The 72,089-nt window shown below is 42.4% G+C and overlaps 1 long non-coding RNA gene across 1 annotated transcript; it reads right to left on the minus strand.

Moving 5' to 3' along the window:
• Positions 1-21,660: 21,660 nt before the first annotated feature.
• On the minus strand, positions 21,661-30,178 carry LOC146195390 (uncharacterized). Its single transcript, XR_014705560.1, has 3 exons — positions 30,075-30,178; positions 26,246-26,368; positions 21,661-22,014 (listed from the first exon to the last, which is right to left on the minus strand). It is a non-coding gene; the product is annotated as an uncharacterized LOC146195390 (long non-coding RNA).
• Positions 30,179-72,089: the final 41,911 nt, after the last annotated feature.

Consider the following 72,089-nt stretch of genomic DNA (forward strand, 5'->3'; position numbering starts at 1 on the left):
TTCTGAGCCGTGTGCGTCTGTCCTTCATACGAAGTTCACCTGTAATAAAAACCATTTCATCTGTTACATTTGGTGGAGGTGCTGGGAAAAATGTTCCGGATCCACCAGTACCTCGTCGCAGCCGTCGTGTAGCAGGATTGCCACCTTTATATCTCAACAGTACCTTTCAATGGCTACCACCCGCATGACGCAGACTCATGAACAGCAACCTAACGAGACGACGGCCTTTCCCCACCAGCGAGAACAACGTACGTTCCATGGTGAGTCCGAAGATGACGTTGAGGAATGCCTCCGAAATTACGAAAGATGCAGCAAGTACAACCGATGGAACTCAATCGCACGTCTGCGCAATGTTGTTTTCTTCCTCGCTGGCACGGCTCTGACTTGGTTTGATAACCGCGAAGAAATCCTAACAACCTGGGACCGATTTGTTGAAGAAATTACGAAGTCCTTTGGGGATACCCTTGCGAAGAAGGAACGCGCTGAGCATCAGCTTTTCCAGAGAGTCCAGCTTCCCGGTGAGACATGCACACGTTATATCGAAGAAATATTGAAACTTTGTCGCATTTTAAACCGGCAGATGTCAGAGGAAGACAAGGTAGGGCACCTACTCAAGGGGATTACTGAGGATATGTACAACTTTGTTATTTCGCGGGACACCCTTGCCACAGTTGCAGATGTCATCAAGCAGTGCCGGGCATTTCAGGCGTTAAAGGCATTTCGGATAGCGCCCAAATTTGGCCGTCTTTCAAATGTGACAACTGTTGCCGGTATCGACATTCCGGAGGCAGAAGACATCGCATCTATGGACAGGAGGATTATACGCGAGGAGCTGGATATTCAGCGGCAACGTACAAATTTCGATGTACCCTACTACCCGACATCGAGGCCCCTGTCATCATGGGAAAAACGCACGCCATGGGCTGCACAAAATAATGGCGAACCGTCTTACAACGGCGTGGAGCGGACCCTGCAACCAACATCGCACCCATATTTCCAGCAGCGTCCAGCCCATCTTCATGTCGTGCCTCGTGGTGCTTCTCGTCGCGTTTCAGTCGCCCCATCTCGGCCTCCAACGGATCCTGAAGTGAACTACCAGAGCCACCGGCCGCCTGTATGTTACGGCTGTGGGGGCAGCGGACATATCTTCCGCTTTTGCTCCCGTCGTCAAATTTTCCGACCCCTTGTCCAACGAGCACCGCGCTTCACGAATGGTGCCCAGTGGGAGCAGCAGCCACCTGCTACCTTCTATCGGCCCTCTTCCCCTCAGCGCCACGCACGGAATGACTACCCCGTGTCCGATCGCAGCATCACTCCCCCACCGCAGCGACAACCCCGTTCGCAGTCCCCACGTCACCGCTTTGTTTCTCCACCGCTGGAAATCTAGGTGGTGCGACCGATGGAGGTAAGGTCGCCGGACGGTCAATTTCACGCATGCCTCTGCCTATAGTCATGCTAAAGAATAAAGTGTCAGTGTGTGTAGACAACGTTAAAACGGATGCTTTGGTTGACACTGGTGCCGCCGCCTTCGACAGAAAGGTATGTTTGTGTGGGACAAAAATACTACGTTTCGTGGAGTTGGGGGTGAAACTTTAGTTCGGTTGGCCTGTGCTCAGTTTCAGTTGTAATTGGTGACGAGTCCTATAGGACAGAGTTCATTCTATTGAGACGTGCCACGCATGACGTTATCTTGGGTGGTGACTTTTTGCGCGAGTGTGGTGCGACTTTAGAGTTTAGTGCCGGTGAAATTTGTTTGCAGCCGAACATTATTTCCGCATTAGTAGATAGCATGTCTCAGTCATCAAGGGGTTCTCGCCTTGAAGGAAGATGTGCTGCTGCCTGCGATGACGGCGACGTTTCTCCCCGTGAAGTCATCTGAATCCTTCATGGGTAAACATTCAATAGCCGTCGAGCCAGATGTCTCAAATGGAGCGAAAAAAAAAATATGTTGGTGCCACGCTCTGTCGTGGAGGCGGAGGATGGTCGCGCATACCTCTGGGCTGTGAACATGTCAGAAGAGCCTGTTCGTCTTTCTTCTGGTTTGACAGGCGCGAGATTTGAGAATTATGTGACTCATACCATTAGAATTATTTCCGATTGCAGAGGAGCCGCGAAAGACAAGTCTGAATATTGCGCTGAGTTTGAGGGCATGGTCAACAAATCGCACCCATCTAGTAAACGTCGTATTCTGCAAGAAATTTTGACAACTCATGTCCAAGTGTTCGACTTTGCCTCAAATGGATCGGGTAGCCATTTCCCAGCTTCTCGGCTACAGCACAAAATTAACAGAGGAAGCGCACCCCCTAGTCGCCAAAAACCTTACAGAGTCTCCCCGGCAGAGCGCAAGTAAATTCAAGAACAGGTGGACGAAATGCTGCACAAGGGAATCAACCGAGAATCTTCCAGACCGTGGGCCGCACCTGTGATCCTGGTGCGAAAAAAGACAGTTCTTGGCGATTTTCTGTAGACTACCGTCGTTTGAATGCGGTAACAAAGAATGACGTATACCCGTTACCTCGGATTGATGAGGCTGTCGACTGTCTACATTCGGCGTCATATTCCTCCTATGTTGATTTGCGATCTGGCTTTTGGCAAATTCCTCTACATCCATCTGACCATGAGAACACTGTTTTTGTAACACCAGATGGTTTATACGAATTTAATGTAATGCCCTTTGGATTATGCAACGCTCCCGCAACGTTCGAGCGATTTATGGACAATATCCTTCGTGGCCTCAAATGGGAAATATGCATGTGTTACCTTGATGATGTTATCATTTTCGGAAAGACCTTCCAAGAGCACAATGAGAGGCTCCATAAAGTTCTTGAATGCATTGGCAAAGCGGGCCTCATTTTGAATTCGAGAAGTGCCATTTGGAGAGCGACAAACTTTAGTTCTTGGGTTCCACGTCAACGAGGATGGTATCAAGCCGGTTCCGTAGAAGATTGCTGCAGTATACGACTTCGAAACTCCACGCACCCTGAAAAGTCTTCGGAGCTTTCTTAGCCTCTCGCCTTATTTTCGTCGCTTCATTGTTGGTTTTGCGCAACTTGCCCACCCCCTTCGTCTCTACTGCACAAAGATTCGCAATTTGTGTGGACCCCAGAGTGCGAATCCTCTGTCAATATTCTCAAGTCTTCTCTAACTGCAGCACCACTGCTGCGCCACTTCGACCCTTATGCTGTGACGGAGGTCCGCACTGACGCCAGCGGCGTCGGTATTGGGGCGGTGCTTGTGCAGCTGCATAGTGGGGCTGAACACGTTGTTGCATATGCCAGCCGTACGTTGCCAAATGTGAACGGAACTACACAGTTACTGAATTGGAGTGCCTCGCCGTTGTGTTCGCTGTGCACAAGTTCCGACCATACCTACATGGACGCTACTTCACCATAGTTACTGACCACCATTCGCTATGCTGGCTCACCGGACTTCGCGATCCATCTGGTCTCTGGCGCTCTGGGCATTACGCCTACAAGAATGCAACTTTGGTGTCGCGTGCAAGAGTGGACGACATCACAGTGATGCAGATTGCTTGTCACGGCACCCATTGCCGACTTCCGTTAACGATGAAGACGGCTTCGACGTGTGCTTAGCCTCGATCGCGTCAACGTTTCCTAGTATGACGACCTTTAGGCGAAAACAACGCAACGACCGGTCACTACTGCCTCTTATACAACAGGCAGAAGGAAGAGCAGTGTCAACGCAGTTTACTATGGAAGACGGTATTTTGTTCAAGAATTACTCAGTTGATGGTGCTTTTGGTCGTCCCAAAAAGTGTCCGCGCACACGTTTTGCATGCCATGCGCGATGATATTACCCCTGAACATCTAGGATTCTGCCGTACCCTGCCAAAAATTCGCCAGCGTTTTTATTGTCCACAAATGTATAAGACCACCAAGCAATACGTTGCGACATGTGAAAAATGCCAACGACTTAAGGCACGCACCACCACGCTGGCTGGACTTTTCCAACCTGTCAATCCAGCTACTTCACCTTTTGAAAAGATTGGAATTGACCAGCTCGGTCCTTTTCCAAAGACTGTGGATGGCTGCCGCTGGGTTATCGTCAGCTTTGACTATCTTACTAGATACACGGAGACCGTTGCTCTCACTACCGCAAAGGCTGCTGATGTTTCGTCGTTTCTTTTGAATTCCGTTATTCTTCGCCATGGCGCACCCCGTGTTATTATAAGTGATCGTGGTCGGCAATTCACTGCTGATGACGTGGAAGAAATGCTCCGACTTTGTGGTTCACATTACCGACACTCGACACCGTATCATCCGCAGACCAACGGTCTCACCGAGCGCACCAACCGCACCTTGACAACCATGCTGTCCATGTGCGTCTCGTCTGACCAGCGCAGCTGGGATTCAGTGCTACCGTATGTGACGTACGCTTACAAGACTGCAAATCATGAAGTTACCGGCTTTTCTCCTTTCTATTTACTCTATTCAAGAATTCCCCACGTTTTCTTAGACCCCATCTTCCCATTTTCCCCCAACGACGATGCGTTTTTCCCAGATACTATGCCATGCCGAAGAGGCCCGCTTACGCACACTGGCTTCTCAAAGTCGCTTCAAAGAACACTACGATCAGCATCACCGTGCGGTTGCTTACTGCCCTGGAGACTACGTCTGGCTTTGGACGCCTATTCGCAAGCGAGGATTTTATGAGAAGTTTCTCTGCAAGTACGATGGACCCTTCGTCGTGTTGGACCAACTGAATGACGTGAATTACGTTATCGCCAAAGTCACGACAGATAACCGCCAATCCCGCAAGATATAAATTGTTCACGTGGCTCGCATGAAGCGCAGCCATCTTTGATCTAGCTAATTTTTCGAGGACGAGAATCGTTTGCCCGGGGGGAATTGGTACGCCGCGCAGCGCCGCACTGAGCAGCTGCAGAAGCAGCAGGAGAAGAAGCAGAGGAAGCGAGGCGCGTGCAGACTGATCCGGGTTTTTCTGAGCCGTGTGCGTCCATTCTTCATAAGATGTTCACCTGTATTAAAAACCATTTCATCTGTTACAATATGATGGTCTTCCGCTGTTCCGCGTTCTGAATCCTTTGATGTGAACTCACCAAGACATACTGGTCCGAAAAATGTCAATAAATACAGTTCACACTAAATAGTTGGCAAGGCAGTCAATATTGCAAGAAATTTCAATAATGTAGAATCACTGTTGCACGTGCCTTATTTTGAAGAACGTAACTTTCATTGCATACCTAGGCATTTTTTATTGCTACTTTTCTTAGATTTCGTTCTCTTTTCTTGATGGTGCCCCCCTAAGGAATGCTGGGACCATAAGGATTACTCATATATTACCCTTACCCCGCCGGGGTGGCGCAGTGGTTACGGCGCTCGACTACTGTTCCCAAGGACGCGGGATCGAATCCCGGCCTCGGCGGCAGCTTTTCGATGGAGGCGAAAAGCAAGGCGCCCGTGTGCTGTGCGATGTCAGTGCACGTTAAAGAACCCCAGGTGGTCGAAATTTCCGGAGTCCTCCACTACGGCGTCTCTCATAGCCTGAGTCGCTTTGGGACGTTAAACCCCACAAACCAAACCAAACCATATATTACCCTTCTTTTTACGAGTCATTACATCAAGATTTCAAAAGTCCCGTTATTAGCTGTGTTTTGAGTGGAATAAAACTAAGTTTTGGGAAATGTTCGTGTGCAGTCTCTTCATTCGGCGCCTTGATGTTAGCTTTTGGGGCCGTTACCAGACCTGAGTTTGGCTTAAGTTCCCACTTCATTTCACTGCGCAAATAACCGCTTATTCTACACTCATCTGAACACAAGATAGCTCAACTTTACCCTACATACGAACAGTCAGTGATATTTCCTTGCCTTAAATTTTAACCCCCCCCCCCTGCCATCCCGAGTACACCTGGTCATTTAATTTTCGCAAACATTGATTTCAGTTTTCTTGGTGCAAGAAACGTCAGTTGAACTACGTGAATTTACGTTCATGAAAGGCTGCAAAAGGTGCCTTTTGGCGTCACGAACGGAACATATTTTGTATATTGTGTCATGCATGTGGCAGGTAAGATACCTCTATCCCGGATGAGTTAGGGTGAACCTTACAAAACCCAAGCGAGCACAACACCCACAATGCTTTGATAAATGGACTTTCATTTCACATCATTTCATTTCATTACCCTAAAGATCCCTCGCGGGGTATTACTAAGGGGTGGGATGAGCAGCAAAGGTACAAGACAATGCAATATATGTGATCATATACAAAAAACGTTGTTTAGATTGATTCCGTTCTTGTGATGCATTTTGTCTTATGCAAAAAAAATCCGAAGTCAAATTTATTAGGCTGCCGTTAGTCAGGAAGCAGTGGGAAGCTGGATGCATTGCAGAAAACAAATGGCCTAGAATACGTGATAAGTTATTGATGGAGAACGAGACAAAAAGAATTCTGATTAAGTAGTAAAAAAGTATCATATTTTACGGTACGAAGAGACTAAGTTTTTTTTAACCTTGGTTCTCATTATAAATGCTTGTAATGATACTAATAATAATAAAAATAATAATATACTTTATTCTTGTAACATTTACAAATTGGCACGAGCACACCAAAGCTACAGATGGGCTGTATGGTCTCGCCCGGCAGCAGCGACAATCGATGTGCACAGAAGGTTTGTAACCAAAACGAGAAAACAAAAGACAGAAGAATTAAAAATGCCTATGCACAGGTGCACGAATTATTGTACCCTAAAGTATGTAACGCGTAAACAATAATATGACTGTTAAAATACAATGAAGGACGACAACAAGGGAAAAGGGGAAAAAGTATATTAGAATGTACTTTGGAATAGCCTTTTGGTTGAAATTTTGAGTAGTACTACTCTCTACTTGTCGTAGTCGAAACTCTTCAAAAGCGAAAAATTACAAGTTTGTCACATCTTACACAATATTATTAATTTTTTATATCTTTTCCAGAACCCACACTGCTTAAGGTCCGCTTTTTGTTCACATAGTTTACAAATCACGGATCACAATTGCAGCCCAAATTCCAATGAAATATACCTGGTAACTGTGCTACCATAGACAAGCGTGAAAGTTGTGACTGTGTTTTTATCCAAGAGAATATTTAAACATTGTGCACAAGTTCGCGTACTGTGAGCACGTTGCCAGTTTACTTCTTTTTCTTACTATTGTTCTCAGCGCGCTGCGCGCGATATGTCCTAGGTATCTCGCTATTCCCATAAGCATATTATTATTATTTTTATCTGTTGTCAGCGCTGAAGTTATGCACTTAAGTATAATGTGTTATTGAGCTTTGCAAAATATATGTTTTTGACGGTTAGGCGCGGGTAATTTGCAAAATTAAATTATATTACGGAGAAAGGCGTGTGCTCACGGCAAACTGGCGTACACATTCTCAATAAAAAGTATGGTCGTTGCCACTATATCTTAACCAAATCTATCACAAGCCATATTATTTTATTAGCATTTGTATGTGAAATTAAAAATACCTAAAGCAGTTTCCATCATAAGGAAGATCAAGACACATGAGTAGCGCATTGCTTTTGGAAATCCTCCTCTTGCCGCTCACAGTGGGGTCTGAAACCATGATGCGCGAAGCATGCAATGCATTAGGACGGTACAACCAAATTTCTCTGCAGTGTACTTTAGGTGATATATATATATATATATATATATATATCTATATATATATATATATATATATATATATATATATATATATATATATATATATATATATATATATATATATATATATATATATATCTATATATATATATCTATATATATATATATATATATATATATATATATATATCAGGCGCGTAGCCAGGGGGGGGGGGGTGGGGACTTATGGGGCTTCAGTCCCCCCTGAAATGGTTTCGTGCTGTCATGCACCGCCGACCAAAACAACCACCGGCGCTCGAAAGCATTCTGGGTTTTGTCTACGGTATCTTTTTCCGGTTCGTTCTAAAATACATTTCGGCACGAACATTACGAACTTGGGGGCTACATTTCGTAGCAACGCCCATGCAGACGGAGTCACGTAAAGCCAGGAACCATTTCCGAGCACTAAGTTTCAAGGGCGTTTAGATAGCGAGCGGGCTCGTCGCGTCAACTGGCGCCGGCCGCGGAGGTGGGTGTGGACGACGAAACAAGACAGGTTTCCATTCCCGCTCAGTGTTTCAAAGGCGGTATTTCCCTCGCCTTAGCCTCCCCGCTTCCTCAAAATCCCTGTGTCTTTCTTTTGGGGCTTTCTTTTTCTCGTGCCTTCTGCGAATCCTCACCGCGCTGTAGCAACTCTTAGTGGTACTCCCTCGCCCTTCTCCCCGTACACTATGCTCTCTCCGTGGTTGCGCTTTTTGTTTGTGGTTGTTTTTTTTTTTTATCGTTTTCACGCTTCTTCCTACGCGCCGAAGAGAAGGAGCTGAACACTGTCCCAGGAGCGTTTTGGTTTTTTTTACTGCACCTCGTTTGTTTTCCGAGCGTCATCGGGTGACGCTCGGTTCTCAGACTTCCAGTCGTCGCGCCTGTTTTCCCCCGAGCGTCGCCCATGCATTCACGGTCTGCCTTTCCCGTCCCGTCTGCGTTTGCATAGCTTTCAACCTTGTCTGCTGTCTTCCTCGGCCGCCAGTGTCTTCACTTTCTTGACCTCTCGGAATTGTGTGCGACCGCAGCCCGAACGACTCGGGTCGTTCGCGAGCGCATACCTGCAGGTGGGAGTCGACATATACTGGCGGCCGCCGCGGAGGGAGCACTTTCCTTCATATCCCTGTCCCATTCAGCGCAAATGAGCATGCACTCCTGCCGAGCCCGGCTTTCTACAAGACCGCTTTCTTCTCTCACGCTGCGTGGGTCAGTCTCTTTGGTACCGTCTTCAGCGGTTTGACCAACGGCGGCCGGTGACCCCTCGCAGAGTTGACGCGATAGCATCGACTCTACATGGATGGCAGACGATCGAGCGTGCGAGTTGCCCGCGTGCAAACATATGTCGTCGTCGCTTTTAGACCGGAGCTGCTTTCATTATGGTCGGCGAGAGGCATTTCTTGTCCATAACGAATGGAATGTATACGCGTACGTATCACTGACGAGAGCACGGACTAATGATCGCTACAGAGTTTGGATATCGGATGACAGGTGAGCACGATTTATTCGTCCGCGAATCCTAAAATTGAGATTAACAAAGAGGATAGTGTAGTGTTTTTTTTTTTTTTGACGTCCTTTCGCACATCGTTTAGGAAGTGCCAATGCGCAACGCGCACGCGTGTTTATCTCATGTGCACGCATCGTCCGAGCCAGAATAGACGGCGCAAAACATCAGCAAAGCAGCTCGGCACATTCAGTTCGGCAGCGCAGGTTGTCACTGATTTTCGCACCGACACGCAAGAATCCCGCACCGACACGCGGAGTGCCGTCGGTCGCAGCGCCCGCAGACGGCATCTCTGCGGTAACCTGGCGACATCCGGTGCTGCACATAAGCGGTGCGAATTTGTGTACTTTCGCGATGAAGCTGAGGACAGACCTCTTTTGACGCACGTTTCATTTACACGAAGGTTGACGCTGCCTTTTTAATCGGTACGGTGTTGAATCGGACCTGCGTGCTCTTTTCGCACTGCTGCACAGACGCGCACTTTCAGTCGGACGCACATAGTTTAGGAAGTGCCAATGCGTAACGTGCACGCGTGTTTTATCTCATGTGTACGCATCGGCCGATCCAGAAACAACGGCACAAAACATGAGCAAAGCATGCTCGCCACATGCAGTTCGGCAGCGCAGGTTGTCACTGTTTTCCGAAGCTACACGCAAGAATCGTGCACAGGAGCACGCGAGCAACTACACTAGAGACGCAGCGAAGCGGACGATTCTAAAATGCCGTCCGCCGTGGCTGCAATGCAAAAGAAACAAGGCCTAGCGACGAGCAGGGAGCAGCGCACGACCGGAGTGCCGTCGGCTGCAGCGCTCGCGCCTGGCGGCATCGGGTGCTGCACTTAAGCGGTGCGAATTTGTGGACTTTCGCGATGGAGCTGAGGGCACACCTTTTTTTGACGCACGTTTCATTTATTTATTAACACGCCGCACAAATGGTCGATGCGGCAAAGACGAGACGGGACTACAGTACGCTGCTGCGCCGTCGGTCGGTACATAAAGTTTGATACTGCCTATTTAATCGGTACGGTGTTAAATCGGACCAGCTAGTGCTCTTTTCGCACTCCTGCACCGACGCGCACTTTCAGTCGGACTCCACCACCTTTTCGGTTAACATCGCGAACCGAAGCGCCAAGCTCGGGTTCACGCATGCATTGCAGCACTCGAGCAGACGACTTTCGCAGCTACCGGAAGTCTGTCAGTGACGTAGAGGGCGTCGCGGCTGCAGCCAATGGCAGTCTGTCGTGGCCTGTCACCCTGTGACTGGTGAAGTAGGTAATCACGGCAGAATAGTCCCAAATCTCGCCGCCACGCGGAAATGGCGCAGCCCGCCAATTTCAAAAAACGCTGTTTTTAAAAATTAATAATAAATCGCTGGATTTTTTCCGATGAGTTTTACTTTGAGCGAATGCTCGGAAGCATTTGTTCTACACATTGAAAACGTTTGTCAGTGACCTTTCTAGCCGTTTCATGCCCCCTTTAAACATGGTATGGAACGCTTCTCCTCGTGGGTTGGCGGTCTGCATACGCTGGTGACAGCATATTCGATATCCGGCGGAAGTGCCACACCACTACAATCAGCATTCAATGCGGCCCCTCTCAGCTCCTGTGGAATTCAAGAAGCGTAAGGAATTTTTTCAGAAAATAATTGTTAATATCAAGCAGAAAGAAAAATTTTGTGGTCTATATAAAATATTTCCTTTTTGTTCAATTTTTTTTACTTTTATTTTCAAATAATGTACTAAATATGCACACTACCACCAACAATCATAACTCTTATTTACCTCGCTACAAGAAATGTTCCTTTCGCAATTATTGTATGAAGGTGGAATTCTATATGGAGGAGGAGGACGCGCTGCAATGTGAGCCCCCCCCCCCCCCCCCCCGAACAAAATTTCTGACTACGCCTCTGATATATATATATATATATACAAATAATTGAGAATTCAGGAGTATTGTGGTAATACCGTAGTTCCGAAATTTCCGGAGCCCTCTACTACGGCGTCTCTCATAACCTTAGTCAAATTGGGACGTTAAAAATTATAAATCTGAACTCAACCAATTCTTTTAAACAAAACACATTGTTCCCCATTGATATTTTTACTTTGAACAGTTGCAGAAGCTACGACCACCGCTACTACAATTTTTAGCTGCTGGAGTCTTGTTGTAAGAGGACGGCTGTCGATATTGCCTACAATGTTTGCATGTCCGCGCACAGATTAAAATACGAAACATTTTTACATGTCAGTGTTTACAGCACATGCTGTTTAGTGAGGCTCTGCTACCGCGCACGTAATAATAAGAAAACAGGGAGGTGCGCCCTAAATTATCAAGGCATCATGCGCTACAAAGCTTCAGAGCCGACACACGCTGCGGCTAGGACAGTATTTCATTATAAATAATCGTTTTTACATGTAAATATTTCACCAAGTGTTTTTATGGCCTAAGCCTCAGATGGCAGCTCATACGCAAAGCAAGAATGGGTACGAAAGAGAAGAAATTCGCAATGTGTAACGTATTTCTTTATTTCTGAATGAACCCCCCCACCACGTCGATCAAGGCTTTACAAAAAAGGGGGTGTCACTATTGTAACTACAAAAAAATAAATGTACATATAATACTTTTGCATTTGCTTCTCAAATTGGTTTACTATTCGTCAGGTTATTGGTTTAGTCGTTTTCTTCTTTTATTTCTATTCTTTCCATTTAACAGTTTTGGACTGGAGATTTTGCAATGCATAGACCTTGTTTGAAGCCTTAGATTCAAGCAGCAGTAATATTTCGGCAGCGGCATGTATGTGGCCATGCTCTAATGAAAATATATGAAGTTTATGATGGTAGTCTTCGGGACAAATTTCATTTTTTCTATTCACATAAGTTGTCGACAGCGGTTGGTATAAGGGTTCCAGATATTCCTGTTCTGGTCTCTTAGAACATCAACTTACCCGCCTAAATGCAGCGAGGAAAAAGCTGCCTATGTGTTCATGGGGCTGATAGATTGAGAAAAGCAGCCCCCAATGAGATAATACTTTAATACTTTTCTCGTGCAGCGGCGGCGTAGCGCAGCGTGGAGAAGTGCAGCAGTGGCGTAGCGGTAGAACATCCGCCTCACATTCGAGAGGACCGGGGTTCAAATCCTGGTGCGGCGCAATTCTCCACCGAACAAAAAATATAATAATAAAAACCGCGTGTCGGTGGAATTGCGTAAACAGCTTTGGGGTGCGCCCTGATGCCGGTGAACATCTCCGGCAACGCACTCCCTCACCAGAACAGGAGTTGGGCAGCCTGGTTCAGTAATTGGCCACAACCTCTCATGATTGGTTCTATAAAACCCCGGCCCTCAGTCACCAGCAGCTGCGGAATAACTGGCCACGGCGGCGGTCAGACGTGTGACGTAGCAGAGGGTGCTAAGAATTCCTGGCTTCGTTAGACAGGCCGCCATTGAAAACTGACCCTTGCAATGTTTAACGCTAAAACCCTAGCTAGTGAAGCTAGTTTAGGAGTTTTGTTAGGGGAACTAGTTGGTATGAAATGGGATGTCATCGGGCTTTGTGAGGTTAGGAGACCAAATGAGGCATGTACTGTACAGAAGGATGGCATGTACGGTGTTATCGAGGTTTACCGGAGAGGCGAGAACTAAGAGTAGGTTTCCTTGTCAATACATAATAGCGGGTAATATAGATAAATTCTATGTTAATAATGAGAGGGTGGCAGACATCGCAATTAGGCTTAACAAGAGGTATAAACTGAAGGTTGCACCGAGATGTAGTTATGATCACCAGTCAGTTGAAAGCTTCTACGTAATGAAAGGGAACCATCACAACCCATTCCTATTCCTAAGCGCCTCTGGGCATGCGTTGTTATGGTTCCCTTTCTTTTCTTAGTGTTTTATTGTTCATCGCCTGGCTTTTTGCTGTATCTACAGTTTTACTGGTTTTAACTGTTTCTTCACCCGTAGGCATGTTACGCCTCGTAATGCTATATTTTTTGAAAATATTTAAGATTTTACCCCTTTGGCCGCTGACAATTGCTTCTGCCATTCGGTTTCAGTTTGTATTAGTGTGTTTTATTATCACTAAGGCCCTCTACACCTTGATATTTACCTTTTTACCTTTTTGTATACGTTTTATAGATTTTACCACTATTGCCTTTCATCTCCCATTATTGTTAATTTATTGTTTATCTTGTGTTTCATCGACGGCTGTTTTCCCCACAATTTCAACCATTAGCAAATGTTTTAACTTAGTGACGTGACTATCTTCTGACGGCCGGTGACTGAGCACTATCTTTATCGATGTTCCACCCCCAGTTCTCTTCGTTACATAATATCTGCCTTTTTTCAGGAAACCTCAGTTGATAGTCAGCGCTTTGTGTTTATGCTTTCTTGTGTCTCTATATCCGTCCTTTGCGCTGTTCCTTAAATAAATATTTTTGTGTCACGTCGCATGATCTGGGCTTTTTGTCTAACTATTCGATATATCATGTATATGCGCATAACAAGATTAGAAGTTGTTGCGGAAAGAGGATAGAAGGTTTCGTGTATAGAGAGCCGTACCTAACTGGTTGTCGGTTAACACATACTCACTCAGTTTTGAGCGGAACAAAGCTTCAAACGTAACTTGCACACTTACCAAGCAGCAAGGCACTATAGACGTTCGATTTCCAGCACGCACTTTGCACAACAACCTGGTTGTTGATGTCATGACAGGGGACAGATATGTGATTGCGGGGATGCACTAGATCCTGCATTAAAAAATAACTTCAAAAACAGCTTGCGATCCAATCTTGAGTGACAGCTCAGGGCTGGTCTGGTCGGCGTGCAAGAGCTTGTCAGTTGTGAGCTATGCGAAAAAAAAAAAAAACGATGTATAGAAGTGGCTAACAGGCACATTGCAAAGCGGCATTCTTCCATATGTGGCCCGGGACGGATGAATGAAAAAGAAAAGACAAGTGACGTTTGTGGGATGGCTTCAATGATAAACAAAAATTTGTCATTGCCAGCATCACTTCTAATAATGTTCCAGCCAATACTCAGTGCTGCATTACCAGGACGGCGATCGCAACGCTTATCTTTATCGTATAGAGCTGGTAGCCTTAATTTTTCGTGTAGTCTTCCATAAGAATAAACACAGGACTAAGCTACCGAGCATCTTTTTACGTTATACGCCGAACGTTAGTAGAATGCGTGGTTATAATACGTATTGCTGTTTAAAAGATTAATAAAATCACCTTGTGGTGAAGGGGTGGCGATACAGGCAGCCATTTTATTAGCATCAAACTTTTCAGCTGAGTTTTCCGCGTGGCGCTCGCTGGTTCGTTTATTCTTAGCAGGTTTTCGTCTTAGCTGGCAAAGGTTTTTCAACATTCCTCTCTAACGCTTCACCTTCTTTATATTTCCTTGTATATTGCACTACGACATGCATTCGGCACTGTTTTCAAATAATATAGACACTATATAGAAGCGTAAATACCAGAACTGTTATATACTTTCTTTTCATGTAAAACAGTTGGGGACACTTTACTTCATGCGCAAAAGCCCACGTCTAGCCATAGCGCTGAATTACCTTTTCAGGACACTCTGCTCGCATGAGCTTCGTTACACATTACAGCTGGTTATCAGTTTCGCTAGATACATTCTAGGAATCGGGCTACAGCTTGTGTTAAGAGTGAGGCCAACGTTTTTTGCATACAGCATAACATGTTTATGTTATGAAAAACTTCATAAAATCTCGACTGGAGAATTCGCTTCGAAATAATAAAAATGCAGAACACCCGAAATCGCGACATGGGAACATATACATTGAGCATGCTAAGGTCATTGCCATTCTGTGTCACTTGGAAGCAGCCAGCGAATGCACTGCCCATCCGGCCATTGTGAAATGTTGAAGTTATGCTCCTCTGCTGTAGCTGTGTCGCTGGCTTTGGAGAAATATTAATAAAGTAGAACCGCTGACGGGGCACTTTGTGCGTATAACCGCATTATCAATATCAATTCTGAAGGAAGCGGTGTGGGTCCGAGCAAGGTTTCTTCCAGCCCATAAGCTTCCAATTAGAACACACTATAATCAGTTCATATTATCACTGCAGTTAACGTGATAAAATGATAGTCCATAACATTGAAGGGAGCTCGCTCGCTTGCGTGTGTCGCCTGAGTGACATGCCTTTTTTAAATAGAAAACAATGTTTTCATTTTATTGCGGTCTTGTTCCTTTTTGATGCTGGTGACAATATGAAATCGAGAATTTGCCAAGTTGTTATAAGTTCGTGATTTTCTAATAATAAAGCATAAGTCTGATGGGCACATGAATATGATATCCGCATGAGCACATATATTTTTATAGACAGCAGATTTATACAGGAAAAATAATTGACAGCCTTGTATCATTCAATGACACTTTGTGCAGCACTCACGCTAGAAGTGCCGCTTTTACTTGATCGCCCACAGAATGTACATACGTGTTTGATATATGGCTAAAATTGTGTCATTAATTAGCTCGAGATATGTATATATATATAGGATAAGTAAATAGACGTACTTGGTTGCTAGAGGTTACATAAAAGTGAAAAATTGCTTCATACTGTTTCCAAGTTTATTTGTAGTCGACGTTTCGGCAGGAGCCCTGCCTTTCTCAAGACTGATGGTACATGATTCTTGTTTGTCTTCTTATAGGGTTGGCCAGAGGTGATACAAACAATATGGGCACACACAGGTGAGTCAGCTGGACACGCACAACACACACATACACACACAGCTGCGGAGAGCAGGCTAGGCCCAATGGGCCATCAACCCAAGGCACCGGCCGCCGCGAGTCATCTGTATACAGTACAAGACACAATACAGGCAACCGCGGAACAACCTTGGAAGGGAAAAAAAAAAATAAGACGAAAACAGGTGGGGAAGGTGTCTGCTGCAGGTGGTGAGAAAATTATTCTTCGTGTTCTCACTAAAAGATGAGAGCGCCCAGCGTGATGAGAAAACCAGGTGGACACTGCTGGTTAGAAGAACCTGCAACTTGCGACGGGAGATGAACCGCAAAGAAAGAATAAAAAAAAAAAAGTAAGTAAATATGTGGGACAGTAGAATGGTGAAATACTTTGAGGTTTTCGCTAACAGATGTGAGGGCTAAGCAAAGGAAGAAAACAGGTGGGGGAACGTGTTTGCTGCAGGTGGCGAGAAAATTATTTTTCTTGTTCCAGGCCACTGAACTCATGTTGTTTGAGGAAAAAAGAGCGACCGAGATAGCCGAAATCAAACGAAAAAAATTTAGCCGTGACGGTGTTCCCCACATTATGATTACAAATCTAACAATACCGGAAAAAAGCTCGAAAACAGAAGCAGTTAAGCATTATTACCCTGTGGTTGAAAGCTCAGATTTTGACCCCGAGGACAGTATTATAAACCTTTCATCCACCCCCCTTATGCCAGAGGAACGATCTGTGCTCTCACGAGGACTTACATTTTGCCCTACTACTGGAAAATTTAATGAATTTTCGGTATTGAAGGACCTTGACAACTTTGCGCGAACTCTGAGACTGAGGGAATACTTTTTCGAAGGGACACAGAGCACGGCACATGACAAAGAATTCAGCCTTAAAAATCACCAATGGACTCCGAGTACGGGGAGAGATAAACATTTGGACATGTACATTAGTGCCGTCCAGAACGATGTAATCAGGGCTTATAAGGACTACAGACCAGGGAAGCAAAACCTTTCCAAAAAGGAACGTGACGCATTGAAGGCGCTCAGTAGACGGAGGGATGTGGTCATCAAACCGGCAGATAAAGGAGGCGGCATAGTGGTAATGGACAAGGACAAGTATATTGAGGAAGGAATTAGACAACTCTCTAACACTAAATTTTATAAACACCTAAAAGCGGACCCCACCCTAGAGCATCAAAACTTCATAGCAGGGACCCTAAATGAGCTCGCAAAAAGTGGGGACATCTCCCTGCGATTATGCAAAGCCCTGACCGCCTCACACCCGTCGCCGGGCCGATTCTACATGCTTCCGAAAATTCACAAAAATGGTAATCCTGGCCGCCCTATAGTATCTGGCATCGGTACAATCACAGAACCAATCTCCAGTTACATTGACACATTAATTGGACACATACCTGAAACACACCCATCCCACATACGTGACACAAACCACTTCCTTCGCGAAATAGCAGGTATAAATCTTCCTCAGGGGGCCTTCCTTGTAACCTTAGATGTAGTCTCTCTATATACAAATATCCCGCATTCTGACGGAATCAAAGCTCTAATTCAGGCCTATATTCAGAATAGGAAAGAAGGATCCCCCACTCCAGAAGTCCTAGAGGTATTGACAAAACTAGTACTAGAATACAACAACTTTGAATTCGACAACGAACACTACTTACAAACTAACGGCACCGCCATGGGTACAAAAATGGCCCCTACTTATGCTAATATCTTCATGCATAGCATTGAATTTGAATTTTTACTTACTTCCCCTATTAAGCCCACCCTATACAAGCGCTACTTGGATTATATTTTCTTAATTTGGACTGACACAGAACAATCACTCCTACATTTCATTGAAAACTTCAATCTCCTCCATCCTAGCATATCATTCACGCACACATATTCCCGAAACAAAATTAACTTTCTTGACGTTGAAATTGCGGTTCATGAAGGTTCACTCACCACAAGCGTATACAGAAAACCCACGGACCGACAACAATACTTACATTTTCAAAGCTGTCATCCTCATCACTCAAAAACAAGCATTCCATATTCTCAGGCTCATCGATTCAAAAGAATTTGTTACCAAGATCAGGACTTCGCACGAAACGCAAAGCGTATGCGGGAAGTCCTGACTAAACAACGGTACCCGCCAAATATTATTGACGACGCCATAAAGAAGGCATATGAACTCAACCGAGAGGAGATACTGGAGGGACGTCCACGAAAGGAAAACATAGACCGCCGAACAAGCCTGGTACTCACCTACACGAGTAACCCCCCCAACGTGAACAAAATCCTAAAGAAACATTTCAACATTTTAGAACAGAGCGAACGTCTCTCCAGTATTTTCACGACTCCTCCCCAAGTTGTCTACCGACGACCGAAAAACATCCGCAACATCCTAGTCCACTCAAAAATAGGTAATAACCCGCGGTTGGGGTGCCGGCCTTGCGGAAAGAGTAGATGCCAGGTGTGCAGCCACATGCAGACATCAAGCTGCGCAACAAGCACAGCGTCAAGTTTTAAGTGGAGAATAGATGGTAACTTTGATTGCGATGCCTCAAACGTTATATATCTCCTAGAATGCGGTGTATGCTGCATGCAGTATATTGGCCAGACAGCTACCCCTCTTCGAATGCGGTTTAATAATCACCGAGCTCATGTCCGCTCTCTGCCCAACCTTCCTTTTTCAAAACATATCAACCAGAAACAGCACTCATTCGACTCAGTCAAACTAACAGTTCTTCAGGGGGGATTCAATAATACACGGGAGCGGGAGCAGCGTGAGTCATACTTTATTTATAAGTTTAGTACAATTAATACTGGGATAAATGAAAACATTGGGGCAATGTCGTCCTTACGAGCCCTGCAAGCTTAATGCTATACATATATATCAACCATTATCCCTTTACAGGTTTTCCTCGGTTTCTTTTTTTTTTTCCTTTTTTGTTTTCTCGCTTCTTTGATACCCTCCACACCCCACTTCTCGTAAAAACCTTCTTTATGCTTGGCGCTCACATCTTTTAGCGAAAACCGCAAAGTATTTCACCATTCTACTCACTTCTTTTTTTTTTTTTTTTTTTTTATTTTTTCTTTGAGGTTCATCTCCCGTCGCAAGTTACTCGAACTTTACTCGCCGCTGTCAGGTTATTCTATCCAGCAGTGTCCACCTGGTTTTTTCATCACGCTGGGCGCTCCCAGTGAGAACAAGAAAAATAATTTTCTCGCCACCTGCAGCAAACACGTTCCCCCACCTGTTTTCTTCCTTTGCTTAGCCCTCACATCTGTTAGCGAAAACCTCAAAGTATTTCACCATTCTACTGTCCCACATATTTACTTACTTTTTTTTTTATTCTTTCTTTGCGGTTCATCTCCCGTCGCAAGTTGCAGGTTCTTCTAACCAGCAGTGTCCACCTGGTTTTCTCATCACGCTGGGCGCTCCCATCTTTTAGTGAGAACAAGAAGAATAATTTTCTCACCACCTGCAGCAGACACCTTCCCCCACCTGTTTTCGTCTTTTTTTTTTTTCCCTTCCAAGGTTGTTCCGCGGTTGCCTGTATTGTGTCTTGTACTGTATACAGATGACTCGCGGCGGCCGGTGCCTTGGGTTGATGGCCCATTGGGCCTAGCCTGCTCTCCGCAGCTGTGTGTGTATGTGTGTGTTGTGCGTGTCCAGCTGACTCACCTGTGTGTGCCCATATTGTTTGTATCACCTCTGGCCAACCCTATAAGAAGACAAACAAGAATCATGTACCATCAGTCTTGAGAAAGGCAGGGCTCCTGCCGAAACGTCGACTACAAATAAACTTGGAAACAGTATGAAGCAATTTTTCACATATATATATATATATATATATATATATATATATATATATATATATATATATATTTGAGCACTGAAAATGTGTGTAAGAAATGACATAAAAGTAATTCGGCTCCTCAGAAACAATATAAACTATGCAATAACCTATATTTGGAGCTAAAAGGTAAACTGCTTCTAATGGGCGCAGGATTCCTTTAGGCCACATATTTCAACAGCGATACATTAGTGCGTGGGTTGACTCTCCATACACTCGGCAGAGTGTTGCAATGTTTGCTTTCCCTGGTTTACACCGCAGCATATGAATATATGAATTTCGCAACAGTCTCCGTTGCTCTTGATATACCTTATTCTGTGGTAGTGTTTAGAACGTGGTAGTGTCAGGGACGAGTGTGTGGCTACTTGGAAAGCACCGACTATTTGTAGCAAGATATTATAAAACATACGTAGGAACCGGCGTTGACCTCAAAAGCTTGCACTTCAATCCTTTCTATTTCATCCCTCTTTGAACTGTTGAACGAGCTCGACAGTTGTGTAGCCCTGGTGGAAATAGCTGCTCTTCTCTGGGTCTTCGAAGCTGTTGCATAGCCGCATAGTCAGTTTGTTTTTTTCTGTGACGGCAGTTAATGGTAACATAATACGTTTCAGAGTGCCACGAAACATCGGACTTGTTCCAAACCAAGAAGCTTTGTTTATTTTTGTCGGACACCGCGCAAACGGTATGGCCGACACGAAGCTTAAATTACTATGGGGGTGCAGATACCGTAGAACCTACCAGGACGGCGTTCACTCTTGAGGAGAATCTAGAACAATACATAAAATGCCCGACTGCTCTCAACCGTGGTTTGTCGAGAGCAGCAGCATACACACAAATGTTCCCTAACTGAAAAGTGTTCAATTCACTGTCATATTATTTATTTTACAAGAAATATTCGGCTGAATGACAAATGTTTTTTCTTTGCCATCTTCTGGAAGACAATATACAATTTTTTCTAAACTACCTAAATTCTCACTGCTACATGATGGCAGGCCAGCCATTACAAAGCACTCTTCACTTGTAGCCCTATGTCCTGATTGTCCCGAGCTTGAATGACGCCAATTCGTTCCCTCGAAAATTACGGAAACGTACGACAAGGTCAATATTTCTGTGAGCTTATATAAGTTTTTGGGTTGTGATGGCTGTATCAGTGAGCAGTGTTAGCCAGTCTTCCAGCAGCTCTGATGCTGCTGTGACTGAATTGAATCATTGGGAATGAACAGAGGGTAAGGTAGGATGGGTTTTATGGTCTTTATTAGTTTTGTCGAGGGCTCGCCAAGTAATTCGCCCGAGGTTACCCAAGCACACGATCTGAGTAAGGTTATTCTGTCTGAATGCTACTGGGGGCTTCATTTTGAAAGTTACGTGGCATCGCTTTGTACTGCACGCGGTACGTATTATACATCACTATATTGCCGCGAAACCTTCAAAACTGTGTTTTTTTTTGCAGTGGCCGGCGCGAGGCCTTATCACTCTGATTCTGGATCGCGTATCAGTTCTGTATTCTTTTGTTTGTTAATGCTCGATGTCGCGAGTCACACCTTTAACAGTTTCGTTGTAGCGCAAGATGCACCGAGATCTGTCTCGAAGATTCCGGCCACTCGTGTGTCTTCCTTCAATTTTCCAGCTTGTGCTGGTAGCTGTTTGCGACGTTATCTAGATTGTTCTGAGCAGCCTTTAAATTAAGCGTTTACGAGTGCGACGGGCATTCTTTGTTCGACGATCGACGAGCACGTTTGTTGCTATCGCCTCCGCCTAGTTGTTTGTGTCATCGACCTTGTCACCACTATGTGACCCCCCCCCACCTCCAATATATACTTCATACTTCACTATACTTCATACATCACTGTAGAACATATTATATGCATATATATGATCATCCATAGAAAACTGAAGAAAGATTCAATTTTATGTTATCTGCTTGTGAGCGTCCAAATGTTTACACTGTTTATTGTTCACTGTTTATTATTCACTGACATCGCACAGCACTCGAAAGCCTCTTCGTTTCTTCTCCATTGAAACGCAGCCACCGGCGGTCGGGATAAAACTCGGCTACACCGGCAGAGTAGCTGAGCAACTTAACTGTGGCACCACGGCGCTTCGCGTCATAAAAAGCTGATTCTAGAGACATAACGGTCCTCCTTAAGCAGCATTACTGGCTTCATGTACTACGTTTTCGTCAATTTTGCGTTCTGGTACGTCCCGTAACGTAGTAATATTTTCACTTCTGTCCACAATAACAATCGTCGGTTGCAAGACTGGAGGCTGCACAACGACGATAGTAGCTGGTACATCGACGACAACCACTGAAACATAAATGAGATCACATTTAGCAATGAACAAGTACTTACAGTAAGTCTAGAAGAGTAGCAGCGATGCCCTGTTGCAGAACAAATCTTGCTATTTGCCGCGGTGCAATTTTTACATTTTTATTGAAGTCGGGAGATCTCATTTTAACTGTCATACTTGTGTTATTCAATGATCCGCAGGACACAGTTACACACTGATAATGCTATGCTACAGGTATATCCACTAAGTAGTTTATAATAAAATTTTGTTCAACATCTGTTTCGGCTTCAACAACCTTTTGATGGCTATGAAGTGAAAATCAAGTATAGGTCACGTAAGGGGTGACCTATACTTGCGATGCGATGTAATAGTTCTTTTTCTTTTAAAATAGCTACAACGCCTAAGCCAGCTTGTCTCCAAATACGCATTCCAAAAAAGTGAAGAAGTTGCTGTTATGTTTGGTTTTGCCCTCGTGTGACCTACACCTGACATTGAAGTCTTAGACGCGTTGCACATGACGGGATTGTTGCACTGCGACGCTATGATTCTCGTCGGTACAGCCACAGAGCGAGTGTCGCTCCAGCCGCGGAGGTGTTTCCAACAGGTTTCAATTTAGTAGCAGCGTCAGCACGGTCGTTCTGCGTCTGACCAATGAGGAGCCGAGGAACTTCGCGACGTCATGTGACGTATAGTGAGCTGCAACGGTCTGGCACACCCAGTATCGAAGGAGAGCGCGCCCCCCTATGAGGCACCCCTATTTTCACGTCCGAGTGGTTACATTCGGCGCAGCAACCCGCTTTTTCTATGCTGCAAGACTGCCCGTTTTCATAATATGTATGAATTATCGCTTATAATCTAAAAATGCATCTAAGTATATAAATCAAAACGCTCTGCATACGCGTTTTCTACGAAACATCAAACAACCTGGGGGTATCTCTCAACGAATTCGCACGCCGGTTCGCTGCATGTGAAAGCGCTGTGCGAAATTGCAATGCGTCGTCACCGACTGTACCGTACATTTTCGCTGCAGTCGCAGCATGTGAAACAGGCCTTAGTCGTCGCTCGACTGCTGGAACCGAAACCGAAAAAGATGCAGAAGTAAATAATATACAATTATTTTTTTTTTTCTTTAGGCAAAAAGCACGTGTAAAGGAGCAATGTGCAGTAATCGCTTACGTTTGATTACCTGGAAGAAACACTGAAAAAGTGTTGTTGTCTTGGCACCTTTATAGTTCCTACGTGGTATAGGTGATTTCTGTTCGTTGCTTTTAGAGGCTTATTTTATTTATTAATTTACTACTGCAGACATTGCTCGCGTTTCATTAGGGTGCCTAAAAGCAATCATACAAAAAAAAACAAACTATCAATAAATGGAAGCAGGCAACAACGAATCATTTCAATCGGTTATAGAACGGGAAATGTTTAAAACCTGATTACATCTGTCGGGGCAAAATAACGCTATAGTCAATTCGGATAGCGATATCATGTAAGCCTAGTCGTTAAGTGAGGCAGATAGGATTAAAGGTTAAATGCTAAACCACAACAAATAAGCATGAAAAGAAACCGCAATCACAAATTGTTATGAAGGAGAGTAGTACATTAGGAATTTCGAGTAGATAAATCGCCCAGCTTTCGTAAGTACTCTTTGGCATCTAATATTTGTTTAGTAAATAGGTCCCAAACACCACATGCATATTCGCGTTTAAGCCTAAATAATGAGTAATAAGCAAACAGGTTTGCACTACGTGGAAACTTCTCAAGTTCCATATCGCAAAAAATATAATTTACCCAAGGTTGATGAACAGATATTATGAATGTGCGAATTCTGCGATAAAATGTTAGCGATTGTGACAACCAAAATACTTGTTTGGTTTCTTCCTATAAAGGGGCCGAACCTAATTTGTAACTAAAAGGTTGAAAGCCTTCTCATGAAAGAAGCAAAGAAGACAGTCTTTTCAATCTTGAGCCGCATTCCCCACAGTGCACACCACACAAGCAAGAAAAGCAAATTATACGATCTGATAATTCGTTGAAGCGTTTTCACTAAACTGTTCACAATCGCCTGCAATTACATTAGATTACACAGTTGATTTGATTGCAGTAGTAATATCAGTTACATAAAGTAAAAACAGTGAGGGCCCTAATACACTTCCTTGAAATACTTGTGACTTTACCAGAACACAGCCATATTTCTGCTCATTAATTGGTACGAACTGGTGGGAATTTCTTTGAAACTCTATTATCTACAAATATTTCTGGAAGTTAAGATCTTGAAGTTCTAGCATTAGATGGCCAAGAGGAATCGCATCGAATGCTTTGCTAAAATCAAGAAATAAAGCATCAATTTGCCAATTTTTATCAACGCGTTATTTGATTGAGTTCACTATCGGGACAAGTTAAGTAAGCCTTGATTACAGTCTTTTTAAATGCGTGTGTACAGTTTACAATTCGACAGTACTTAGTATGTATTCGTGTATCGTATTGGCAATGATATCTTCAATTAGCTTCACACATGAGGAGGTCAGTCTTAATGAACAATTAATCTCGAACATTGATCCCTCTTGAACACTGGCGCAACTTCGGCTATCTTCCAGTCAACCGGTAATGTTCCAGTAAGTAATGATGCACAAAATATATTAACCAGAAACTTGGCGATTGATTCGACATGGCGTTTAAAAATAGATCCAAGATTTCGGAACCTCATGAAGATTTACATTTTAAGATTAAGAGCATTGAAACTATGTCAGGATGTGAAATAAAATTCACTACATAGTGTTGAAATGTTTCGTCTTTGGATGGACCACTGTGTGATGGACAAATGGTAAAAGTAGAAAAATACTATGTAAATAATAACTGAAAGGACTCTTTTAACACTTTTGACACACTGGTGGCTTTATTCGGCAGGATATTACTTTCATGTTTGTGTTTCACAACTGATGATTGATTGTACGTGGACAGTCTTTATTTTTTAGAAACTTTTCTGCCGCTCGAAAACCCGCTCAGATACCTACAAAAGGACGATCGGCAGCACGACTCAGCCTTGGGTGAAGCCAAGCTCTAGGCATTTCGTTTTTCCAAAGTGAGCACTAGCCTCTGTTCCTCGAAAAGTTATCCCAGAGATCCATAACATTACCTTCGCATTCTTTCTTAACCAACGAGGTTTATTAGATGGAAGGGGCACATCAAAGTTTTGTTGTTGGCTACGGCTATGCAAAGCCGATATATATAAGCAGGTGATGAGCGGGCCGTGTAGTGTTATTATATATTTTGAGGCATCCGCTGCGGCGCAAAACAAGAAGCTAAGTCAATGGGATTAACCTACCCCGACTTCAGAAACTCCACTAAACAATGTGTGGAGGTACGAGGCGACTAAACCGACAAAATGGCAAAGCTAATCCTAATCAAGACCAATTTCTCCCCATTTTTATATTACAGTGCAAAATATAAAGTTGTGGTTTGAAAAATGTGAACAGGAAATTGCAAAACATTTAATCGAATGTATAAACTTAATAAACCAAATTAAATAATGCCATAATCAAATAAGTACATATGACAAAATCTACAGCACAACAGGAAAAATAAATATAACAAAAAAAAAGAAACATAATAAACCACACATAATTTAAAGTGAAATAATTTATAGTGAGAAGATGAGAACTAGAAGAAAGTCAGCAATATTTTCGTTTTATAAAGGACCTTGCATGGGCCTCAAGTAATATTTTATTTGCCACTTCGAAAATCATTCAGTCCACTGCTAAACTGGTCGCAAGTATTACACATTTGCTAGATGTTATGTGCAGCATGTCACATTTTTACGTTGAAAGAATGGTAAAGCCTTCAAAAGGCATTTTAGGGTAATTGAAAGAAACCATTGTGAATCAACGAATGGTCAGATATTTTGTAAAACATTAATACAGCATGTTTTGGCGATAGATAAGGTTATCAGGTGCGGCACAAAGTTTAGCTCGGGGTCGCTAGTGAAACTTAGGTAATCTTTCAAATGAACTTAAGGACATGAATTGGCAGGGATTCGCACTTGTATTGTAGGTTGTACAATACATTCCGAACAATAAACACGGGATTGACGTAACGTTAAAATAATGTATAAAAAGATAGCTTTATTATAAAAAAATATTTATATTATATAAAAAATATGTGAGCTGTGCTATGTAATATATACACATAGCAAGTGTAAGAAAGAAAACATATACTAAAGTAGCCGGTGAAATTGGCGGGAAGCGTTACTACCTGTGGGCGGAGGTTGCTTAAGGACAATTGCAGCTGTCTCTGATGGTTGTACTGGTAGGTTTGGTGATGATAATGGCTGCACCACAGCTAATGATGGACCAATCTGAACAAGCTTGTTGTTACCTAGAACAGTAAGAAGGACGTTAGGGCTCAATATCATCCATGCTTGAACACCTAAGAACAGCTATAAGAGACAACTGGGCAATGCAAAAGTCAGCGTTATTTTGACCTCGAGCAGTGGCGCTTGACAATTATAACTTTTACAAACATGTGCTTGATGTTTAGATACCCTTCCGTATTTCAGATAATCTTCCTGATATTTTAAAAACCTTTTTAGAAGTCAGACTTGACTTGTTACGGTAACAATCTCTGTTATGTTTTTATCTGTCCTAAAGGCACTGCCTGAGAAATATAAGAGCCACATCGCCCACGAGAACGGCAAAACATTTAATGGTTAATGTGTGCAATTAGGCTGGACTGAATTAAAAAGACACCTGTGCAAATATGAAACCTCTTAAACGGTAGATTCCTATCGGACACATTTCAACCATGCATGCTAGTTTCAGAGGCCTAAACATTGACGAGCAGGTGGCCTGCAGAAAAAAAGCAAAACAATAACATTTCTAACTCAATATAAAGAACAAGTGGAGCCGTAATCGCGTGCACGCTTACGAACGTAATGACTCTTGTTATATAATGTGTAAAATTACGCTGTACAAATTATACCATGGGTCTTCATTATAAGTAATATGGCTAAAGGACAAACATCACCCATGATATGACACTAATATTGACTTAGTGTTTCAGGCGTTCCAGTGATCGCTAGTAATGTGGCAAGTACTAACGCTATACAGTTACGAATTGAACTCTTTCAAAGCTGTTACGCTCTATTTCTTAAGCCGTACTACTCTGTGAGAAAACAAGACCATGAAAACTTTTACGATCGCCAACGCTTGCACATTGGCAGAATGCTCTCCACTAATATAACAAAGACAATTGGGATAGGGTCGACAAACTCATGTGGGCAACCCCCTAGGAAGAGAAAAAAAGTAAAAAAAAGGAATAGGCTGAAATACTTATTGCTGAAAGAGAAGTTGACCCCATGATTGTTCTTGACTATTAGGAATTCCTAGTTTTAAAACTTAGCGAAACACTTCGTTGTCGTCTTTCGAGTTATAAGACTTCAGGGAACATGGAGCAGTACGTCGTTGCTGGCAAGTAACGGTTAATCACCAGAGATCACGTAATCAAATTTTTTTTAAGTTTTACGGGCAATCTTATACTGCAATTCAACGGCTGTTAATATCGAAAGTTAGCAAACTTAGTTTTGCTAAGCCGAATGGTAGTGACAAATATTCGACATTAAATATATAAATTTGGCAGCTCGTTTCATAGACTATTGCGGCCTTCCGTATCTACGGCATGCCTTAGCTGCGGACGTTTTCGACCCAAAAATATATCTGGTAAACAAAACCTCACGTAGGATCGAACGAGTAAGATTAACCGGACACCACAGAGCTATGGTTCCTGCTCTTTACTTGGTCCGCGTCTTAAACGTGCCGTTTATATCGCATACGACTTATCAACTAGCCCGTTCAGTCACTCTCAAAATAGTGCGAACACAGAGCAAGTGTGACAGTTACTGCGCCTTTCCCTTCCTGTGAACCAATTTAACTTTAACTTTATTTAACACCGCCAAACATAAACATGCACCTAACATTTCGTTCATATTAAAAGAAAGAGACGCCGTTGGAATACATGCAAGGCGGAGAAAAAACTACACCAATACTAAAATGCGACCTTCGTATATTCAATATGCTTACCTTCCTTATCAAATAAGTAAAATTACCTTCGTGAGCCTTTTGTATAGACGACATTCAATTTGGGGAAGCAATATTGCTTTTCAGAATAAAATTGGAAGTTCATTAAGTGATCTTGAGCCACATAATCTCGCAATCGTTCCGAGATATCACGCGAAAGATGGCCACCTTGTTGTATAATCTATAAATTCACAGATCACGCAGATACATCTCTCATAAACATTTACGTTGAACGTTAAAATAAATCACCTCTTTCCGGCAGCATAAATAATAATCAAGTGCCCAAAAGAGAGTCGAATACAGATAACGGCATAATTGGTCATCAGCTTCTGAGCAGTCCAAGCTTTTCGGCAGCATATAAAATTTTGTTGCTGTAATAGAATATCCCAAGATGGGGGGGGGGGGAGGAGTGTATTTGGAATGAGAAGCAGGCAAAATGCCCATTTTGAAAACAAACTAGCATCACAAAAATGTTTATAATTGTCACCATCAAGCTAATCCTTATGAACGTACGATAAAGATATTTTCTAAGCAGAGGGGACATGAATTCAATAATAAGGCTGGCACATTGACCATAGCTCTTCGATGGCACAAAAATGCACTTCCACTGCAAAAACCTTGTTTGAACCGAGCAGTGAATACAGATATTTTCGACTTACGTTCAGGTTTTGTGCTTATTTGGAATCCTGCTTTCAAATACAATAGTGTCTGATTTTTTTTTAGTTTAGAACTGAAACAAGCGGTAGACATTTAAATCTTTTTTTCGCTTTCAGTGTTGAATGATGTATAGTTTTTCTGGAGTTTCTTCGTTTGTACGGTATCTACCATGTGAATGGGTGCCTGTGTAATATGAGAGATCCTTTTATATGCCTCGTAAGGCGACTTGCAGCTAGAATGCTTATGGGAACCACTCTTTGGTCAGTCACTACGTTTCTATTTCACGTCAATTTGGGTATAGCCTACAAACGTTCTTTAAATATTGTGCTGCTTTTTAAATTTATGTCCGCCGATAAACATATGTCTTCTGCCATGGCACATTGACATGTTCTGGAACCCTTGTTTTCCTGTGAATGGCTGCTGTCTATTTGTTGCTTAGTTAAGTGTTTAAGTAAACAAGGTTTCGTTAAAATAATACTTTCGATCCAGGAAGCCATTGCCAGTTCTGAAGCAGATAGTTGTATAGGAAATCTGCACAGCTCCCTTAGAACCTATGCAGGTAACAGGAAAATTGGTCCTGGTCCCCTGCAATCACTGCCTAAGTGAGCTAATTAGAAGCTTATACCAATCAGATAGTACGGCGGCAGTGAACTGATAAATACCTCGAAGTGAGAACGCGTTTACACCATCATGCGAGTCTCAAGGTCAACTTAGCTGATAGAGCCATCTTATCGGACAGACAGTCGTCTCTGCTTTAAACCCCGGTGCAGGACGAATTTTTGTTTCGCGGTTCTTTGACTCATAGGGACAGTTTTCTCACTATATTACACTCGTGCCCAAAGCGCATACAATCTGTATGGATGCGACAGTAGTCATGTCATTTCCGCAGCAGCTTAGCCACGATATGCAGAAATGGAGGCATTTTTCAAGCAACGTTCCCGAGCACATCGCTACCCACTGACTTATCAGGCACCAAGGAAAGGCATTTGCTCTGAAATTTGTATAGTCAGACTTTTTTGTGATAAGAATGTAGAATTGCGGACACAAGCCAAAGGGTCGGCATAAATGCGCTTTTGAAAATCGGTAACGCCACACAGAGAGTCTTACATTATTTCTCGTTAATAGCAAAATTGAGGCTGTAATGTTCATGTGAATTAGGAGTGTAAGTTTGAGGATCTGAGCTGGACCTTGACATGTGCTCTACTATGTACAGTTTATTTATTTCCAGTCTTCATAAGTGTGATATCACGTGCTCTGGAGGGGTAGTCTAAGCAACACCTAAAGGTATTGCTGTTGTAGATGTAACAAAAATACAGTAATGCTTTTTATGGTCAAAAAAGCAAAGCACTCACCGAACACCACTCCAGGAGCATAGCTGAGGGCAATCACAACGATGCTTAGGCTTATGGTGGGTGCTCCTTTCTTGGAATGGCCCAGTGCACCTGAAAATGTTGCCTAGTACTCAATCATCCCTATGTCTTGACTATATTATCCACCTTTTCATATACATGCACGATGAACAAACTAGTTGGCATGGTACTCGATACAGTTTCTTTTTTTATTTTCAGGAGACACCTAGTCCACCAGAAGAGGCGCTGACGCTTCTTCTATAGATGACTTTAAAGTAATGCAGGTTACTTCTGAAAATTTGTTTTTTTCCTCTAGAAAATATTTGCATTCTTATTCATTCCAAAAGAGATATTTATTTACTGCCTGCAAGCATTACCTTTTTGGTTTACTCCGTGAAATGCACAGTATAGTGACAAACAAAAGTGACATCTGAACTCATCTTCAAAATCGTTTCTTCGCTCCGAAGATATAGGCTTTTTCTCTGCTAATTGTACATTATTTAGCAGGGTATGGCGCTTTTGGAGGGAAAGTTGAAGTTGAAAGTTGTGTGAATTGGGAAATAGGATCGGGCTTTGATTAGTGCGCGTAACCCAAATTAATTTTTTTTTGCAAGTTTCCGCTATATGATAATGGCATTTTAGGTGAGGGTCAATAACAAAACCTGGAAACGAAATTCGGTCTTGCGACGCGATGACAATGGAATTGAAGTATAGCAGTAGTGAGACGGGCGATGGCGTCTGAGGGGGATGGAAAATCTGAAAGCAAGTCAGTAACATTCACAGTAAGGCTGTTAATATGGCACCAATGCTCAAGAGAATTAATGTCATTTTGAAGGTTAGATATGGAGCTGGTAAATGTTATGGTGCGATGTTATCATAGTAGAGTCATCTGCGTATAATATGCTATTACAATGCTTGAAACAGAATGATAAATCGTTAGGGTAGAAACAATACAGGGCCTAGAATAGAACCTTGTGGAACCCCCATGTGAGTGAGAGCTTTAATAGATGCATGGTTATTAACACAGACTATGTGCTCTCGGTCACCAAGAAAGCTCTTCAAAAGCATTAGTGGAGGTGCTGATATGCCGTACAACTCAAGTTTCTGAAACAAGATGGAGTGATCGATGGAATCAAATGCTTTGCTGAAATCAATGGAAACTGCACCTAAAAATTTGCCTTTATCGATAGCTAGCCTGATGTAATCAATCAGAGAAGCTATAACAATATCTTTAGATAGTCCGCGTCGAAAACCGTGTTGAGTATCTGTCTATACGTTGTATTTTGCAATATATCCTGACAGCCTTATTTCAAATATTTTTTTGAACTTTTGTCAAAAAAGCAAGAATGGCAATTGGTCGATAATTATTTGGCAGAGCGGAATCGCCTTTTTTGAACACTGGTATTATTTTCGCTATCTTGAGTTGCTGCGGATAACATTCACTAAAAAAACAAGATTGAAGATGTGGCTGAGAACTGGTGCAGGCATTGATCGGACAATGTTAACGTGCTTTCCGCGAATGTTGTCAATGCCGGGACCGGTCATCTTAGGGTTATTAATTATGGATATAATTTCTTCTGGGCAAATGGTTTAAGAAAGAAGGAATGGGGGCAGCGCTCAAGAGAAGGAGTGCACGACGAAGAGGAAGGACAATTAGGCGAGTTAAAAAAATTACAAAATGTGTTCGCTATTACTTCAGAATTAGGTAAAAGAACACCATCGTGGAAAGTAGACTAACCAAATTGAATGACTTCCCTATGCTCAAAAATTCACCAAGAAGCTGCCATTTTCGTTTACAATTATTAGATTGCTTGGATAATTGGTTTTCAGAACAGCTTCGTTTAGCTTTTTTAAGAAGAGATGATAGAATACTAGAATACCTGATGTATCGCGATTTAAGCCGAAGATTAAATGGCTGGCATTTACTTTTCTTATACATGTTTTATTTTTTTCCGAAGTGAGTTTAAGAGAGCAGTAGTTATCCATGGGGAAAGAGGGGTATCATACTTTCGCGAGGATGAACAAAGAGACGCGCCTTTATTAATTGCTGATACGATTATAGTCGACAGCTCATTAAGAGCCACTTCTTTATTCGGATACCCAAAAGGAATTAAAGATCTGTGTTAGATATGGTTCCAATGTATTTATCACTATCGAAAAGTAGTTTCTGTGTAGACTTGTAGTTAACACCATGAGATGATAGTGCGTAAAGCACTATCATCATAGTAACACTAGGTTTCATAATAATACTATACTTCCAATTCGAGGACAGCGAATGTTTTTCGGTGACTTCGTTTTCTAGGAGCATCGCTTGTTTGCTGAAATATTTCAGCTTAAGCCAACTTCATGGAAAACCATTCTACCGCTGCAAGTCTCTTTGGAAAGGATAGTTCGCCACAGCACCACACAATGGACATTCTTTAACACTTATAAATGAGAATGCAACATCAACTTATGTGCTTCGTGTCATAGTAAGTATCGGACCTTGTTCGAAAAACTATATTTTAAATAATCAGTGTCCTAAAGTTATGAGTCTATGTTACAAGTATTGCAAATCCTAGTTAACTAATTGCACTAGCAGAGCCTCGCTTTCTTTATGCAGTGTCTATCAGAGAAAATGCTATGCGTACAAAAGGCAAAAAGGACATCGGTAAGATGGGATTAATTTGTAGGTTCGGGACTAAAAGGTTATTATTTTCTTGGCATTCTCGACATTTTCATTTGCGTCGTCTGCATTCACACACGATGATGCTAGCAAAAAAGTGCCTTCCTGCCGAGTGTGGACGCTCTTCTTTCACCCCACGATTTTTTCAACGGCGGATTCACATACTCATGCCTGTTTAATCAAGCCAGGTGCTTGGTGGCTACCACCTTTGATCAATGACCTTTAATGGGCAGTGAAAACCGTTTACTTCGCGCTTCATTAAGTGCTCGGTAAATCAGTTTTCACTGGTTACAATATTCAGCACATTTTTCATTAGTCTGTCACTCAAGTTAGTTGATGCTTTATTTATTTTCTGCACCACTGTGAAAAATAATTGATCTCGCATGAAGCCTAATTGTGTATATTCATACGTTATGGTAATAAATTATTTCAGTACAACATCAGCGATGCGAAGGGAGCTTTCTATAATTTAAGTGCTGGAGACGACGGTTGTATACTTCTGCGGTTATTAATGAAGCTTTTGTGGGAATGGCTGTTAGTGGTATGACAGTTAACTGAATTAAAATATTTATGCTTTTATTACAACAGTCAACCTTTTGGTAATTGACTATTTGGCTTCTTTTGCGCATCACCCTCCCCTATTTGGTAGATGCCTTAAGCTGAATCTTAATCGTGCGACCACGTTTCAAATGAGGGGACTCAAAACTCATCCGTGTGCTTTGTGATCAAGTTGCACGTCACACATTACTAAGTGGTTCAAGGTATTCCGAAGATCCCCACTACGATGTCCCTATTGTTTTTTTCATGACTGTGTTTCTGCCATGTTGTTGTTCGGAACGTGATGTCTCAAAATAGTGAAATAAGACTTTTGTTGAGCAAGCAAAAATTTACTTTATTTTCTTTGGTACATTGACTAAAGTCTTATGACGGCTTCTTTCTCTCTACACATGCACTGAAAGTGCAAACCAGCAGACAGAGCAGCTGCATTATTTTACCTAAGATGCCTATACACAATGTGCTTTGCCAATTTCTAATGCTGCGTCTTGTTTCTACATCGCCAATATATTCCACTCTGTCCCAAAATACTGCTTATCAACGTATTTTGGCTTGGGTACTCGGGTACGTGCGTGTGCATGTGTGTGTGTGTGCAGCCGGCACCCTTATGAAGCAACTTTGATGTGCAACTCCATATTATGGCTGCAGCTGCGGCCACACACCAATGAAAATGCGTGTGCACCGACTGACAACAGCCCATCTTTAAATATTGGCCATTTTCCGCCCGGGGCCAGTATCCCTGCCATCTTGCAGAAACCTACACTCACCAGGTGCTTCGCAGCAAGAAGACAAAAACAATAAAGCGAAATAACATTTTAAAAGAGATTGGGAAGGCAGGGAAATGAAAAATGAAGTAAACTGACATTTACAACAAATAGGGCAAGTGCAGGTCAGTGGCATTACTTCGTATGATGGCCTGCCTTTGCTTTTTTTTTCATTTAATGCATTACCTGAATACTTTCTCTCCTCGACTGACCTAGATGGTTTGTTTCTACCTGCTTTACTGCTGGTGAGCGGTGGTGAGAAGTAAAATTAAACCTACAACACCACATAAGATGGAGAAAAATTTTCTTATCATCATTGCTTACCTAATTTTGTTGCAAACCAAGCTTCAATAAACATCTCGTTGGATTCTTCAGGTAGGAACGACGTGCTGCCATCTCAAACCTGAAATTTGTGACGTATTTCTCTGCGTTCGCTGCCAAATCTCAAAGAATTTGACTGCTTTGCTAAAGCGAAATGCGAAAAGCAGCTGCTGGAAACCTGGCGAGTACTGTAGCTATACACGCATGCACCTATACACCTGTGCTTGGGAGAGAAAAGTGATGTAGGCAACCACATATAATAAAAGCCCTACGTAAAGGCACAGCGGCCACCTGGGAACAACAGCTTTCCCGTGACTGCCGAATCCGCATGTGGAACGCTATGAAGAGAAAGAAAAAGAAACGGGAACTAATTGCTTACCTTCGAACGCGTGCTGGGCATAGATGAGTCAGGATGTACTTCTGTGACGACAACGCCAAAATATTCACGCTTTTCCTCAGTATCATTTTGAAATGTTAGTATTCTGAGTACAATGGGAAAATTTAGCTCAGTAAATAGCTGACGTCATTTTCCTAGAGCCTGCCGCGCGAAAAAGGCAATGGCATGTGAGATGCACAGGACATCTCCCTCTCTTGTTCCGGTGAAGGCTTCGCCAAAATGAAAAAACTACATGCTACACTTCGTGCAACAAATGCGATATATGCACACACTTCAACTTTCGCCAAATCATTTATACCCAGAATCGTTATTGATCGAAAATCGGTTGCATTAGACGATTGCAACTGAAAGGAATGCGACATCTGTTCATGAAATTAACAAAATGGAAGCTATGTGCAGTTTCTTTTCTTGTTACGTTCTACTCATCGTTATGGGTTTGAGGTTTTTTCTGTTCCTTTTATGAATTTATTGTTTTTGTTAGCCAGACTTTGATACTTGATGGCTATTTAGTTATTGTGTGTTTCTAGTTTTAGTTTTTATTCAGTTCCTTAAGTTAGGTGTTCCTTCTTATATCTTCATGTTTGATATTTTACTACCCCTATGTAGTACCCTCATGACGATGGCCTTTAGGGGTTTCTTTAAATAAAATAAAATACGCTTTACCCTATAATTATCCTGGATTCCCTAGCTGTTTACGGAGCTATTTACGGAGTTGAACTTTGAAGCATGCAATGTTTTTCTTCACTGCACAGAAAGATTCTGTGCGCTCCAGATATATCTATGAGGGTTTATCTTCTCCGGAGTAGCTCTAATAGCAATCATAGGTGAGTCATTCAATCAAAGTTGGTAAATATTCTTGAAAAGATGAGCTGTGGCATAAAAGCAGAGCATCCGCTTCAAATGCAAAACGACAGTATTCTTAATGCCGACGGGAGTCTCCACGGGAATAAAAAAAACATCAGCATATCGATGGAACTAGATAGACAGGTTTCGGTTGCGACCTGGTGCCGGTGAGCAACTTCGGAAATGCACTTAGTCAGGAAAGGAGGATGTGGTCAGACTTGTAACCGTAACCTCTTCTTAATACGCCAATAAATCTTCGACCATCAGTCCCAGGGGGCTGCGGAGCAACCACCAATGTGGCCGTGAGACCTGTAATGCAGCGCAGGGAGCCAAGAATCTGGCTCTGGACGCTCCTCCATTAGAAACGGACCTTGACAACATTTAATACTAGACCACAAAGCCATTGGGTGTTATAGGGCTTAGTGAGGTGAGGAGGACAAATGAGGAAGATACTTTTCTGAAGGTTCGGCATGCGCTTTTTATCGAGGCTTAGCGGAGAGGCGGCAAATACCAGTTTGGTTGCTTGGACATCAGCATACGACTATGAACATAAATGAATTGTACAGAATTATTGAGAGTGCGGCAGGCACCGCGATTAAGTAATGTAAGCGGTATAAGTTGAAGTTTGTACAGGCCTACGTACCTATATATTGTCATGTTGACCAGGCAGGCGAAGATATAGAAGCCACCGGCGGGAATGCGAAACAACAGTTTGCTGTGCTGATGGGCGACTTAAACGCGAAGGTACGCAAAATGCAGGATTGAGAGCAGACAGTGGGGGACAATGACATTGGGTCTTGGAATAGCAGGAGCGGGGAAATGCATTTAGTTCACTGAGCGCAATAACTGAAGATTCTTGAATACTTTATTCAGCAAACGGAAGGCCCGGAAGTGAGCGGGTAAGTGCCGTAAGTAGAAGACTAAAAAGAAATAGACTTCTTATGCCTTAACCCTAGAATTTGAAGGATGCAGAGGTAATAGAAAAAGAGCGATGTAGTGGCCATATGATAATATAATCTTGAATAAGTCCATATTTAAACAGAAAACGAAACGTATTAGTCAGAAGAAGGTCTATCAACGAATACCGGTGAGAGTGAAGGTAGAAAAATTCAGGATCTCGATGCAAAATATTTATTCGACTTTAACCGAGAAAGACGACCTTAGTGTAGAAACGATGTGCGATAGCTTCAGAATTATCGTTACTAGCACGGAAGTAGTAGGCGGTAGGCGTGTTAGAGAGTATTAAAGGAAACTTCTATAGGTTTGTTTCATAAACGTCAATGTATGAAAACCTGGAACCCAGCAACAGGATAAAACTGGCAGGCCCATCACTGCTGGCCCATAGGTTTCAAGGGCCGTAATAAGGAAATATAGCTTGGAGAAAATTGAGCATGCTCTAAAGAATAGTAGCAACCTAAAAGCGGTGAAGAAGAAATACGGCATAGAAACAATCTCAGGTTTATATGTGCTCAGAGACAAGTTCCTAATATCGACAAGATGGTCTAAATACTAGGGATCATATACTGTGCAGTACAGTAGCCGAAGGAGTATTTACGATAATGATGTTACCAGTATGAAAGAGCAATCATAGGTTCCCGCCAGCAACGAAGGACGAAGTTAGAAAGCTTTAGAAGTTGTGAAAAGGGGGAATACATCTTGGGAGGATCAGGTAACTAAACAGTTGTTGAACGACTGGGCGATATTATGCCAGAAGACCTGGCCACTCTCTATAAGAAATGCCTGATGGCATCGACGGTTCTGGAATCACAGAAGTATTATCCTAAAACATTAGGGTATGGTAGAGACTTGAAAAATTGCAGACCACTATCATTACCATCCGTTATTTATAAGGTATTTCCTAATCTTATCGCTAATGAAACGAGGTAAACTTGTACATCAATAAACAAAGTATCAAACAGGTTTTCTGAGAGGATACTTTGCCATCGACTATCTCCATCGTACCACCCTGGTGATAAAAACAATTACTAGGGGTCACTTTTAACTACTCAAGTTCCACGAGGTGAACCTAACCGTGTTTAGCGCGGTGGTCCATAGCCCTCCATAACGGCCCCTCATTCTTCCTTTTTTCTTTCATTCCCACCTTCCTCCTTTTTCTGATGGCTCGGTGGAGGTGTCCTAAGAGAACTGTGGCAAATATGGCAGGCTTTGTTTACTGTAACCCAATTTGAAATGCCGCTGCGACCTGCTGTACTTCGTCAGCTTCATATGTTGTGGGTGCGGCGTTCAAGATAGCGCAATATGAAAGAAGGCGCCGCACGGACGCATTTATCGGACGCCCGGCAAGATCACTTTCTTATATGCGTAATTTTTTTGGTGGTGTCATGATCAGTAGTGACGTCATTAAGTCGTCATTCCTGGGCGTTACGCATGACGGGATGTTATGACATCACAGCCGTGTGTGAAGTCATGACGACGCCATATCCGCTCATGATGTCAGGCGGATGACATCCCCGTGATGACGTCATATTTAGTCATCTATGTCATTACCCATGACTAGTTATTAGCAATTAAAATCAGTAAAATTACTGACTAATTTATCATTAGTACTGGTTAGTGACTAGTCAGTCTATCTATAACTATTACTAGTACTGCTTAAGGTGTCATGGCCCTCCAGATGGACAGGGTCATGGCCGCGAGTATGAGCCATTAAGGGCACAATCTTGCGGTATCCCGCGGAATGTCGTCAAAAGCTATGACACTTCTCGTGGACGGACAGAGTCATGGCCGCGAGTATGAGTCATTAAAAATTTTCGCCGTAATAATTGTCGGAGTATAACTAGCCCATGTACATAGCATTTATTGATTAGGAAAAAACATTTCACTCCGATCTTCCGATACGATCTTCCCAGTGCTAATAGGCACTTTTAGATAGGCGTACGTACTAAATGTACGTACGTATCGCTCGCTGTGTTGAATGCGCTGCCCAAAGCAGAGGTGTGGAGTAACAAGACAGCGTAGAATTTGTGGCTGCCATGTTTGGACGATATTTATGGTCTGCGAGGAAGAAAGTGCCACTATCCCCTTGGCAAAGAAGAGTTAGAAGAGAAGAGGAGGAAGATGAGATTGGTGACTGCCATGTTTGGACGATGTTTATGGTCGGCGAGGAAGAAATTGCCACTATGCCTTTGGCAAATAAGAGGAAGAGGAGAAGAAGAGGAAGATGAGATGTGCCTGAGTGTAGAAGAGGAGGAGTAGTGAAGAGGAAGTGTTTTCAGATTCCTATTACAGTTGGTAGTGTGCGCGTGTGTTGTGTATCTTTTCTTGTGTTTGTGTCTGTTGCGCCTCATTTCTGAATACGATGCAGCACGAACTAGCCCCTCAAGCTGTTATTTTGAGATTCCTTCATCGTCAGCGCTAAGGATGCTGTACTGATACACGACTCGCCATGTTTTACAGTTTCAAAGGCCTCAAAGATTTCGCGTGCCTTGCGTGTTTTTCCATGGCCAAGAATAAACACTTCATCGAAACGTGGGGTAAATTGGCAGGGACACCTACTACATTGAAAGGCAAGAGTACTGTCCTCTCCAGCACCTACTTTTGTTCGGTGCTGGCGCATTCTTTCATTAACACAGGCACCTGTCTGACCTATGCAAAATCTTCCACCGTCAGAGGAAGCTTGTAAAAGACGCGTTTCACATTTAGCATACATTATTCTATATTTCGTCGTGCAGCGCTTCGTTTCTCCTGTTGAAGTAACTCGTGCGCGATGGCCCGATAGCTTTCCGGGGGCCGAAAAAACCACGTTAAAGCCTTGGCGCTTGGTGACTATTATAACTGTGCGCCACTTTGTAGATATATGGAAGAACTTGCGTTTTCTTTGTTTTGCCACTATCGACTTTCCTTCTTTTCAGCACACCGCCATTGATTTCTTTCAACACACATAGCTACAGCTCTCGTCTATCCACTAGGGTAGCCTGCTTCACACAACCGTTTCACCAGCGCAGTAACACTGGTTGACATGGTAGGGCAACTACTTTTATCCACGGCATTTTAGAGCAGGTTTTCGCAATGGTTCTCTTGGCTAGCTCAAAGTGATTAGAGTCATAGGTTAGTAGTCCTTTTGAGTCCTTAGTGAGTACATCCAGCATATGTGGCTTTGTACTGAAAATGTTAGTAACAAATCAAGAAACTGAATGAAGTTGTGCGTGGCTAATTCTTGAGTGAACTTTAAATAGGTTCACCAGTGCCAAAATGTCTTCGACTGCATTCAGATAACAATCATTAGGTCCAACGCTTAAAAGAACTAAAAAATCATCAACATATCTTACTTTTCGCAAAACACGCGTGTCGTCCAGAAAGCTCGAAAGGGTACGGTCAAACTTAGATAAAAATATATTGCAAAGCACTGGTGCAACGCATGCTCCAATGCGAATTCCATTCTTCTAAACATAAATTGTTTTGTTAAATTCAACGAGAGTAGAAGATAAATACATTGCAAGCAGCTATAAAGAAACTTTGGCTTGAAATTCCACACTTTGTTTGAAGGGACACTTCACCAGACTTGTCAATAAGTACTCTCACCGCATGGAAGAGTTCGTCGTGAGGAATCGAGAAGAAAAGGCCCTCGATGTCCACTGAAAAAACAAATGTTGACTCCTAAAAGATCTTGCCGGCGTTCTTCGATGAGAGCTGCAGAATTCCTGATCCCAAGAGGGTCTTCTGGGATAAGGCTGTTCAGAAGTCATTGGAGATACTGCCCTACCACCTCTTCCCGGGAGCCTTCTTCGCTAACTTTGACAATAAACGGCATCTCTGGCTTATGCGTCTTGGCGGAGGAAAAAATTCTCAATGAATTCTCAAAAAGCAATGGCACAGATGCATACGTTGGCGCGATGGCTCGGAGGTTGACATAAAAGCATAGAGCCCACAGTAGAAGAGACGTACTGAAGCAAGGCTGAATGGTGAGCCGGTTGGTAATTCATATTAAAAAAAAAACAGCCAAAACAAGACGCAAATATGAAAGAGAACTTCACAGGACAGGGGCTGGACTAACAACTGAAGTTTTATTGGAAAAACATACCGCCGAACAACGTCCACGCATGCGCCAAGCCAAGACAAGTAATCTACGTTTCATTAAAAACATTTTTTAAATGAAACGCAGATTACGTGTATTACGATTACCTGCCTTGCTCTCTTCAAGGCAGCCAGAAACGTTTTAGGTAAAAAAATCGACCTCTCATATTCTGTGCAGTGAAAACTTGTCGAATGTTCCGAGTACTTTCTGTGGCGAAACGTAAGCCTGCTTATGTTTTATTTGGAGATTCTCTTGCAATGGTGGGCTAACAAAAATGTTCCTCAGTCGTGGATTTAAATAACAATACTGAATACAGACAATAAAAATTGGACAACATCAGTCTGTTGCGTCGTGAGCCTGATTGATTTTCAAAACTAGAGATGGAACTCATCTTACCAAAAATATATTTTTGGGGGCCTCACGTCTTTTCGGTTTCCAGCAAAAAATGGGCATTTTTATTTTAAAACAATGCATTCAGTAGCGGTAGAATTTGCGAGAATGCGAAGAGCTGGAGCCCTGATACAGGGCTAAACCTATTCTGCGCTCAAACTCTACTAGTATTTCCGTAATGCGGCACCAGAAGTCGATCCTTTACGAGACGAGTATGCACCTAGAAAGTTATGAACGGTAAACACACATTGATTAGCAACTAACACGAGCAAAGCGCTACCGCTGCAAGGTGCTAAATGTAGTACGTGCCTTGCTACAGTAATGAGCAACTCAGTCGATATCAAGGTAAAATGAGTGTTTGTAACACGTTCTTCAGCATTATTTTGTCCGTGCTGTCTTTAATTTGAACCATTTTAACGAATGCAATAAAGAAAAGGTAATCAAAATGGAAATAATTGGGGCCCACTCCAAAAATAGAGAGAGAGAGAGAGAGAGAGAGAGAAAAACATTTATTATGAGCAGGCGTGAAATATTCCTCCCCAGTCCAGGAAGCCGTGGGCGCGAGCCATCTCCCGAGTCCGGCTGACCGGACTACGCTGAAGTTTTGATACCATGATTTTGACATCTACTATTTTTTACTCACTAAATATATGCAGGTTTTACATTTACAAACAATTAGGAACCCGTTTTGTTTTTGCAGTTGAGGTATTAAAAATCTCAAACTTTGCTTCAGGAGTGATGCGCTGCAAAAATATCAATTTTTAACCTTATATACTAAAGTATGATGCATTAGGTTGATTGCGCTAAATATGTTTTCACTTCCTAACGCATGTTCTTAATTCCAGACAATATTTGGATCTCCAGACCGCTAGGTGTATTCTCCACAACGCATCGAAATTGCCCAAAATTCGAACACAGCTGTAAAGGGTAAATTTGCTGCAATATAAAAAAAGATCATCTTCGATTTTCATTCAAATTCCTCTCAATAATCTTCAATACCTCATAATTATCGCGGACTAAATAGTGTTGCGTTATATTGTTTAAAAATATAACATTAAATATTAAACCACGTGCTTCTCCTGATAATGGCCAGATTCAGCCTGCCTTCTTGACACATCCAATAATATTGTGGCACTGAAACCATTTCTCTGCATTGTCTAGGTTCCATTCTTTATTTATGAACAAAATTGAAGCTGTAGGGTTGTTTTTTTCTGCATATTATATTGAAATCGGCCAAAATTTAAAAAATGGTAAAATAAGGAAAACTGATTAGAATGGAAGAAACTGCCGCCATATCAATTTTTATCAAAATCTTTGGAAACTACGAAAAGTACTTTGTTAATATGAGTCAGTAAATATAATGAATTCTGCAAAATGTAATATTAGACATATAAAAATGCCTGTTTTTAGTCTATAGATTTGCATACATGACTCCCCCTTATGGAGTAGTCATTAAAACTTCAATTTAGTATTTGCTGAATTTAGTTACATTTTATCTTAAGTAAAATTTAAATCCTTGTCAGTTCTTATAAACCCTTTTTCTGCTTGTCGGCAGAGACATAATATAGCTTTAAATGGTATTAATTCGCTATTTCTGTCAATTTCATGGCAGAATGCAAGTGAAGGCTGAACTTTTTCTCTCTCTTGCATTCTTTTTATTGCTAGGAGCAGTAGTATTCAATCTAGTTTATTTATATAATATTTCATTTCTCAGCTTTGACCATAACTAACAATACTATATTTTTGAAGATTATTTTTAATGTGTAATTTTTTTATAATTACAATCAGAAGCAAATCGCCTTCCTGCATAATAATTTTGATGGTGTTACAAAGAACACACATAGCAGCTTAGAGCTCCAACTTCTGCCTTAAATTAAAAATATAACCTGCGAAATAAAGACAAGATGTTTTAGTGGAAGCAACGTAACGCGTCACGCCAGTATTTAAGGTTGAAAATTAACATTTTTGTGGCGCGTTGCTCCTGAAGCAAAGTTTATGGCTGATGTAAGTTACAACACAAAATATGCTGCAGCTAGCCCGTCTTCTGACTTACAAGACCACCTACGGCGGAATACAGTCAGTGATGGCGCCTCGTTGAGGAGTTAGCTAGCGTACATGATGAAACGGTGCAGCATTTGCCTTCAATAGCACAATCTCTTCGACCTGTTTTCAAGAATTTGATCTTTTCTTTCACCACGCAAAGGAAATAATGCATAAATAAAGCGTCAAAATGTCCATTTCCAGTTATGGACAAAAGTTTTTAGGATGCGGTTGTAAAACCTCATTGCAACAAATTAAGCTGGGCTGACATTTTATAGCATATATGGTTTTGAAGGTGTTACGTCTTACTGGCCTATTGCAGATTGCAGATTGCAGAAGTGTATATGCTTGTGTACTGCACCGTATTGTCATTATATATATATAGGCAGCGACCATTGTCAGCTTAAAAAATATGTGTCTGTTTTGTTGCGATTTATCGAGGAGGCCGACGAAGTATTCTTAATATTTTGACGTATGAGTGGCCTCACGCGTCACTTTGAAGACGTATAGAAGCAATGGTAGGGCATGTAACTGCTGCGCGTTCCACGTAGCTATGTACTAAAATTCTTTACAGTTGAGAACAGCGCAGAAGTCAGGAAATTCTAAGCGCTTCTTAGACGGCATAATCCACGCGTCCGACTCGACGGCAACATTGCACGAAGCATACACTGCTTGCATGCGTAGTGCCACCCAATCATTCATTTCGGTGCTTTCTAAATGTTTTGGCTAAAGAATCTGCCTTTATCTCATGGCATGGGTTTGTCAAGAAAATGAAGCCGCACGCCGGCAGGGGTTAAGCCCCCGGAGCAATGGGGGAGGACCCATATCAACCGTGCCCTTACCGCCTAAGCCATTTTTCTTGAATAAATGTTCTCCACTACTGTTACTATATCGTTGACGATGTATAAAACAAACTTGTAAGCCATAGCGAAGGACACGACACTATTGTTCGGGACATTAAACATATATCAGGTTATACAGTTTGAGAATTCGTCGTTAACATCTGCAAGCCAAATTCCGCCAACACGCAATGGTATGTACAATGTTTTTCCAGCCGTCAAAACTCAGTGGGCAATATCAACCCCTATAACCCAGTCATACTCTTTGTTGTAAAGTCCCCAAAACTGGCGGGACCATATCGACCACTGTATGCTAAAATGTATTCAATGTAGATAAGGCAGCTATTTTAACAGTATCATGTCAACCAATCCATACAATGATGCGTGCATTGTTGGCGAGCCATCGCAGCTGCCCATAAAATATCAATCACTATAACCCATGATGGATACAATATTGGGAAACCATCTCAACTAGTAGTAAAATATGGACGATCGTATGGTAGAAAATATTTCGAGTTGACAAGTCATCAATGATGGCAATAGAATGTTAATTAAGCTATGTAAAGATGCATGATATTTTGGCAAGCCATTACACTTCGTCAGGCAACGTTGACCACTGTAATTGCAGATATGCAATGCTGGGAAATCAAGATGAAGGGCGGGAGGATATTGACCAATGTATGCCAACATACATTCAATGCTGAGAAGCAATCAATACTGGCATTGCAATATTCACCAATATATGCCATGGTAGGTGCAATGCTGGCAAGTCGCCAAAGCTCTATGGTGAATATTGCCCACTGGAACCAAGTATACATTGTTGGGGAGGCACTAAGACCGGTGGATAACATCAACCAATATATGCCAAGATAAATTAAATGTCGACAAGCCAGCTATACTGGCAGGACAATATTTACCATTGTATGCCATCATCGACAAATTTATCGGGAGATATACACAAAGTTGGGAACCGTCACGATTGGCAGGGGGTTATTGACCAATGTATGCCAAGACATATTCGATGTTAACAAGCCGTCAATACTGGCTGGACAATATTTACCAATGCACACCAGGATATGTTCAATGTAAGTCAGTGGCCACCACTCCTTGAGCAATATCGGCCACTGGAACTGAAGATGCATACAATGTTGGCAAGCCACTATGACTGGCGGTATGATATTAACCAATGAATGCCAATCTATATTCAATGTCGACAAGCCATATATACTGGCAGGAAAAAATTTACCAACGTATGCCGTGATTCGCGAATTATGGGGAAGACATTGCCGATGGCTGAGTAATATTGGCCATCATATATCATTTTGTATACAATGTCGGCAAGCAATTGTATACGCAACTCATTACTGCCTGTTGATAGCCCATGAATACCAATCATGGGGGGACATGTATATCACTGGTCCAAGAGTGGTCAATGTTATCGCATGGCTGTACCATTATTGTTAGCGCTTTGGCAACGCTGGGCCATTGGTGGACCAGACATCGCCAATCAATTTCCAATATCGGGCCGGTCGCATATACTACCTGAGGAAGGTTTCCTTTCAGCAGTCGATCAGTATTTTACATTGACATGTCGGCCATCGCCACAGTTGGAAACAGAAATAAAAGAATATCAGCACAAATGCAATTTCAAATCATTTTGTGCTTGAAGAGCAAAACCACAATATGATGTATATAAAAAGCTGTTCGTTTAACAAGACATAAAATAGGATGGAAATAATACAGCTATATGCATAAAACATCTTAAAAGGCAGAGAAAGTTACTTTTTCTTAGATTTTATATATAGTGGAATTTTGATGCAGCAAACCTAATGGGCTTTTCATTGTGCACACGTTGGCGTGATTTATGTTCCCATGCTTGGGCAGCATTGCATGTTTGTGCATTCAAGTTAGCGTTGTTCAGTGAACGAAACTGTTGTCCCAGATTTCGCCAAAATATCTTTTCGTATCAGGGATTCAACCATACCCGCTTAATTTTGCTCTTTTTATATTGATGACGACAAGCTAATGCGTACATATGTTGTGACCTTGCGAATATAGGTACTTGAATACAGTAAACATGGGGTAGGTACTGGTGGCAGTGTTGATGACAAGTATATTTAGAAGGAAAAGAAAACTGCGTTCATAGCAGCAGTGACTAGAGAGATCATCAGTCAAAGTTTGCTGCGAAGTTTATATTAGCGTTCCTGTTTTGCACAATCAATACTCTTACAGTTTAAACAAGTTCATCATTTACGTTCCTCTACGTCATATTTACGAAACTGACAGCTGCGGCAGGCCACTAGTTTGTCAAGCGCAAGCTAACATCGCAAACCTCGGATCATCTGCAGTTTTCCGATGAAAACAGGCAGACGTCGAGCGCTTCCAACAGCTCTAACCTTGCCACGCTGCCAAAGTCTCTGTTATAGGTCTTGCCCAAGTTTACTTCCATACAATATTGCAAAGGCCTCAGACCTGCACTGAAACATTCCATTTTAAGAAGCGATTCAGCATGGATAAGGCCACAAGTATAAGGAAATATTTTGGAGTGCAGGGACAATCAACTGGTACGAGGTCTTCTTGGATGCTCAAATTCATTTGATATTGAAAAGAAATTGGCCGGCTTTTGTTCCACCTTCATTGTGTTAAGTAAATTGTGCGCTCCGCACTGCACTGCAACCGCTAAAGGCCGCTGTACGGTTGCTTTTTTGACCCGCTCCGCACGCATGCGGCCGCATCGAGACGACCGGTTCGGCGGGGCATACAATAGCGCACACCCGCATCCGTCGTCCGCAGAAAAGTTGACTCAATCTCAACTTTTTGCCCGCACGTGCTGATCAGCAAGGCGACCGGATTGCAGCTATTGGTTGCGCTGTAGGCGACGTCTCATGACGTCTCTGGCTCCTCCTCCCCGATCTTGCCAGGCAATATGGCCGCCAGCGGTGATAGCGAAGCGACGAGCCAAGCGTAGATGGTAGTTGTTGCTCTGCCGCAAAAACCAATATACTTTGCGCGCATTGCTTACTAGTGTTCCTATTGACTGTGATTTCCCCTCAAGTCGGATCATATGCGCCACTGTTATCTGCGCTGAGCTGAAGACAGTGATCTTCCAACCGGCGAAGTGTACTAGGTCGCACCGGTGTCACGATGTGTTTGTGATTATCGCTAGCCGCGAGGATCTTCACGGCCGACAGCCAGCAACAGTTTCACGGTGATTTTCATGCGCACGAATAGGCTCCTCTGCGCATCGAAAAGTGCCCGTGCATGTGTTGCGAAAGTGTTTACGACTTGAGCGACTGCCACCTAGAAGAGGACTGTCCATGTTTGCAAAGTTCGTCACACACTGTGTTTTCCTAATGCTGAAATTAACTTGGTGACAGCTAGTCTGGCACCCGTTCCGCTGGTCGCAGTGACCGCAACAGAAACGAGCACGCGATGTTGTTTCCTCGATGTGTCGATCGCCTGTGGTGATCGCGGTCCGTGTATGTGCTGCGCTTGCCGAGCCCTTCCCGTGCGAGCGCCGAGCCCTTCGACGACGTTAGCTGCACGGCTTTCGGGCTACTAATATGTCACTATATTCCGCGGTTTGCGCTTTATGCTGATTGGGTGCTCGACGGCACTGTGCAAACTGTGAAAATATCGTGTACTTTCACGGCAGCTGTCACTTTGAGAGTACCTTCCTGTTTATTTTTATTTCCTGCTAGCTATGGTGCACCTATGTCTGCAATAAGTATCTGTGCGATGAATCGGTCGACTGAATACTTCTGTATGTGATGGTCTAAACACTTTATTACCACATCAGGTCGTAAAAAAAAAAACCATTTAGACGCGATGCCCCCCCCCAAAAAAAAGTACAGTATGGCGGGAGGTTATGCTTATGAAAAAAAAGCACACCATATGCAACTGTGCCTCATGATATGGACACTTTGGTGTACCTAAGGCATGTTGAGCATGAAAACATATTTGGTTAAAAAGAAAGAAAACAATTGAAGAAATTATTGTGGTTACAATCTGCTTTCTTCCTGCATAACTTGGATGAGTTAAGTTCATTGGACAACTGCTTAGACAAATGATGTATATAGGCTTTATACTGACATGATGCTGTTATGGAGTTGCACACATTACATCCCATAGTTGTTGCTTTGACAGCTCTACTCTCGCCAGACTGCATGCCAACTCAGTTTCAATGGTATTGAGTAGCTGTTCAGCTGCATTTATTTGCTAAGGGGTACCAATTGAGATATTTTCGATGCCATCAAAATCAGATGTCGATGCTCATGTCTGTGCCTATTTGCTGCTTCCATTTTGCTGTGACGCCCATGATTACTTGCCTACTGAGTGATATTCATGATGTACGTGTGCAAATCTTACAACAATGAAGAATGCAATACTGATTTTTTTAGTCTTTATTGCATTTGCTGCTCGCCTAAATTTTTTGCACCTTGCAAAGTGATCAACTGGGTTTTCTCACATATCAGTTTACATTTGCTGTATGGCCACCACTGTGCATGGTCTCATACCACATTTGCAAAGATTCATTACCTTATCTTTTCATCGTGTGTTGAGCATTATCACATAGGTATTGGTTCTATAATGGTGATGTTGATCCACTATGAAAGCTGCGAGGCATGGATGTAACACCTGACTTGTTGGCACTAAGGTCACATGTAACTTAATCTGAATTCATTCCTTTTCTGCTTAGATTGGATTTGCTGTTTGCATTCACAGATTCACTACTCTGCTTTGCACCTATGCAGAGTGTTACCTTAGCCTTGCAGGATAAGGTTATAACAAAATGGTTACAATCTAAGCGGGCAGCCTAATTCATTATGTGCAATGACTAGCAAATGAGCTGCCAAGCCTTGCAGTGGTGACTTTACTGCTAAATATTTTAACATAAGAAAAAGTGATTTGGGAAGCGGAGTGTGTGAGCTGAAGGTCTCAGTGTGCCTCACAATTCATGAATTCACAAAAACATTGTACACAGTGCAAAGAACGGTATTATGATGGCAGTTTTTCACAGAGTAACAGCCATGCAATTCAGTCTGTTTTACTTTTCTACGCAAATACAAAGAGCCTTAAAAGCCCTCACACACTATAATAGAAACCTCGGTACCACAGTGGTAGTTTTGTTTGCAAGTATTGCTGTGCTTATTAATGAAAATTACATGGGTCTCAAAAATACATTTTAACGAGCTGTATATGTGAACTTATTTCTTTTCTAGTTATGGTAATGACACAAACAGCCAGGCTGTGGGACTCAAGAAGGACATTTCTCTTTGGAAAGTGTGCAAGTTAATTACAACACTGTGTTTCATGGAACAAAAATTTGTTCAGTGGAAATATGTCGGCTTAACTTGTTTTTAAAACTTTTACACAACGCATTAATATGGGTCTTGTGGAGCTGGCAAAAACACTGCTAAAGGACAAGGACAGTAGGAAAGAATAAATGCAATTGTACTATGTAGCAATTCTTGTTCTCCTTGTTTCTTCATGCAGTTTCCTCTTTTCTTTTCCCACGAGCTATCCCCACAGTGCACTGGGATCAAGCCCTTTAGAATTTACTTAGTCACGACAAAAGAAAGTACAGGAAGCAGTGTGTATGTGCACTTGTAATGCACATTATAGTTAGCCATCTCATCTCATTGGCCTCAAAGTCCCCGCTGGGGTGGCGCGCTCGACTGCTGTTCCCAAGGATATGGGATCAAATCCTGGCCTTGGTGGTCACTTTTGGATGGAGGCGAAAAGCAAGGCACCCGTGTGCTGTGCGATATCAGTGCACATTAAAGAACCCCAGGTGGTCGAAATTTCCAGAGTCCTCCTTTACGGTGTCTCTCATAGCCCGAGTTGCTTTGGGACGTTAAACCCCACAAACCAAACCATTGACCTCAAAATGCTGCTTATTCTCATCATGATCCCAGAAGCATGCACCCCCTTCCAATACAAAGCTTCTGATAAGAGACTACAGGACAGCTTCCACTACATCAGTTAAGACCACAGCTGCGTCATCACCGTTTCACTTGAAGCTGACCCCAAGAGATGCCAGCAAACCATGCATACCAAGTATCCCGGCTAAATTTAATCAAACCTTAAATTAGGTAGACTGGTCTAGGCTAGTGAAACCAACTGAGAACTATTCAGAGTTGATTGCCCTAGTCTCCAGTGGCTTTTCATTTGCCATGGTTTTTCTGCAGGTAGTAAAAACTAATTAGTGACTTATTTATTGGCCCCAGGAGCAAAGCATCAGCTTAAAGTTGCAGATAGTGCTGAAAAGCAGCTGCCCGCAATGTTTGCTTCATGGCATGATTTCCATAGCTGGCTTCCAAATCGAGCTTTCATATGACTAGCTGCTCACACATATCTCTCACCCACATCATGCAAAGCCACACCATGGAGAGCACTTCTGACAAAAGCCAATTTTGTTGTCCGAACCACGTTTCGGGACATTGAAGAGGAATTGCTGTCATGCAGACACTTTATTTATTGGGTTTGTTGCCGTTCAAGACAGAGAAAAAAAAAAGTTATGCAAAATAGAAGGCACCTTGGTGCGAACATTTCTGTCAGCTGTTTTGGAAAACAGTTTTCTGCTTGCTTATTGATACTAATTGTTCTTGAAACGAATAATTTAAATGTTAACTATATAGCCTTAATCATTTTAAGGTTAAATAATGAAACACCAGCCTAGGCCAGGCAACTTTCAACAGCTCACAGCTGGATTATTTCACTGAGCTAGGGCACATTGATTTTCTGAAAGCTAGGATAACCTGGTATATAACACACTGCATAGTCTTTTGTTTTTTTTTTCTCTTTTAGTTGTTTTAATGTCACAGCCACCTTCTGTTTTAAGTAAACCACACAATATGCTAAGTATTGATTTCAGGAACTCTAGGATTAAAATAATGTGTTTTATTGCACAAACATTTCTCACATTAAAATAAACTGCATTTAACCAACATCAATGCTTTCATAAAGCAGCAGCACAAACAGAGCCCTGTGCAACAAACATGTAATACAAAACGTGGCAAATTGCAGCTAATGTAAATACTTTAATTGCCGTCATGGGAACTAATTACCCTGGCTCTATTCCAACATAGAAATTGCAAATAGCTATACATGTTTCATGGTGAAATCCTGCATGTTACAGCACTGAACTGCATCCAAGAAATCAATCAGTTGTGAGTGAGCTGTTTTTCTCTTTAGGTAACACCTTGAGTCTCTATTTCCTTTTCACACATCTGTCACATATTTCATTTTAATTTTCCTTTAGGGGAATGTAGTGGAAGGCAAAAGAGAGCTTGCATTGGTTTGAGGCTAATCATTGGTAGATCTTCTTCCATAATTGTTATCTTTCCCGGGTTGCGCTGGTTCAGGCTCCACTAGATTTTTTTTTGTAGCTCTTTTCTGTATTGTATACATGCCCGAACCGTCATATCATTCCTTTTTGAATGTTTCTTTCAGCATTCATGATTTTAACGGCTGGTGAATGTCGCCAATGCAGATTCTTGTTTTTTATCCTCACTGCACTCATATACCTTGCATCAATGGGACCGGTGCGTGCTACTTTTGCAACTAATAGCTCTTTATTGGGCTGACTTGCACCCACAAAACAGTAAAGCAAAACGGCTTCGTTTATAGTAGCAATCGTGCTCATCGGTCGTCGAACTATGATTTGAGCACTGCATATATGCCACCGACATTATTTATACTGGCTCAGTCTATGTACTAGGTCTCAATACAGCCTGACCTGTAAAGAATGTATTGGTAATCAAGAATGATACTTCACTTCATATTGAAGACAATGTATTTTGTCCAAGTGATTTCTAGAGATAAAATTACAACTGGCACAGCTCGTGAATCTGTCTAACAGCACTAAAAAATGTAATACATATTCTTCAACATATCAATGAAAAGGTATATTTACTAGTGAAACACTAAATAGTAATCATGGGGCCAGTTCTTTAGGCACATCTCTAGAGTGCAAGCAGATGCTGGAAGCAAAGGCTCTGTCTTTGTAGATAAAAAGGTTGCAGAATTTCTGCCTTTTTGTTCAGCAGAGCACTGTTACATGCTATTGTATGCATTTCCAAAGTGCAGTGTGACTAAAGCTGATGTCTCTTTGCTTTGCACAGTAACCTTCAAGCTATAGTCACTATGACCTGGCTAAGCATGACATAGTCCATGTCATGCATACATCTTAAATGTGTGAGTAATCAATCTCTTACATGTCACGGCAGCGGCAGCCACAGGGTTTGGTTCTAGGGGGAGCGAAAAGACTGCCTTTGTCTGTGAAATGCTCGTGCTCTGTTTTTAAACAATAAATGGTGAACAACAAAAATCTTTTACATTAACTTATTCTTTTCATGCAACTGTTATACATACATGAGCGATATTCATATATGTAATCGTTTTTATATTTATCTTAAAATATTACAGCTTGAATAATGCTGCGCTGCTTCCAAGGTCATTGTCTCGATTTCGAAACTAACCAGTAGGAAATTTTACTTGTTACAAAATGCTGCTTAAAAGAGAAAAGGGGGGGGGGACATCGGCCTAATAGGACCACCACTGTGTCATGACCGTTTCACTTGAAGGTGACCCCGAGAGGAAAGCTTAAATACAATCAAGCCTTTAAATACGACAGAGTGGCCTAGGCTAGTGAAAGCAACTGAAAACTGTTTAGTTGTCTGTCCTAATTAAGGATAGAGGGGTTTTAGTCTGCCATACCTGCAGTGGCTTTTCATTTGCCGTATTTATCCTATTAGCAAAAACACATAGTCTGCAATTTTTACTTATCGCCTCAGGAACAAAGCATCAATTCTAAAGTTGTAAGTAGTCTAGAAATAGTTACGTGCAATGTTTGCATCAAGGTACGATTTAAATAACTTTACTAACCTCCAACCAGAGCTATCATTTGACTAGCTGCTCATGCATATCTTTCACGCAGGGCACATGAAAAACATCATTGGGACATTGAAGTGGAATTGCTGTTATGCAGAAGTTTTCGTTTTGTGCTTGTTCCCATTCAAGATCATGAAAAAAAAAGTGCAAAATAAATAGCGCCTGGGTGCACACATTTCTGTCAGCTTTTTTTTTTTAAGATAGTTTACTGCTTTTCTATTGATGCTAGTTTTTCTTGAAGCCAATGGTTGAAATGGTAATTGTATAGTCTAAATCATTAAAGGGTTGATAATGAATGCTGCATAATGAAACTCGAGCCAGGTAACCCTCAACAGCCACAGCTGGTGCGCCTAGCTAGTGGGCTAGCTATAGGCACACAAGCTTTTTTTGAAAGCTGGGACAACTGGTGTATACAACACTCCAAGGCTCTCCTTTAGTTCTGTTAATGTCATGCCAGCTTCTGTTTTAAACACATTACACAATATGCTTTAATTTTGTTTCTGCAATTCTTGAATTAAAATAATGTGTTTAGTTGCACAGTAATTTCTCAGCAGAAAATAAAGCATTTACTCAACAACTAGTGCTTTCATAAAGCAGCACAAATGCCCTGTGGAACAAATATGCAGCAACAACAGGGGCAAACTGCATGTGATGTAAATATACCTTAATTGCCAGCCTTGGCAACTATCCAGCCTCTATTCCCACATAGGAATTGCTATGCATATTGCTGAAATTCTGATGCTTTAGCTTGCACGTATCATAAATGAACTGCACCCAAGTAATCAGTCAGTTGGGAATAAGCTGTTTGCCCATGAGTGCTAGCTCTTCAGGTAGTGTCCTTGGGTCTGCCAATTTCCTTTTCACACCTCTGTTCCATATTGTACATTTTGTCCTCATGAAAAGGGGGGAGGGGGGGGGGTGGACAAAGAGAGTTTGCACTTGTTCACACTTGAGGCTATGCACCTGTAGATCCCTCTCCATATCTTGCTACCTTTCCCGGTTGTATCTGGGCCAGTTTGGGCTGGACTACATTGTTTTTGTTGCCCTTTCGTTTACATCTTGAACTTTCACAGCATCCTTCTTCAGCTGTCACTTCAAGAATACCTTTCTGTTGCTTTGTTTTTATTTCCTGCTGGATATACGCATCTATATGCCTAAAAAAATATTTCTTTGATAGACGACTGAGCACAACTTCTGTATGTGATAGGCTGAACATGTCACCACAGAAGGTTTTTTCGTCCCCTGCCCTTTCCACGCCGAGAAGAAAACGCGCTTCCGCTGGACAACTCTCCCGCTGTTCTGCGCGACTTTGCATTGAAGCCATCTGGGGTAAGAAGGGGGCTATCTGGAGAAAAATAAAAATTAATAGGCTAGATGGTGAGAGAGAGAGAGAGAGAGAAGGGGGGGTACATGACAGTATTTTTAAGACCTTCTTTTTGAAGTACATTAGTTAACATTAAGAGAACATTCTAGCTTCTGTTAGACACATTACACGAGATGTTTTATTTAATATTGTTATCTGTGGGAAGTGATAAAAGATATATGCTTCTCGACTGACAGTAAATCGCACCAGCATTTTCATACAGCAGTACAATGTGCCCCGTGGAGCAAATTTGGGTCAGCAGCTAGAACATATCCTGCAGGAGGCACGCAGTGTGTAGTGAACTGCACATAATTTCCTTATTTGCCAGTAACTATATATACCGCCACATAACAATCGGTATATGTGTGTACATATGCTGTATGAATGCTTATGGTCTAGCTTGCATGCAATATTATATATATATAGATATACCTATATCAGTCCTCGATTTGCTTGACAACTTCCTTCATCACCACACACACACACATATATATATATATATATATATATATATATATATATATATATATATATATATATATATATTTATATATATATATATATATATATAGCATTTAAAGGAGCGAACAGTCTCAGAGTGCAAGGCAACTTTTTTTTATTATTATTCATACTGTTGACATTTACAGGAATGTTGTGTGTTGATTACTGGAATAAAGAGCATTAAATGCAAAGCGGAAGGAAAAACAACGCGCCGATAGTGGGAGTCGAACCCACGACCTCCGAATGTCGCGTTCAGTGCTCTTCCAACTAAGCTACATCGACGGCTGTCCTCCCCTCCGCTTGCTTGGGTATATGTTCACTAACCAGATATATATATATATATATATATATATATATATATATATATATATATATATCCGGTTAGGATATGCACATGACTGCACTGCAGGCTGCAACGCCCCTGTAAACTTCACAGCTGCCTTTTGGACAAGTCTGAAGTCACCTGAAAAGAAACATAGAACAAAACCAGAAAACCACAAGCACAAACAGGCAAAGGAATGAAAGAAAAATAAATGAAGAAGCTGCTATAAATGGCAAAGGCCACACATTTACACGAGCGCACCACAGTGAGAGCTCTGATGCAAAGCCAGTACATGAATCGTCACTGGCTGGTCTGGGCCTGGATCAAACAGACCGCTATGAGAGGGCCCGCTGAACCAGATGCAGACCAGAACCTGGCAGCGGCAGCAGAACAGCAGCACAGTTAGGCATTCAAGAGATTTTCACCCAGCATACAAATGGTCAACACATGTCGCGTCCTAGCGCTGTGCTACCACTGCAAGCCAAAAATTGCTTGAATTCCTAAATGCAGCACACGGACCAGTTGCGGGAAGCCACTCACAATGCAGTGCGAGCTGTGGTGCCATGCCAGTACATGAAAAGTCACCAGCTGGCCTGGGCCTGGATCAAACGGACCGCTATGAGAGGGCCCGCTGAACCAGATGCAGACCAGAACCTGGCAGCGGCAGCAGAACAGCAGCACTGTCAGGCATTCAAGACATTTTCACCCAGAATGCAAATGGTCAACACATGCCGCGTCCTAGCCAAGAGCCCGCTCTGAATTCCTTCCCCAGTTCACAGCTGTTGAAGAGGCCAGCATCCCCACGAGAACCGCATTCTCCAATGTCTACTTTAATGAATCGATATCTGGCATCACACACAGCAAGTAGAACTGTGCTGAAGCCACCCATGTAGTTGTGGGACATTGTTCTAGAGTTAGCAGGCGCCTCTATCTTAATGTGCTTCCCATCAATTGCCCCAATACAATTTGGAAAATTACAAAGGTCTTCAAATTCAAAAGCTATTCGTCTCTAGTCAGCTGTGGTAGCTCTGGGAGATACAAGGGCTGAAGAACTTGCCGCAAGGCAATGCATGTTTGCCTCACAATACGGCCTGCTATAGAGTCGGAGATCCTGTACGACTTTGCTATAATCCTCAACGTGGAACCGTGTGCCAGGTACCTGCAAAAATAGGAAACCCAGTGAGTAGGACCAATGCAAAGCACTATTTGTACATGGAACAAACTTTTAGGCACAGATGTCATTCAGTGAAGCAGTTTATAATTTGGTTTACGGGTTTAACGTTGCAAAGTGAACCAAGGTTATGAGAGATGCTGTTAGGTTAGGAGGGTCCGAAAATTTTGACTACCTGGGGCTCGTTAAAGTGCGCTAACATTGCAATGTACACAGGCACCTTGCTTTTTGCCTCAATTGAAAAGTAGGCACAACAGCCTGGATCAAATACAAATCCTTGAGTTCAGGAGTAAGTGTCCATCACCGAGCTGATATGGTGGTTAGATACTAGTTCATATTGTTGAAAAGCATGAAATACAAGCACAGTCTCAAACAGGCAATACATAGGCATGGAACCACTCTTTGATTAAGAATGAAGTACTTGGTACAAGCACGAAGAATTTTGGAATTATTATTCTATTAGTCAGCAGATCACTACATCTGCAACCAATCATTAGCTGTAATAAAAGAATCGGCGTAGTCGGCGTCTTACTACACCTGCCCCCTTTGCTCCATATCTCAGAGCTGATCTGATGTCATAAAAGTCCTTGAGGGCAAGGAGCAGTAGTCGAAGAACGAGACTATGCAAGGCTTGGCAGTGGTATTTTTCTTTCGTATAGGTTGTGCCTACTTTGAATACAAAGTGCAGTGCCACTGGCATTCACACCACTAATGTTTCTGTTAACTAAACAAGGGAACATGCAAACAAATCTCGGAACACACTTGCTGCAATGCCTGAAGTCAGAGGCACTTTGGCAATGATTTTCCTCAGTACTGAGCCAGACCACTGTGCTCTTATTCACTTGTACTGTTTGGTTTCGGTTTGTAGGGTTTAAACGTCCCAAAATGACTAAGATTATAGAAGTAAAAAGATGATGACATGTATTCTAGCTTTCAGTTCTTCACTGAATGCTTGGTTGATGCAAATACTAACATTATCTCACCCATCCATAAGCTTGAGAATGTGAGCTAGGCCCAGTATATGTGATATGTTCTGCCAACATTAATACACGAGAAATGGAATCATGTGCCTTGTAAAAAGCCAGCAAAATGTATACAGCTTTACACTTGGTAAATATAAAAGTGCAGATTCTCACTCTATGGTTGGGCATCTAAATATCTGATCAACGAGGATCCAAAGTAAATTAATGTATGGACATTTGAGTGTGAAACCTTATAAAAGGAAGTAACGTAAATGTGCTGGATGCATGCAAGTCCCCAACAGAGGACTCAAAATCTATAAATATTAGTTTTCCACCACCTTAAATTGAAATAACAGTATCAAGACCTGTTGCTCCCTTACGACAACGCAAATTTGCAATGCACTGTCATGAGATATTTTATTATCGGACTGTTTTTTAGACTTACACAGTCCCTTTACATGCTATGTAAATATATGGTCTTTTGTTTTCCTTGTATTGTGTCTACATATTCGATGTTGGATGAGCCATGCATAAAAAATTGCAGTATGTTTGCAAAACAAGTCATCAATAGACCCTGACATTCAAGGCATGCAATCAAGCTATGGAGATGTAATTTACTTAGGATCATCACACCTAAATCAAAATTCAAGCAAGTCTACATGTTTTCTTTGCAGCTGGGAGCCCTTTGTGTCAATAGGCCATGGTCAACATTCTGCTAGAAGTATGCTTAAATATTAGTTCAGCATGATATGGTGGCCTGAAATTTTTATACCTTTTTTTAGCCTAAGACAATAAGATGAATCAGATAAACTACTTTTCTGTGTTTGCTGATTACTATAATTGCTGCAGCATTATTCTGCTGTGAAATTTTGTCAGCGTTCAGCATTTCCTCTTCAGCAGCTTTGGAACCGCTTGACTAGAAAATACTGACAGCAAGCTAAACAGTGAAGCAAATATTCACAATATTCTAACATATTTTCACATTCCTACTTAGCACTGGTCGATGGATGTCTTGCATTGTTTGTAAAATAAGGTATGTGCAATCAAGAAACAAACTGGGAGATCTCACGAAAAGCACATGGTGTACTAGGCATGGCAATACTTGACAATATAGAATTGACCACAAATGTAAAGGAATGCTTACAGCCACAATAAAAAGTTAGTATAATCCAAAATGACATTATTGCCTTCTTGACTGAGCAGATGTTGAAATGCTGAAAGGATGATTACATGCAGGAGCTAACCATAACCACTTAAAAAGCTTACTAGTACAGCTGTGACTATGCACACAAGTAGAACAAGAAAGCCCATGAGGCGCTGTGCACTGTGAATTACAAGTAAACAATACATTTTTTTTCATACATGCGGTACAATAACTAAAGAGCTTAAAATGTGGATGCACCTTAAACAGATGACAGCATTGCATACACCTGCACATGGTATATGCTACTTACACGTCACTGGATTGTAAAAACACACACACACACACACACACACACACACACACACACACACGCTTACCTTAATGTGAATGCCAGCTTCTCCCCAGCTGACAAACTGACCACTGAGGCTTTGAGTGGCTCAATCAGAGGTCTAACTAACCCTAGGAGACTGTCAAACCTGCACAATAACAACCGCATAATGAAACACTTGTCTATTGAATAAAATGAGTTAGACAACCCCACGTTTCCTGTAAGCAAAAAAGCATGGCAGATGCATGTATACTGAGTAACAAGGGCGATATGCTACAGCGGCCACGGGTAAAATTAAAATTAGTTCATGCTTTTTACTGACTGAGAAATTCATGAACGTGATGTTGGCCGTACTCCTTCGTATCGGGTGAGCCTAGGTAATTACCGCGAAGCTGAGGCAAAAACACACACACACAAAAAATAACAGAACCAACTAGGCAAGAAATTGATGTCCATACTTTATTTTTTTTCATTGACGAGCACTTCCGCGCCTTTGGCTCGCTTCGTTGAAAGGCTTCGTTGAGGTTAATAATGCACAAATGTAACAGCGTGTGCATTCCCAGTCTCCAATATGCTCTGACGGATGAAAACGCACTTCCCATCTCATGCATCCCTGACGCGAGCACACTACCTGCTCCGGCGTACTGCGCTCATGAAATTCACGAAATACAGCCAAGGATGATATGAACATGTATGTACTACTTACCTTTCCACAGACATGCGGAAGTACTGGAAGAAGTCTGTGCCGTCTCCGCTCCTCATGTCCCGCACCAACGTAAAATACTCGCCGAGTCGACGCCGACCTCTCAAAAGACGTTTTGTAGGCTTACGCCTTTTACGTTGCTGCTGGTGGATTACGTCGGCGGCGATGAACTGACCAACTAAAGACCAATTGACATCACTACTGGCGGCCATGTAGGTAGTAGGGCGCTCTGCTGAACTGCTACTCATGTGGTAGCTGACGAGAGCCATCGACCACACCAAAAGCCTCGACAAAAACCACGCCATGGCGATTCCGACACAGCCGAGATGCAGCGCGCTAGAAAGGAAGACGCGAAAGAGCTCCGCGGTGGTCACGCAGCAGTTAGAGAATGATGGTATTGGACAGAAGGCGACGCCCGAACGCGCCAATCGGGACGCTGGGACCGTCCGGCTGACCGGCAGTCAGCAAAACGATCGTAGAACACCCTTTCCGCACCCCGTCCGCTTGAGGCAGAAAACGTCCGGGCCGCATGCGTGCGGAGCGGGTCAAAAAAGCAACCGTACAGCGGCCTTAAAGGCGCGGTGCTGAGGAAATACTTAAAGAAACTAACGGTCTAAATAATTATTAACTGGGATTGCCTTGGTTTCAGTTTTTTCGGCCTCGACGATACGTATATACCACATAAAGTGCCTTGTTTCCCTCCGTTGAATCTTTAAAATAATAAATACGATCTTGGTTCTGACAACCTACAAGCCAAAGATGATATTGAAGGTACGTGAAATATCGGCCCCCTCATTGTACAATAATCCAAGCATCATCACTGAATGATTGTAGTAAGTTCACTTATACTTTTAAACGATTATGTTTCGGCCAACATTATTATATAACAATATTTTTATGAAACAGGGCGAAATTTCGAAAATGTACACAACGCTCGTACAGTTTTTCAGTAACTGTTTCCTGCCGCATGCAATCTCTCCTGTAAGTGGGAATGAAATTCTCACTGACAATAAGACCTTGTTTAAAAGACGAAATGGACTCCTGTAAGCGGGATTGAAATTTTTACTGATAATAAGACCTTATTTACAAGAAGAAATCAACAACAGAGTTAGTTTTTTGACCTTCTTAGTCGTTCGAAACGCAGATGTTAAATTTGGAAAATTCAAGAACATATGCCCACTAGGACCAATGATTGAAAGAACGTTATGAAGTTGATCGAGAAATTCCCTGCCAGAAATACTTCCAAATTGTGAGGGTGACCACAGAGTACAGTTTAAAACCTGAAGGCTGTAGTACTGAGATCTGAGCTGAAATATCAGATGAAAATAATTTCATACAAAAGTAGAATTACTCTGCCGATAATGATGGTGGTGACAGTGCTATAGGAGCGTGAATACAATGCGTGTAAAAGTGAGTGAACTGTAGAGCTTTATCGCTAGTTTATATACTAGTGCTTGATATCATGTTTAGATATTCGTTTTTTTATAATTCTGTAGGTTCTGAAAATATAGGCACTGCGATAGTGCGGTGGTAGAAAAAAGATGAAAGTGGTTTATGCCCTGGCGTAGTGCTGCAGTGGTTAGGGTGCTCGACAGCTATGCTTATGGATGCGGGAATAAATCACGGCCGCGGCAAACTAGCCACTCGTGGGCTGCGTGCTCTGAGTGCGTGGTAAGCAACCGCAGGCAATGAAGATTTCCGAAGCCCTCCACTACGACGTCTCTCACTACCTCAGTCGCTTTGGAATGCTAAACGCCGCAAACCAAACCGCATCAAAATACAACAGGGAATATCTACCATGATAACTGAACAATAAATTGAGCTGCAATATTCCCAATTCAATCCAGCATAACCAACAAATGACCATAGCAATCAGTGGAAAAACATAAATCAAAACAAATTAAGGCCAGGAGAACCAAACTGGTAGAAAAGCTGTGCGTTGCTTCCTTTCAATAAATGTTGTTGAAATAACCTTTCACTTATTTCAGGGCTTATGATAGTGAAGGCAGCCGGTTGAAGTGAATATTTCTTTCATGAACTAGAAATTTGGTCAGTGTCACATAATGCATCATTGCTGAAATAATATGCATGCTATGGGAAGGATGCTGAAAACATGTGTCAAGGTGAGTAAAAATGCCATTTCTAATGGTTGATGAAGCATCTCGAGGTTGTACGCGAGCAGGTTTGCGATGACAAAAAAATGGTAATCAAGTCTATAGAAGTTGTGACGAGTTTCTGAGTACTCAGCAGATATATTCATCCGCATGATTTAACAGGGGCGGATATTGCGTATCACATGGATGGCTCACCAAATTCGGAACCATAACTGCGGATTCCTGCTGCTCATCATAAGTAAAAAGCATGTACTGTGTCATCAATATGAAAAATGCTGTTTATGCTATACGAGAGCTGAGGCACAAATATAGCAAGTGATAAAAAATGGATCAATATCATGCCTTGTAAACTTAAATAAATGGTTTATTACCTGTTCACGGAGGTGTCCTAATAGCGATTGCGCTGGTCTGTGATACTGGTACCGGCACGTTTGGCGATGGCGCTGTTTGAGCCACGGTAATGATAGATGAGCCTGAATATGCTCGCTATGTCTTGAAACAGTGATTGCGTTCATGTTTTGGATACTATATAATAATGAATACTCAAGCACGGACAAAGAGCCAGTACGCTTTTTTTACCGATCCATTTTCAGCTGCATTGGAAAAGAGGCTTGATTCTTATTTTTCGAAAACTCGCCATTATTTAAAATGTCATAGCCGTTTCTAATGTAATATATAGCGGCAGAACTTCAACAACACGCATAGTGCATGATAAAGTGGCACAGCCATCACAACGACTTGCCGGGGATATTTGGAAGCAAAAAGACCGAGATATAAATTATTAACGGCGTTGGGAGTGTGACGGTTCTCGGCTGTTTCGGACTGAAACACTCCAAGGTGGGATCGCCTGTGGCAAAAAGCCTCAGGAAGGTAATTTTTTAAAGGGCCTAATACGTTTATAATTATGGTTTTTGCAATAATGGTCTTGTTTCAGAGATTATTATAGCCCGAATATTGGCCTAAATTAACACAGTTAAGCTTTATTTTAAAACCTTAACAGGATAGTTAAGTGGGCGAGTCGGGGATACATCATTTAAAAAACAGCACGAACAAACGGGGATGAAAGGAAGCGCTTGTTCCTGCGGTTTCTTCCTTTCGTACCCGTTTGTTCGAGCTGTTTTTTGGATGTTTTAAAACCTTCTACTTGGACCATGTTTGGCCAAGGAATGGGATAAAAAGAAATGAGTGGTATTGGTGCAAATTCTGCATATGACAGAGGAAGCTGGTGCCCGATTTCTTGCGCGAATTGTGGCTAATTTTTATTAAAACACAAAAGGAGAACCTTCATGAGGCAAACATTTCGGTAACCTTACTATGAAGCGCAAGAAGCGGTACGAAACTGACTGGACAATATTTAAAGCCTCTAAGTAACCCGGCTTCGTTTATGTTCTAATGCACTGTTTTCCATACGTAATGTAGCAGAATGCACTGCGCGATTTCTATCTTCATTTTTCTATGGAGCACATGAAAGACGTTTTATGTATCCTTATTTCATAAGAATTTTCAGGAAATGCGAAAATTCAGGAAAAACCCAAAGCATGTTTTCGTGAATTACTTCGAAGAAACATAATAACATGTTAGGAATCTGCACTTAAGTTCATTATCAGTGTGAAACTGTCCACTTCAGCTATCATCGTCAAACAGTCGGAATTAAGATATCTTCAGGAAATGTAATTCTGTGGGTACTCATAGGCTTATACGCGGGATCCGTGGCTATTTGAAGGTATACCACAGAAAGGCACTTACCGAATACGGCCAGAGTTATAAAGGAGATAGTAATTACAAGGATTGCGGGGCTGATCGCAGGATTTCCTCCCTCCGCATGATACATGCATCAGAAAATTTCGCTGGTACTGAATGCAGGAAAACTCTTGCCTACTAATAATAACCTCTTTTATAGTGACGCGTGATGAAGCAATATTCTCATCACGAGCAGAAGAGGATAAAACCTGCACAGTAAAATCCAAGTAAAATATTTGCTTACCTAATTCTGCCGGCGACCGAGATTGAAGATCAACTCCTTGAAGTCCGAAAGTAGGAATGAAGATAGCAACAGCTAACACTGAAAATTTTTCATGTATATTGATTCAATCCGTTGCAGCTTCCAAGTACTGGAATGCTTTTTGAAGACGACCATACAAGGGAATTGATAAAAAGATGAAAATATTTGAGCCATAGATGCATGGATCCGCATGCCTACGCCTGAGCGTGAGAGGAAATGCATCGCACATAAATAGAAGTAAACCCCCAACTATACAAAAAGCCCACTTGACATACGGCAACAACGAGGAATCATGTGCTGCGGCTGGGCACACATCTGGCATTCTGCTACGTCAGTGAAACAGAAATTTACGTACATGAAAAAGCTAAAAAAATACTACGTGAGAGCTGTATAGGTGTGCATCGGGTTTGGTGACTATAGGGCAGAACAGGGTATACAGCATTGCTCAATATCTTTTAAACTCTTATAGGGTACAACACTTACTAAGCGTTTTGAGCAAAATGAAAAAATGTCGTCAAAGAGCAAACGTCGGCTCTTAAAGTTGGCAAACTGATGACTCCACAATTTCAGCATAATGAACGATTTGAATTTAGCCACACGTATTCTTGAACTCATCCTTTTTACCTTGTTTCAGAGGTTCAAGGTGTACCTCCTTGCAGACCGAAAGTAGAAAAGAAGATAGCGGCTGCTAAGTCAAAATTTGTCACATGTATTAATTCAGTCCTTGCCAGCTTCCAAAGCACTGGAACGTTTTTAGAGAAAACCTTGGAAGGCAACTTGAAAATAGCCCAAAAGTATTTAGGCCTTAGGCATATGGACCTGCCTGCCTACGCATGAGCGAAACATGAAATGCATAGCAAACAAGCAGAAGCGAAACCCTAACTACTCAAACGAACACTTGATGCATGGCAACAACGCTGCGGCTGAGCACACATCTGACATTATGCTACGGCCGTGAAACAGATATTGAAGTACATAAAACAGCTAAACAACGTTACTTAACAGTCATATGGGTATGCATCGGTTCTGGCGACTATAGGGCAAATCAGGGCATACAGCGTTTCGCAATATCCTTTACACTGGCATAGTGTGCAACACTTACTAAGCGTTTTGAGAAAAATTGAAAACGGTCGTCAAGTAGCAAACTTAAGCTGTTGAATTTAAGTTGGCACACAAATGACTCTGCTATTTCAGAATAATGAAAGATTTTAATTTAGCTAAACGTATTCTTGAACATATCTCTCCTACCTTGATTTTGACATTATCTTTGAGGCTTCACCTGTTCAACGTTGGAACGTGTTGAGTAGAGTTAATACTCTCACTTGGTGGCGACAAGCCCGGTGAAAGACTCTGGGAGTACACTTAAGAAACTCTTTATTGGGCTGAATTGCTCCCGCACAAAAACTAAGCAATTCGGCGACGGCGATAGCCGCCGTCGAATAAAGGATTCCCGTTTCACTCGTCAGCGCTAAATTTAAAAGAGCGTAGAAAGATATCAGTAAAGCAATGAGCAGTGACTAGCATTACCGGGAATACTAGATGCATCTCGAATCATCTGCCGCAAGAAAGGAAATGATATGGTCGCGTCTCGCGACAATGAGCATGAACAAAGACGCGCTCTAGACTCACAATTACAAAACCGCATGCCGGCAGCTGTCGCAAAAGGGTAAATAAAGATTTTCATTGTTCGCGGCAATACGTAAACAAAGATAAAAAAAATTATTCTGCTTTCAAGTTGGGCAAATGTTTTTTAAGATGGGCTCTAATTCTGCTAAATGCCTCATGAAACGAATATATGTAGAGGTTTAAGCGAATATTAAGGTGATTAAAACTTCTAGTGCAGACAAAACCATCTTCACAAAATTATTTTTGCGAGATCTTAATTTTCTTCTATCGTGAAGCCTGTGAGGTAATTTTTAAAGGCTTCGCTATGATTACTGCCGTGCCGTAGGGAGACTGCTCATGAAGTTTATTGATTTGAGCTGAACCTCCGATATCTTCTTTTTGCTTATTATGAATAAACTGAACAGTTGGAGCGGCATATTATGACTGAATATTACTAGGCTGTAGCGAGCCGCCGATATAATTTTTCCAATGTTCTATTAGCTGGAAATAAATGAACTGAGCATGTTTCCTATATTTTCACTCTCAATAATAAGTTTAAACGTTTGTTATTAGTAACCAATCTCGGATTTAACGGCACGGGAGCACAAAACGTGTACAAGTAAAATCAATGGACATGACCACCAACAATTGCTTTCGTTCTATTTAAAGGGAAAAGTTCGGAATTTGAATACTCTTAGTTCCGAGTGCTACCAATTCAACAATAATGTGCGGTGTAAGCTGTGCATTAAAAGGGTCATGACACAAATTTTGGTATCCGAACTGTTTATCGCATCATGTTCCCGGTGTGCCAAGCAAATAAACCTCAAACTTTCAGCTGCATTCAAACTGCTGATAGGCTTAAAACTATTCCAGTTTCGTCGTGAACGTCTTGCTGATCTGGCAATCGCTGGAGCCGGTGACTACATAGTCCGACGCGTGTCATATGCTGCAAGGTCTGTGCACGAGCGGCATCACCGCGCTTACGCGAAGCCACGGTGATGTTGGCAAAACAGCAATCATGCTACTCGCCGCGGTAACCGCAAACTGATCTTTTCGCCTATTTCCGTTAGCGCTTTTAACGCAGGGAATGACGGCATCTGTGGGAAAGATTCAGGTCGACGTCGGCACCCATGTACGACTGGTGCACGAGCTGACGCGCTCTAAGAGCGTCCACATTGGGCACTAAAACACGTCTCAAAAGCTACACACAAAATGCGCAATGTATGCTTATTGTGCCGTAAGACGGTGCTTTTGTACTTTCTTCATGTACTGCACGACAGCCAGCAGCCAAGTGCACGACGCGGCGCGCTGCATCGAGGAACCCAATACCACGGCCTTAGAAGCTTCGTTTACGCTCCTCGATGTTGTCAGGCCCAAGTCCGGTCCTACCCGCATCATGAAACTACACAATATGCTCATAAGGCTTACAGCACCACATACTGCATGCTTGCAGCAATGGCGACCGCGTGCGCGAAGGACGACAGCGTTCTAGCTATCTTCGTCTCCTTGATCGTCTAGAAGCCCATATTATTTGCATCTAAGCCACAACGAAGGGCCCTTTGCAGTATATCAGCGAGGCATTTTAGTAAATAGACCATGTCATCATGAAACTTTTTTACTCTCAATCTCACTGTTTCGTAATCAGGGAAATTATTTTAGCCAATTCAGTAACAGTGCAGCTATCGTAGAATAACATTTTCACCGCACCGGTTTTGTGAAACAACGCCAACCTTTTGGGTCGGCATTTCACAGGGAGTGCTCCTTCTTTTGAATTCCTTTTTCGAAACCTATTAACGTTACGAGAGAAACAATTTTTACCATGGCTTTCTGATACTGGTGCAAGGGATCCGGCTTATCTCTGGTGCCGAGGGCTTGCATGGAAGGTATGGCCAGGGCGGATGACGCGGCGGTGTTTACACCTATGGAGGTAGTGCTGTCATCGGAAGATGGCGGCAGTTGTACTGAAGGTGGATGCCTGGGCAAGTACTAAATCGCGCTTCACTGCAGTCTGGGTTCTGTTTTAAGAAACATGCTGAGTACGCTTAATGGTAGTCATGTTAACAAGCGCGAGCACCGTACAGTGTATCGACAGCTTAACGGCACCGGGCCAGCAGGAGACGGTGCTGTAGCCATTGTCACCCAGCGGCGTCACCAACCATTTCAACGTGGCGATCGTTGTTGGTGGAAGGAGCTTCGCGATGTCAACCTCAGCTCTTATTTCCGGAATAACGATTGCGTCTTGCGCGCTGAAACTTCGGAAATAGAATAATAGGTCCAGTATTATGTGCAAGACTACAAAACAGTAATATCTTGGATGACCATGGCACAACCCCTTTAAGCAATACGTTAAAGTCTGAAGAAAAAGTTTCAATAATCAATAAATGCTCTGTTGTGCATATTTATCTGGTGAAAGTTGTGAAAATGAAGAACTGGACTTGTTTCCACGAAGTATTTCAAACGTAGGCGACAGGCTTCTATGAAAATAGTTTTGTATCTGTGGTGTCACAGAGGGTCTAGTGAGGGTCTAGTAAGGATTAATTGCGATGTGTTAACAAGACATCTCAATAACCTCTGGTTTGAAGCTGTATAAAAAATTTGGGGCAAATACTGACTGAGCACATAAAGCTATATTCTTGCCAAGAATTACACCGAGGACGATATCTTATTTCGCTTCGTCTGCCTATGATGTTTCAAACAAAACAACGTTTGCTCAAGACTATGAATGCAAAGAAAGAGGCTTAAAAATGCATCTTTGGCACTGTATATCATAATTATCAAGTTTAGAAGAACCTCAATTTGTGTACCTTTGTTTGCTGTCCTTAACACATCAGTTTCTAAAGGCGGAAACGTCTTGAGAAGTAAGAACTAAAACTCCTATTTTCTCACATTGACTTGGAGCTAAAAATCGTTTGAAATATATCATCATCATAATCATAATCAGTAGGACTATACCCACTGCTGGGGTTTTGCAGCTCCCATGTTCCTGGAGCTAACGTGGTCCTGAGTTTACTTACGAAGGCCATAAAAAGTCATAACTTTGTAGAAAGGGGCTACGGAGAGGTTTCGCATGAAAAGGTCACATATTCTTTCCTTCTGTGTCTTTACGTATTCTTGTGGTGCAGTTGTAAGAAGTGCTTTCATAGACAGTTTAAGAAATATCTGCTCAGGTAGCTTTAATGAAGAGCGTTTTAATGGAACAGACAACACAAAATATTTACGCAAACAACCTCATGGCGGGCTGCTTTGCCAATGAAAAGAAGTAAAATTTATTATATGTTCTGCCGCAATAGATATGATTCTTGCTATAACAGCATTGCAAATAAGAAAGATAGTTAAATAAACATGATACAATACGAGCTGTCCGAAAGAAATATGTCCTAGAGCCACACTATTTTTTATCGTTTTTGCCTTTTTTCAGTTTGCTTAAACAAGAAGCATCGATAAGTCACGCAGCAAGCGCTTGTTTTGTCTCTATACCGTTTAAACATTGGTTAGTTAAGTAAGGTGTTTAATCACAGGGTGCTATCTTACGAGCACGATAAAGTAGCAATCAGTTCAGTTCAGTCGTTCAGTCGTGTCCGACTCTTCGTGACCCTATGGAACATGTCACGCCACGCTTTCCGGTCTTTCACCATCTTCCTAAAATCACATAACTTCATCTGCAGTGCCTCGAGGATGCCATCTAACCATCGCGTTCGCTGCCTACCCCTTCTCCGGCGACCCTCAATCTTTCCCAACATCAAATCTTTCTCCAGCGACTCCTCTCTTCTCATCAGATGACCAAAGTAGCTGAGCTTTAACTTTAGAATTTGACCCTCCAATGAGCAGTCAGGGTTTATGGTCGACAATATCAACTGATTTGGTCTACTGGCATTCCAAGGAACTCTCAAGAGTCTTAGCCAGCACCACAATTCAAATGCGTCAATTCTTCGGCGGTCAGCTTTTTTCACAGTCCAACTCTCGCATCCATACATCACAACTGGAAAGACCACAGCACGAGTTATACGGATAGTAGCAATATTAAGTGCCAAACGTTCTCTTAGGACGTCATCGTGCGTAAACCTGGGATGGTTACTAAATGTTAGGCAACAATACCCGGGATGCCCAGTTTTAGTTGCATCTAGCCCGTACGGGGGCACTGCACTTTAGGTCCTCGCGGCAGGCGGGTGTAGGACACCATTACAGATGCATTGGTTATTCTTCTGAACCATCCCGACATACCGACGAGGGCTGTGCTTCATCTCCGAAATAGAACATACGCTACAGATTTTACGTGGTGGTCAGAAGCCGGCACTCCCTCGTGGCACTTGGAGCCGGACTCCTGGGCGAGTGATCGTCGTCCTATCGCCATCAGCATCTATCCATCACAGGCCCATCAATTACGCCACAATTGTTCAGTTGTCTACAGGGACAATTTTTACCTGGGTGGAGGTCTGTCAACCAACACCGGATGTGCCTCTGCTCAACTTGTGGGCTGCTCGTCGACAAGCGGAGTCGACAACTAGGGACCTTTCTGCGAAAGCATGTACAAGACTGAATTACTTTGCTGGTCAGGCTCGAAGGTATCAGCTTGATTTCTCACTACAGCAATTGTATCTTGGTGCGAGCAGTCCTCCACTAATTTATCGAATACTTAAATCTGGTAAACGTATCATGCTATGAAGCGTGGTTATTGCCGCCCTGATGCAGTGACAACAGCATGCTTCGCAGCAAACTTCTCTCTGGATGATTTCGCAAGACAAGCAGCGCGCACGTTTTTCCCAAATACGACGTTTTACCTGCACCAATTACAAGAGCTTACTTGTATACATTCCAGCCCGTGTCAATAAGCTGCCATCTGCTGCCGACGCCGAGGGAATCGTGAGCCCGTTCACCATGCTAGAATAGATTGCAGCTATAGATGAAGCCAACCGAAAGACAGCGCCTGTTCAGGACTCCATTATATATGAGCTTTACAATCACTTGAGTTATGATGCACTTCTTCAAATCCTTGACACCTTAGGCAAGGTATGGCTGGACGGAGATGTACTATAGAGCTCGAAATCGGCTATTCTGATCCCTATTACAAAGCTGGGAAAAACGACAACAGACCTTAGCAATTTTCGACCTATATACGCCAACAATTTGCAAGCTTGCTGAGAAAATTCTTACCACACGAATTTCGTGGTGACTTGAACATTACGGTTTCTACCACCCGACCCAAATTGGCTTTCGACCACCTTTAGGCACAGACGGCGGTTTTGGTGTCTTGGCGTCCTCAGTGTTATCATCCACCCGCAGCAACAATGTATGCACCGTCCTTGCCAGGAAGTAGAAAAGGCTTATGATAACATCAGCCATGCTGAAATTCTGGATTCCATTGGCATGCTCCATTTACTGCTTGCAGTACCCATTTTTGTAAAATATTTCCTTGAAGGTAGGCAATTTGCAATAGGCCTCAATTGGAATGCCATAGGATCATTTGTCCCTCTTCGCGGCGTACCCCAAGGATCAGTGTTGTTGCCATTATTTATTATTGCATTTACCTCCCTTGCCTGACGATTACATGAAATTTATGATATTAAGTTCTTAATATACTCTGAAAAATCACAGTGTGGAGCACACGCAGCGACCTACTGAATAATCCGCTGCCCTGCAATCAGGTTTAGATATTACGTCTACATGTGCATTTAGAATTGGGCTTGAACTTTCAGCCAGTAAAACTACGTTACCATTAGTCGCCAACCGATGGTAGCGCCGTAAACAAGCGGCAGTGGCTATTCGTCTACATCTCCGGAACTCCACTTCAGGAAAGATCAACGGTAAAAATATTAGGTTTAACAATTCATGAGTCAGGAACTGGAACTTCATGGCTCTCACGCCAAAAAAAAAAAAAAACAGGCGTTGCAGACTCTGTGTCAGATCTGACGCATTGCTCCAAAACGGATGGCGCTTCCTCAAATGTTACAAGGCAGTTGGTGCGGGCAGGTTTCAGCTGAGCCTTGTTTATTAAGCCCAATTTCAGCGTTTGACAAGGGCACAATGGGATCGCCTTAAAGAAATAAATTGAGAGGCAATGAGGATCATCACCTGCCTCCCTTGCAAGAATTTTACTTTACCTTTTTGTAACAAAGATATGAGTGCTTCTGCTGTTTGAGAACTTGCTTACGAAGCACCACTGCCTAAAATGAATACCGGCAGCTGTCGCCTGACGATAGCAAGAGGGGAAACGTTCTTCCTTTCAGATAAGAAATCATATTTTGCAACTGAACATCCTCGCTGGCGCTTACTGCTTCAGAGAAGGCATCGTCGTCTTTGTGCGGAATGTTAAAGAGGGATTATGATAAGCAGTATGCGTTGGAATGCTTTCGGCTAGGTTTTCACACTAAAGAAATGACTACTTCTTGAAGACGGGGGCTTCATCGGGCTTGGTGGTTGACAAGATATTTGAAACTGACAAGATATCAGAATGTGTGGTGATCTCTCAATACCTTTATTGGTTGACCGTTACGACGATCTTACTGAAAACAAGCAGGAGAGTAGGAAAATACTCTCTGACGAGGTGCACTGTGCTAGCCCACTGTCGCAAGTCTGGAGTGGGCTGAGAATTTGCATGTGTCATTTGTTACAGAGGTGTTCCAGTACATTGTCGATTAAGAGGCTTAAATAGCGTCATTAGTCACCCTCTTAGCGGGAATGTCATCGGGAGAGCAAGGCGTGATTGTGGACGGAACAAAAAATAAAAGTAATCCTAAAATGATTGCCGAGAGTGCATGCGGGAAGAATGCAACGACAGTACGAGTGCGGCTATGATATGTTTCTGTTCCACCGCTTTCCCGTCAATCCTGATTTAATTCGTCTTTGAGAATTTTGTGTAAACCAGACAGAGTACTAATGAGGAACTGACGAATACGATACTCATTTTACTCCCTCCGTCGTTTTAAGCAAGCACGTCGCGCCGTTCGTGCTTACGCCAAGCCCTTAACGCCAAGGATACGGTGGATGTAGCGCCAGAGGAGCGTGCTAATTTTTGTTTACCTAAACAATAAGCCGAATGCAAAAAATAAATCCTTGAGGATC

Source organism: Amblyomma maculatum, chromosome 3 (genome assembly GCF_055883805.1).
Source record: "Amblyomma maculatum isolate TAMU_Amacu chromosome 3, ASM5588380v1, whole genome shotgun sequence".
Classification (NCBI taxonomy): domain Eukaryota; kingdom Metazoa; phylum Arthropoda; class Arachnida; order Ixodida; family Ixodidae; genus Amblyomma; species Amblyomma maculatum.